Here is a 72,089-nt window from a genome sequence, read left to right as displayed (position 1 = left end):
ATGATATAAATGTGGCTTTCAGAACAAATAACTCTCTTAAAAATATTTGCAATGGTAAAGATAAACTAGAAAAGCAACATAAATCGGGAGTCTATAAATTGCAATGTTCTGAATGTAATGCAACATATATTGGTCAAACCGGTCGGAATTTTGATACACGTTACAAGGAACACATATCCGCTGTTCGAAATGACCGTCCACAAAGGTCGCACTTTGCAAAGCATCTCCTAGATACTGGTCATAAGCTGGCAGATAATCATATGTATGACATTTTACACACTTGCAATAAAGGCCTACGACTATGCGTTTTGGAACAATTAGAAATAATAAAACATAATAAGTCAGGAATTACCTTATTAAATGAACAAATAGAGTTATCGAAGTCACCACTAATAAAAATGTTTGAATGCGATGCAAGATAAATCGCTTATATTATGAGTATCTTGGCAACGCCCACCTCTTGCCCCACCTGCTTTTTGGTCTATAAAAGACGAAGCAAAGGTCGAAAACGACACTTTGCAATTGCACGTTGTAGAGTCAACATCTCCTGAGGATGCTCCGGTTTCGGGGTGAAACGTACGTAGAGAGTATTTTGTCGGACCTGGGTGACGTTGTCGCATGGGTTCGCCGAATTTTCGCGGATGATAGCAAAATAAATAAATCATTATATAATCATGATGAACTTCCGCAAAGTAACGCCTGCTTCTATCCAATATTTAAAAGAGGTTAGCTTAACCACGCAGGCACGACTCTATATAAAATTAACCAAATTACATCGACTTGCAGTCCAAAATGTTTGGTTTAATCAACAATGTAAACAATTAAATTTAGTACCAAAATATATTAATATTTCAACTAATATGCATAGCCGATCAGCCGATATTGCTATTAAAAAAGCTCAAAAAATTTGGCTTAATGAAGAATCACGTAGTTGGTTCACAATTAGAGATAATTTGAAGCTACATTTAAAAATATTGTACTCTGAACTCACATACAAATTACATAACGTAGAATTTGATCTGTTAGATAGCAAAGCAAGGGATTTTGCCTCAATAGAATGCCACAAAAAATACATTACTCAGCAAAAGAAATTACAATTCTTACAAACTAGTTCCTCTAGATCCCAACTAGTAATAGATGACAATGCAGTTACTGACAACACTGATCACGATTTCTATCCTCGTGTTAAAAATCTTACTGATACGGTCTTTTCAAAGCATGAGATGACACTTTTAGAGAAAGGTTTAAAATTCAATATCCCAACTGTAAACTCTAAAAAATCGCTTGAAACACTAGCAGTAGATACAGAATTAGCTATAACACTTCATAAGAAAGGGGACATTGTTAAAAATATTATAGCGCACGATATCAATAACACTCACACTCTCGCAATACCTAATCAGGACATGAAAATATTGAAATCGTTACAGAGCACTATTGCACGAGATAATATTGTAATTTCTAAAGCTGATAAAGGTAATACAGTTATAGTAATGAAACGGGACGAGTATGTGGATAAAGTAAAAGATATACTTCTTGGAGACGAATTCCATCAATTATCAACAGATCCAACTAAAAAGTTTGCTGCAATAGTTAGACTAGCTATAAATAAATCAGAATTTATATTCCCCAAATGTACATCTAAACAAAAGGCTATTGTAATGAACACTCATGCCCCACTTTTGTATGGCTTACCTAAAATTCACAAGGATAACATCCCAATGCGTCCAGTTGTCTCCTATATTGGAGCGCCAGCATATGAACTAGCAAAGCAATTAAATAATATAATTAAACTAAAAACCTCTTTTCGGCCAGTATTTGCACTTAAAAACACTGTTGAACTAGTCACCAAAATCAAGGATATAGATTTACCTAACTGTTGTAAATTAATATCATTAGATGTCGATAGCTTATTTACTAATGTTCCAGTAAACGAAACACTGGACATTTTAAATAAATTGTTAGAAATAAATAAAACGCATCCTACTGAAATGGCAGAGTTGATTGAGTTAACACATATATGTATGGAACAAAATTATTTTAGATTTAATAATGATTACTATCAGCAAAATGAAGGGCTAGCTATGGGATCACCTTTGAGTCCCTTAATGGCTGACATATTTATGGATGACTTTGAAAATAAAAATATTGTTAAAAATAATCACATTTTATATTACTATCGATATGTAGACGATATAATTATTTGCTGGACTGGAACGGACAGACAATTGGATGTCTTTGTAGATAAATTAAACAATTTGCACCCAAAAATTAAATTTAAATTAGAAATAGAACAGAATAATTCTTTAAATTTCCTTGATGTAACAATCACTAGAGTTAATAATAGACATCACTTTGGGATTTATCGTAAGCCAACTTATACAGATATAACCATACCAGCTTCATCTTGTCATCCATGGCAACATAAATTAGCAGCTTTCCATAGTTATGTTCATAGACTGATGTCCATTCCTCTAACTAGGGATCAGTATAATAAGGAATTAAATATAATATATCGCATGGCCATTTCGAATGGATACAACCCAAATATTGTGAATAGAATAATCAATAAGAAACAATTGGTGTTGATTAGAAAGGAACTTTATGGAATTCCATTAGAAAAACCTAAAAAATTTAAAGCTAGTCTAACATACTTTGGTCCAGTGTCGGAACGTATTGCAAAAACACTTAGAAAGCATGATATAAATGTGGCTTTCAGAACAAATAACTCTCTTAAAAATATTTGCAATGGTAAAGATAAACTAGAAAAGCAACATAAATCGGGAGTCTATAAATTGCAATGTTCTGAATGTAATGCAACATATATTGGTCAAACCGGTCGGAATTTTGATACACGTTACAAGGAACACATATCCGCTGTTCGAAATGACCGTCCACAAAGGTCGCACTTTGCAAAGCATCTCCTAGATACTGGTCATAAGCTGGCAGATAATCATATGTATGACATTTTACACACTTGCAATAAAGGCCTACGACTATGCGTTTTGGAACAATTAGAAATAATAAAACATAATAAGTCAGGAATTACCTTATTAAATGAACAAATAGAGTTATCGAAGTCACCACTAATAAAAATGTTTGAATGCGATGCAAGATAAATCGCTTATATTATGAGTATCTTGGCAACGCCCACCTCTTGCCCCACCTGCTTTTTGGTCTATAAAAGACGAAGCAAAGGTCGAAAACGACACTTTGCAATTGCACGTTGTAGAGTCAACATCTCCTGAGGATGCTCCGGTTTCGGGGTGAAACGTACGTAGAGAGTATTTTGTCGGACCTGGGTGACGTTGTCGCATGGGTTCGCCGAATTTTCGCGGATGATAGCAAAATAAATAAATCATTATATAATAATAACATGCCCGTCACTCATAATTCTCGCAAGTAACACAAGCAAGCAAATTATTAACATACTCAAAGAGTCAACGGCAACACTCACTAACAACGATTTTCATGACGCCTATAGGAACAACATTGTAAAATAGCTCTGGTCCATCGTTTTTCTATATTTCTTCTATGCATAGTAACAGTTTTCAAAGTTTTAAATGTTCAAATAAATGCGTTGTTTTTATTACGCAGTGGGACCAGGGTTATTAATTCTTCAATCGTTCATGTATTTTTTTTTACAATTCAACAAGTGTAACTTAAACGTATTATTATTAATTCTTCAATCATTTATTTAATTTTCGCAATTATTCAATATGTATTCGTATTCGTATGTAAACGTAAGTAGTATTATGGAACCGACTGTCAATATTTTTATACACCCGCTCTTACACTATAAGTTTTATTCAATGTAAACACGTGTCGAATTTCAGGTAGCCACTCGACGGCAAGCTGATAACGACGTAAGCATTTTACCGATACATTAGCTCGGTGTTAACCAGCTTAACAAAAGATATTTAACTTTGACAATGTATGTTTGTATTGTAACGTAATTTGGTATCAATTTTTACTTACTTAAAAATTTGGGGCGGTGTGATGTAGCGTGCCTTATATTCAATCACAAATACCGTTTGCAGTGAACCCTAAGCAGGCAAACTGCTATGTAAACATTTTCTGTAAGAACGTTCACTTCGATGTTAAGTTAAGGCAGTCGTTCCTAACTCGTCTATATCAACGCTCGTGTTCTAGTATTCATTATAACCAGTCCGCTTAAGTAAGACATTTTATATACTTTAAATTTATATTATTCGTGTGTATCAATAAACGTTAATTAGTTCGTCTACTTGATTTATTATTGGATTCCTGACAGAGGCACGCAATAACCTTCTTTAGCCCATCAATCTATCAAATCAATTCCCACATAATTATCTCCCATACTTATACGTAACTTTCAATGCCTAACCATATTCAAAGACTCTTTTCGCTTGAGGTGAGTTCGAAATTTTTCCGGTACTAAGTCGAAGTAGCTCAAAAGTCGAAAATTATGAAATTCAAACTAGCGTGTTCTGAGAGCGCGCTTATACGTAACTTTCAATGCCTAACCATATTCAAAGACTCTTTTCGCTTGAGGTGAGTTCGAAATTTTTTCGGTACTAAGTAGAAGTTCCTGAAAATGTCGAAAATCATGAAATTCAAACTAGCGTGTTCTGAGAGCGCGCTTATACGTAACTTTCAATGTCTAATCATATTCAAAGACTCTTTTCGCTTGAGGTGAGTTTGAAATTTTTCCGGTACTTTGTCGAAGCAGCTCAAAAGTCGAAAATTATGAAATTCAAACTAGTGTGTTTTTAGAGCGCGATTATACGTAACTTTCAATGCCTAACCATATTCAAAGACTCTTTTCGCTTGAGGTGAGTTCGAAATTTTTTCGGTGCTAAGTCGAAGTTCCTGAAAATGTCGAAAATCATGAAATTCAAACTAGCGTGTTCTGAGAGCGCGCTTATACGTAACTTTCAATGCCTAACCATATTCAAAGACTCTTTTCGCTTGAGGTGAGTTCGAAATTTTTCCGGTACTTAGTCGAAGCAGCTCAAAAGTCGAAAATTATGAAATTCCAACTAGCTTGTTCTGAGAGCGCGCTTATACGTAACTTTCAATGCCTAACCATATTCAAAGACTCTTTTCGCTTGAGGTGAGTTCGAAATTTTTTCGGTACTAAGCCGAAGTTCCTGAAAATGTCGAAAATCATGAAATTCAAACTAGCGTGTTCTGAGAGCGCGCTTATACGTAACTTTCAATGTCTAATCATATTCAAAGACTCTTTTCGCTTGAGGTGAGTTTGAAATTTTTCCGGTACTTAGTCGAAGCAGCTCAAAAGTCGAAAATTATGAAATTCAAACTAGTGTGTTTTTAGAGCGCGATTATACGTAACTTTCAATGTCTAATCATATTCAAAGACTCTTTTCGCTTGAGGTGAGTTTGAAATTTTTCCGGTACTTAGTCGAAGCAGCTCAAAAGTCGAAAATTATGAAATTCAAACTAGTGTGTTTTTAGAGCGCGATTATACGTAACTTTCAATGCCTAACCATATTCAAAGACTCTTTTCGCTTGAGGTGAGTTCGAAATTTTTCCGGTACTTAGTCGAAGCAGCTCAAAAGTCGAAAATTATGAAATTCCAACTAGCGTGTTCTGAGAGCGCGCTTATACGTAACTTTCAATGCCTAACCATATTCAAAGACTCTTTTCGCTTGAGGTGAGTTTGAAATTTTTCCGGTACAAGTCGAAGTAGCTCAAAAGTCGAAAATTATGAAATTCAAACTAGCGTGTTCTGAGAGCGCGCTTATACGTAACTTTCAATGCCTAACCATATTCAAAGACTCTTTTCGCTTGAGGTGAGTTCGAAATTTTTTCGGTACTAAGTCGAAGTTCCTGAAAATGTCGAAAATCATGAAATTCAAACTAGCGTGTTCTGAGAGCGCGCTTATACGTAACTTTCAATGTCTAATCATATTCAAAGACTCTTTTCGCTTGAGGTGAGTTTGAAATTTTTCCGGTACTTAGTCGAAGCAGCTCAAAAGTCGAAAATTATGAAATTCAAACTAGTGTGTTTTTAGAGCGCGATTATACGTAACTTTCAATGTCTAATCATATTCAAAGACTCTTTTCGCTTGAGGTGAGTTTGAAATTTTTCCGGTACTTAGTCGAAGCAGCTCAAAAGTCGAAAATTATGAAATTCAAACTAGTGTGTTTTTAGAGCGCGATTATACGTAACTTTCAATGCCTAACCATATTCAAAGACTCTTTTCGCTTGAGGTGAGTTCGAAATTTTTCCGGTACTTAGTCGAAGCAGCTCAAAAGTCGAAAATTATGAAATTCCAACTAGCGTGTTCTGAGAGCGCGCTTATACGTAACTTTCAATGCCTAACCATATTCAAAGACTCTTTTCGCTTGAGGTGAGTTCGAAATTTTTTCGGTACTAAGTCGAAGTTCCTGAAAATGTCGAAAATCATGAAATTCAAACTAGCGTGTTCTGAGAGCGCGCTTATACGTAACTTTCAATGCCTAACCATATTCAAAGACTCTTTTCGCTTGAGGTGAGTTCGAAATTTTTCCGGTACTAAGTCGAAGTAGCTCAAAAGTCGAAAATTATGAAATTCCAACTAGCGTGTTCTGAGAGCGCGCTTATACGTAACTTTCAATGCCTAACCATATTCAAAGACTCTTTTCGCTTGAGGTGAGTTCGAAATTTTTTCGGTACTAAGTCGAAGTTCCTGAAAATGTCGAAAATCATGAAATTCAAACTAGCGTGTTCTGAGAGCGCGCTGATGTAGCGTGCCTTATATTCAATCACAAATACCGTTTGCAGTGAACCCTAAGCAGGCAAACTGCTATGTAAACATTTTCTGTAAGAACGTTCACTTCGATGTTAAGTTAAGGCAGTCGTTCCTAACTCGTCTATATCAACGCTCGTGTTCTAGTATTCATTATAACCAGTCCGCTTAAGTAAGACATTTTATATACTTTAAATTTATATTATTCGTGTGTATCAATAAACGTTAATTAGTTCGTCTACTTGATTTATTATTGGATTCCTGACAGAGGCACGCAATAACCTTCTTTAGCCCATCAATCTATCAAATCAATTCCCACATAATTATCTCCCATAAATTGGTGACCCCGCTCTGTCAAGGAATTCCGAGCACGGATCATTCCACATATTGGTGATCCCGCTCTGTCAAGAATTCGGAACACAGGTCATTCCACAAATTGGCGACCTCGTTCTGTCAAAAAACGTAAATCAAAAATAAATCAAAAAACGTAAATCAAGTCGATGAACTCGCGGTAACTAGGGCAACAAACGAACACGCAGCGAATTCCTTGGTGTGGAGCAGTTACGAACGACTCGCGGACTACGTTAAGTTAATTTTAATTTGTTTATCTTTCTTTTACAATAACAACAACAACACATTTTGCCTCCGTAAAGACTCTAAGTGATTATATATATAGTGCTGTGCCGAATCATTTTATATACACTGTAAGTAACCGATATTTTTTGTAAACTGTAAATTATCGACATTATTTTGTAAACCACGATAATGCGTCAAGCAAGCATTTCACTCAGCTACAGCCGCTATCGCCAGCGAAAAATGGCAGCGCAGCAGCTCGCAAGGTACCAATAAAGCCAGGCTCACTGCAACGATGACGAACTTAGCCGTAGTAAATATGAGGCACACGACACTGGGATTTAGCCTTGCATCATGGGTCCGCAGGCACATCGCAGTCGTGATTATAGCTCATCAACGCTCGAAACTTAGTACAAAAGGAAACGCTCCTCGACTAAGGCGACCGCATCATTAGTTTACACCGGTGGAAGTTAGCAACGCACTGCAAAACCACTCAGTTTGTGTAACGCAATTAACGGCAGCATTTTTTTTCTCAAGCGCATTTGGGAACATTTTGGTTATGCCACGAGACTGAAAGCGTGGGCACCGCAGCATCAAAGCAGAGCAGAAGGCTAGGATACCATTATTGAGTCGATCAGATAAATACTCCGTACAACGCCAAGCATCTTCACTGGGACATGATACAACCCTACCTACGGGCAAACTCTACGCTTCCCAGACGTCAAGCATGTGGCGAGGAGGATATGACGCAATCATTTACTTATCGCAACACGGTAACAAGAATCATAAAGGCAAAGTACACGGGCCACCGAGAAACGCACTATCAGCATTTGAAACAATAACATGCCCGTCACTCATAATTCTCGCAAGTAACACAAGCAAGCAAATTATTAACATACTCAAAGAGTCAACGGCAACACTCACTAACAACGATTTTCATGACGCCTATGGGAACAACATTGTAAAATAGCTCTGGTCCATCGTTTTTCTATATTTCTTCTATGCATAGTAACAGTTTTCAAAGTTTTAAATGTTCAAATAAATGCGTTGTTTTTATTACGCAGTGGGACCAGGGTTATTAATTCTTCAATCGTTCATGTATTTTTTTTTACAATTCAACAAGTGTAACTTAAACGTATTATTATTAATTCTTCAATCATTTATTTAATTTTCGCAATTATTCAATATGTATTCGTATTCGTATGTAAACGTAAGTAGTATTATGGAACCGACTGTCAATATTTTTATACACCCGCTCTTACACTATAAGTTTTATTCAATGTAAACACGTGTCGAATTTCAGGTAGCCACTCGACGGCAAGCTGATAACGACGTAAGCATTTTACCGATACATTAGCTCGGTGTTAACCAGCTTAACAAAAGATATTTAACTTTGACAATGTATGTTTGTATTGTAACGTAATTTGGTATCAATTTTTACTTACTTAAAAATTTGGGGCGGTGTGATGTAGCGTGCCTTATATTCAATCACAAATACCGTTTGCAGTGAACCCTAAGCAGGCAAACTGCTATGTAAACATTTTCTGTAAGAACGTTCACTTCGATGTTAAGTTAAGGCAGTCGTTCCTAACTCGTCTATATCAACGCTCGTGTTCTAGTATTCATTATAACCAGTCCGCTTAAGTAAGACATTTTATATACTTTAAATTTATATTATTCGTGTGTATCAATAAACGTTAATTAGTTCGTCTACTTGATTTATTATTGGATTCCTGACAGAGGCACGCAATAACCTTCTTTAGCCCATCAATCTATCAAATCAATTCCCACATAATTATCTCCCATACTTATACGTAACTTTCAATGCCTAACCATATTCAAAGACTCTTTTCGCTTGAGGTGAGTTCGAAATTTTTCCGGTACTAAGTCGAAGTAGCTCAAAAGTCGAAAATTATGAAATTCAAACTAGCGTGTTCTGAGAGCGCGCTTATACGTAACTTTCAATGCCTAACCATATTCAAAGACTCTTTTCGCTTGAGGTGAGTTCGAAATTTTTTCGGTACTAAGTAGAAGTTCCTGAAAATGTCGAAAATCATGAAATTCAAACTAGCGTGTTCTGAGAGCGCGCTTATACGTAACTTTCAATGTCTAATCATATTCAAAGACTCTTTTCGCTTGAGGTGAGTTTGAAATTTTTCCGGTACTTAGTCGAAGCAGCTCAAAAGTCGAAAATTATGAAATTCAAACTAGTGTGTTTTTAGAGCGCGATTATACGTAACTTTCAATGCCTAACCATATTCAAAGACTCTTTTCGCTTGAGGTGAGTTCGAAATTTTTTCGGTGCTAAGTCGAAGTTCCTGAAAATGTCGAAAATCATGAAATTCAAACTAGCGTGTTCTGAGAGCGCGCTTATACGTAACTTTCAATGTCTAATCATATTCAAAGACTCTTTTCGCTTGAGGTGAGTTCGAAATTTTTCCGGTACTTGGTCGAAGTAGCTCAAAAGTCGAAAATTATGAAATTCAAACTAGCGTGTTTTTAGAGCGCGATTATACGTAACTTTCAATGCCTAACCATATTCAAAGACTCTTTTCGCTTGAGGTGAGTTCGAAATTTTTCCGGTACTTAGTCGAAGCAGCTCAAAAGTCGAAAATTATGAAATTCCAACTAGCGTGTTCTGAGAGCGCGCTTATACGTAACTTTCAATGCCTAACCATATTCAAAGACTCTTTTCGCTTGAGGTGAGTTCGAAATTTTTCCGGTACTAAGTCGAAGTAGCTCAAAAGTCGAAAATTATGAAATTCAAACTAGCGTGTTCTGAGAGCGCGCTTATACGTAACTTTCAATGCCTAACCATATTCAAAGACTCTTTTCGCTTGAGGTGAGTTCAAAATTTTTCCGGTACTTGGTCGAAGTAGCTCAAAAGTCGAAAATTATGAAATTCAAACTAGCGTGTTCTGAGAGCGCGCTTATACGTAACTTTCAATGCCTAACCATATTCAAAGACTCTTTTCGCTTGAGGTGAGTTCGAAATTTTTTCGGTACTAAGTCGAAGTTCCTGAAAATGTTGAAAATCATGAAATTCAAACTAGCGTGTTCTGAGAGCGCGCTTATACGTAACTTTCAATGTCTAATCATATTCAAAGACTCTTTTCGCTTGAGGTGAGTTTGAAATTTTTCCGGTACTTAGTCGAAGCAGCTCAAAAGTCGAAAATTATGAAATTCAAACTAGTGTGTTTTTAGAGCGCGATTATACGTAACTTTCAATGCCTAACCATATTCAAAGACTCTTTTCGCTTGAGGTGAGTTCGAAATTTTTTCGGTACTAAGTCGAAGTTCCTGAAAATGTCGAAAATCATGAAATTCAAACTAGCGTGTTCTGAGAGCGCGCTTATACGTAACTTTCAATGCCTAACCATATTCAAAGACTCTTTTCGCTTGAGGTGAGTTCGAAATTTTTCCGGTACTAAGTCGAAGTAGCTCAAAAGTCGAAAATTATGAAATTCAAACTAGCGTGTTCTGAGAGCGCGCTTATACGTAACTTTCAATGCCTAACCATATTCAAAGACTCTTTTCGCTTGAGGTGAGTTCGAAATTTTTCCGGTACTAAGTCGAAGTTCCTGAAAATGTCGAAAATCATGAAATTCAAACTAGCGTGTTCTGAGAGCGCGCTTATACGTAACTTTCAATGCCTAACCATATTCAAAGTCTCTTTTCGCTTGAGGTGAGTTCGAAATTTTTTCGGTACTAAGTCGAAGTTCCTGAAAATGTCGAAAATCATGAAATTCAAACTAGCGTGTTCTGAGAGCGCGCTTATACGTAACTTTCAATGCCTAACCATATTCAAAGACTCTTTTCGCTTGAGGTGAGTTCGAAATTTTTCCGGTACTTGGTCGAAGTAGCTCAAAAGTCGAAAATTATGAAATTCCAACTAGCGTGTTCTGAGAGCGCGCTTATACGTAACTTTCAATGCCTAACCATATTCAAAGACTCTTTTCGCTTGAGGTGAGTTCGAAATTTTTCCGGTACTAAGTCGAAGTAGCTCAAAAGTCGAAAATTATGAAATTCAAACTAGCGTGTTCTGAGAGCGCGCTTATACGTAACTTTCAATGCCTAACCATATTCAAAGACTCTTTTCGCTTGAGGTGAGTTCGAAATTTTTCCGGTACTAAGTCGAAGTAGCTCAAAAGTCGAAAATTATGAAATTCAAACTAGCGTGTTCTGAGAGCGAGCTTATACGTAACTTTCAATGCCTAACCATATTCAAAGACTCTTTTCGCTTGAGGTGAGTTCAAAATTTTTCCGGTACTTGGTCGAAGTAGCTCAAAAGTCGAAAATTATGAATTCAAACTAGCTTGTTCTGAGAGCGCGCTTATACGTAACTTTCAATGCCTAACCATATTCAAAGACTCTTTTCGCTTGAGGTGAGTTCGAAATTTTTCCGGTACTAAGTCGAAGTTCCTGAAAATGTCGAAAATCATGAAATTCAAACTAGCGTGTTCTGAGAGCGCGCTTATACGTAACTTTCAATGCCTAACCATATTCAAAGACTCTTTTCGCTTGAGGTGAGTTCGAAATTTTTTCGGTACTAAGTCGAAGTTCCTGAAAATGTCGAAAATCATGAAATTCAAACTAGCGTGTTCTGAGAGCGCGCTTATACGTAACTTTCAATGTCTAATCATATTCAAAGACTCTTTTCGCTTGAGGTGAGTTCGAAATTTTTCCGGTACTTGGTCGAAGTAGCTCAAAAGTCGAAAATTATGAAATTCAAACTAGCGTGTTTTTAGAGCGCGATTATACGTAACTTTCAATGCCTAACCATATTCAAAGACTCTTTTCGCTTGAGGTGAGTTCGAAATTTTTCCGGTACTTGGTCGAAGTAGCTCAAAAGTCGAAAATTATGAAATTCCAACTAGCGTGTTCTGAGAGCGCGCTTATACGTAACTTTCAATGCCTAACCATATTCAAAGACTCTTTTCGCTTGAGGTGAGTTCGAAATTTTTCCGGTACTAAGTCGAAGTAGCTCAAAAGTCGAAAATTATGAAATTCAAACTAACGTGTTCTGAGAGCGCGCTTATACGTAACTTTCAATGCCTAACCATATTCAAAGACTCTTTTCGCTTGAGGTGAGTTCGAAATTTTTTCGGTACTTGGTCGAAGTAGCTCAAAAGTCGAAAATTATGAAATTCAAACTAGCGTGTTTTTAGAGCGCGATTATACGTAACTTTCAATGCCTAACCATATTCAAAGACTCTTTTCGCTTGAGGTGAGTTCGAAATTTTTCCGGTACTTGGTCGAAGTAGCTCAAAAGTCGAAAATTATGAAATTCAAACTAGCGTGTTTTTAGAGCGCGATTATACGTAACTTTCAATGCCTAACCATATTCAAAGACTCTTTTCGCTTGAGGTGAGTTCGAAATTTTTTCGGTACTAAGTCGAAGTTCCTGAAAATGTCGAAAATCATGAAATTCAAACTAGCGTGTTCTGAGAGCGCGCTTATACGTAACTTTCAATGCCTAACCATATTCAAAGACTCTTTTCGCTTGAGGTGAGTTCGAAATTTTTCCGGTACTAAGTCGAAGTAGCTCAAAAGTCGAAAATTATGAAATTCAAACTAGCGTGTTTTTAGAGCGCGATTATACGTAACTTTCAATGCCTAACCATATTCAAAGACTCTTTTCGCTTGAGGTGAGTTCGAAATTTTTTCGGTACTAAGTCGAAGTTCCTGAAAATGTCGAAAATCATGAAATTCAAACTAGCGTGTTCTGAGAGCGCGCTTATACGTAACTTTCAATGCCTAACCATATTCAAAGACTCTTTTCGCTTGAGGTGAGTTCGAAATTTTTCCGGTACTAAGTCGAAGCAGCTCAAAAGTCGAAAATTATGAAATTTCAACTAGCGTGTTCTGAGAGCGCGCTTATACGTAACTTTCAATGTCTAATCATATTCAAAGACTCTTTTCGCTTGAGGTGAGTTCGAAATTTTTCCGGTACTTGGTCGAAGTAGCTCAAAAATCGAAAATTATGAAATTCAAACTAGCGTGTTCTGAGAGCGCGCTTATACGTAACTTTCAATGCCTAACCATATTCAAAGACTCTTTTCGCTTGAGGTGAGTTCAAAATTTTTCCGGTACTTGGTCGAAGTAGCTCAAAAGTCGAAAATTATGAAATTCAAACTAGCGTGTTCTGAGAGCGCGCTTATACGTAACTTTCAATGCCTAACCATATTCAAAGACTCTTTTCGCTTGAGGTGAGTTCGAAATTTTTCCGGTACTTGGTCGAAGCAGCTCAAAAGTCGAAAATTATGAAATTCAAACTAGCGTGTTCTGAGAGCGCGCTTATACGTAACTTTCAATGCCTAACCATATTCAAAGACTCTTTTCGCTTGAGGTGAGTTCGAAATTTTTCCGGTACTTGGTCGAAGCAGCTCAAAAGTCGAAAATTATGAAATTCAAACTAGCGTGTTCTGAGAGCGCGCTTATACGTAACTTTCAATGCTTAACCATATTCAAAGACTCTTTTCGCTTGAGGTGAGTTCGAAATTTTTCCGGTACTTGGTCGAAGCAGCTCAAAAGTCGAAAATTATGAAATTCAAACTAGCGTGTTTTGAGAGCGCGCTTATACGTAACTCTCAATGCCTAACCATATTCAAAGACTCTTTTCGCTTGAGGTGAGTTCGAAATTTTTCCGGTACTTGGTCGAAGCAGCTCAAAAGTCGAAAATTATGAAATTCAAACTAGCGTGTTCTGAGAGCGCGCTTATACGTAACTTTCAATGCCTAACCATATTCAAAGACTCTTTTCGCTTGAGGTGAGTTCAAAATTTTTCCGGTACTTGGTCGAAGCAGCTCAAAAGTCGAAAATTATGAAATTCAAACTAGCGTGTTCTGAGAGCGCGCTTATACGTAACTTTCAATGCCTAACCATATTCAAAGACTTTTCGCTTGAGGTGAGTTCGAAATTTTTCTGGTAGTAAGTCGAAGTTTCTGAAAATGTCGAAAATTATGAAATTCAAACTAGCGTGTTCTGAGAGCGCGCTTATACGTAACTTTCAATGCCTAACCATATTCAAAGACTCTTTTCGCTTGAGGTGAGTTCGAAATTTTTCTGGTACTAAGTCGAAGTTTCTGAAAATGTCGAAAATTATGAAATTCAAACTAGAGCGTTCTGAGAGCGCGCTTATACGTAACTTTCAATGCCTAACCATATTCAAAGACTCTTTTCGCTTGAGGTGAGTTCGAAATTTTTCCGGTACTTGGTCGAAGCAGCTCAAAAATCGAAAATTATGAAATTCAAACTAGCGTGTTCTGAGAGCGCGCTTATACGTAACTTTCAATGCCTAACCATATTCAAAGACTCTTTTCGCTTGAGGTGAGTTCGAAATTTTTCCGGTACAAAGTCGAAGCAGCTCAAAAGTCGAAAATTATGAAATTCAAACTAGCGTGTTCTGAGAGCGCGCTTATACGTAACTTTCAATGCCTAACCATATTCAAAGACTCTTTTCGCTTGAGGTGAGTTCGAAATTTTTCCGGTACTTGGTCGAAGCAGCTCAAAAGTCGAAAATTATGAAATTCAAACTAGCGTGTTCTGAGAGCGCGCTTATACGTAACTTTCAATGCCTAACCATATTCAAAGACTCTTTTCGCTTGAGGTGAGTTCGAAATTTTTCCGGTACTTGGTCGAAGCAGCTCAAAAGTCGAAAATTATGAAATTCAAACTAGCGTGTTCTGAGAGCGCGCTTATACGTAACTTTCAATGCCTAACCATATTCAAAGACTCTTTTCGCTTGAGGTGAGTTCGAAATTTTTCTGGTAGTAAGTCGAAGTTTCTGAAAATGTCGAAAATTATGAAATTCAAACTAGCGTATTCTGCGAGCGTAAGAATATCAAAAATTCGATTGATATTTTATAGTACCAGCCGACGCCGCGCGGTTTCACCCACGTAGTTTTCGTCCTCGTGACGGGGATGACATAAGCCATTATTTTTGATTGTCATACTCACAAATAACGTGGCTTAGAAACCTGTCAGCGATGATCGTTCGGTCCCAGTAGAGCAATGCACTGCTATTTTCAAGAAGTGACGCTGGGTCGTACCTTACATACCTATACTAAGGCATCTCAAAATCGATAAGGCCATATTGAAGAGCAAGCTGTTGGCGGATTATCTTGGCTACTTGATTATGTCTGTGCAAGTATTCGCCGTTAGCAAGGTGAGAACACCCGGACACAATATGCCTGAGGGACTCCCCAGGACGACGACACGATGTCTAGAGTCTAGAGTGCATATGAATATTTGCCATATTTTATATAATATGACCATTCCCTTCCAACTAGTCGGGAAAGATTATCTTAGAAGTGGGTACGACAATAGACCAATGGGGCGGGGATCGAACTCCCACCCCTCGGTGATGAATCTGACCGCTCTTACCGTTGAGCTATTGAGACGTTATTACAGTACACTACAGTAATACAGATCTCGATATTTCAACGGAAAGGAATATCATCTACATTCATTATTATCAACCCATGTTCAGCTCACTGCTGAGCTCGAGTCTCCTCTCAGAATGAGAGGGTTTAGGCCAATTGTCCACCACACTGGCAAAATGCGGATTGGCAGACTTTACACACGAAGAAAATTAAGAAAATTCTCTGGTATGCAGGTTTTTTCACGATATTTTTTCTTCAACGTTTGAGACACGTGATATTTAATTTCATAAAATGCACACAATTGAAAATTGGAGATGCATGCCCGGATCGGATTTGAACCCACACCCTCCGGCATCGGAGGCAGAGGTCATACCCACTGGGCTATTACGGCTCAAGGAAAGGAATTATATAAAATTATTCATTAATTAAAAGACACATTTAGTTCATATACCCACATTTAATTGAAACAACAAGAACGCGACACAAACAACAACACAACGTAACACAACACAACACCTCGGACACGACGACAGTGCTCCGACACGAAATGACTAGAACAATACTATTGACAAATCAAAACAAAAATTAATTAATCAATAACGCATCATTTTTTAATTTCTAAATATCATTGTATTATAATAATATTAAAAGCTTTAAAAATATCACTAATGACTATCACAATAACATTTTCATCCATTGTTATTAACATGTTATAATAAATATTCGGTATACAATATACATCTAATATATCAATATTATTATAATATAGAAGCCGTATATTACAGTATTTTTCAAAATTATTACTACCATACACGTGTAGCTCAGAGCTCGTTTGTTTTGTACTACATCTAAAACGCAATAGTTATACAATATTATAATATTAAAATAAAAACGAATATTATTTTCTAATAAAATAGAGCTACAAACCAAGCCGGTGTACACAGGGCCACCGCACACCGGCGGCTGAGCGGCTCACTCAGCGTGCACTGCTGCGGATGACTGGATATACGACTGCTCGCTTATCCAGTGAACCATAAATAATATATAAATTGGATTTGATTTGCACATTAGTAAGAGACAACTCGCTTGATTACAATCAATCATATAACCGCGCACAGTCGGTGCGTGAATCGAAGCGCGCGCGCCGTTCGCCGGCGCGACTGTGGCGAATGTAGTCTCCTCCGAACTGGTTCGAGGTCCGTGCTTAGACAGTGGCAAGACTCGCCTTTTTTATCATATTTGATAGACGAAGTACATGGCTGCTTGATCCTTGATTTGTACATGTATCAGTAGCGAAGTGCAATGCATTTGACTCGAAGAGGAGCCACATTTGCTGCGCAGACTCGCTCGAGCCCGCGGGCGCCGCGCGGTGTGCGCTGGGCCTGTGACGTCACACGGCGATAGGAAGGACCCAAACCCAGCTATTGCTTATTTAGTTTACAATTAGTTTGTACGAACTAAGACATCAAATATGAATGATTTGTGATGTTCCGTCAAAGTAGCTATTGCCGTCCGCGCTGCACCTACGTTAAACGAAACTACCGAGTTCTTTTGTATCTAGTATACGTTACTTTATTGTTACACTTTATTAACTTAAAACTGTTCTTGGAAAAAGTACATAATGGGACAGGTAATGGGAAACAATTTCAATTATATATTACGCTTACAATGTTGCAACCGAATAGCACAGCGAGTACTTCTACATCCAATCGGGGGCGCGATTCCCGCAGTCGGAAAACATTCTTGTGACCAGCAAGTTCCCAGTGTGCAACGGTTCATACTTAATGTACATAAACGGTATTCATGTATATTCAACAGCAACGCACCTTAATATCCCAAACAAAAGCTATGCTTACTTTGCTGATAGATAGCTATGTGTGTATTGTCCAAACAAATAAATATACTTGTTGCTTACACAATACACATTACTACTTAGCCAAAGTAAGCGCAGAGCGTGTTATGGCTATTAACTTAGCGGATTTTAACACTTAGATAATGTTTAAGCACATCCAGACATTGGAAAACACCCTCACATGAGCTCATCACATGGGAAATATTTTTCCAGTTGTGAGAACAGAACCCACAGCCGTGGATGCAAAAAGCAAATACCCACAGCAACACGCGGCCGTCATTATTATTCAGTCTAATTTAAACCACCGTACTAGCACACGTCTTGCAGAGTAGTAGATGCTGCAATCGTGCAAATCCTGCCCCGAGCTATTGAGCAACAATTTACAAGGTACGTAGGAAGAGTAGGTTACGTAAGTTTCATAGAATGAACTGGCAGCCATGGAGTTGTAGCTCACTGTAGTCCGCGAACGGCAGAGTGCAGCGACATCTTGTAAGCTAGTACAATATCATTCTATAATAATGCAAACACTCCAATACATAGACACAGTGAAAATAATGATAGGATAGTACGAATGGACTGTTCATCAATCATTACAGAGATGATATTGAAGATGAAAAAGATGATTGCAATTAAATAAATTTATAAAGTTATATCGACATTACATTTACATAATAATATTTGTTACACCTACTCGTCTCCTAACTAATAATATGTTCAGACGTGCATTACATTATTTACACTGGATTGAATTAATAGTTATAGTAATAAACTACAAATGAATTATAATATAAGAATATTGTTTTATAGTATTCGAATAGTTTCGTATATGAGTATAATATTAAATCCTAACACTGGAAGTAACCGTGATTATATTTTTTTTTATGTAACTATCATTACAATTACTTCGAACGACCAACATCAGGTGATGTTCTAAAAAGTATTTTGTTTAATCAATAGACGAGACTACATGTTCCGTATCTGTTACTACAAGAAGATAAAGATAAAGAAGATATCATCCTTTTAACCCTTCGATGGCAGTAAGTATCACAATAGATGGAATTTGTAATTTGAAAATATCGAATTTCATTTCAGTTTTTCATCCTCAGGCAAGTTACTCACTCGCCTAAATGTACTGTAAATTTTAATGGTATAGAGAATATATCAACATACTACATACACCGTCAAAGATATGTGGCATTTGATGAGTACGTTCACATATATCATGTCGAGCAGTGCCTTGTTTCATTTAGAGTATAGTTATTAATAACACATTAAACATCCACTCGGAGGTTATTCAACCCCGGGAACAGTTTTCAGATTGTGTTTCACGCACGGTGTTCATAATGTTGTCACTTTCAGTTTTCATATTGTTGAAGAAAGACGACGACATGTTTGTTTGTGCAATGAGCAGTTGCATCTCGCGGACGTGCGCCTGTGTGCGCAGCCACACACACACAGACACTGTCCTCTAACACCACACACCGTCACACTAACTATATATAAAACGTTTTTGTTGAATTCAAAATTACTTTTTATTATAGTTTATATTCAGGTAGGTAGGCCACTCTTCTTTGTCTTAATTAACATCACTAATTACAGAAATTACGTTTTTTATAGGAACTAAAAATTTGAGAGAGATTCTCAAAGTGATCAATAACAAAGTTGATTTACTCTGGAGGCACAACACTCATTGCATTCAATCACAACACAAGTTGATTATGTATATTATAAGGATTACAATTTATATTCAATTTTATAATTTCAAGATACAACACGAGTTCCTTACGATGCGACGACTACATAATTATTTAATAAGTCGAAACTACAAAGTTAAATATTCGCATGCACTACATATTTGTAATATTTGTAGACTGTCAAGAGTATGCTGAGAGAGTTCTAACTCTATATTATACCCATAATTATAATTTTAAATAATATTCTATATTGCTCATGAATTATATCCACTAACATGACATCTACCTAATAAAGTTTACGAATGTTATTAAGCCACTAAAATATATATTATTATATTATAATAGTATAATGATAATAATCATTCATATTTGACGAAAATAATAAACAGAGTTATAATAATTATAATAATAACTAGTGCAACGAAGCTGATTATAATTAATAACTTTTATTGTTTTTTGGTCCACAATAAAAAGAATATCAAAAAATGTGCCCGAGCGAATAACATGTGCTTGCAAATCGTTATTGTTTTAAATTTATTGTCTTAAATATTTAAACTATTCGATTATTGTGTTCTTTTCCAAGACTGTGGTATATGTGAATATAGAAAATGTAAAAATAAATACTTGAATATACGTTTGAACGAGGAATATTTGTCAAAAAATATAATATACACATACTACCTATTACTGTGATCCTGTCTAAAAAGAGCGAAATTGCCGCGAACACCAATAACATGGATACATCCTGTCGAGTACGAGTTATACGTGAGTGAATTCGCATGGGATGGCTTGCCGCAAAATCGCCGTTTTTAATAACAATATCATAAAATAATGTGTTGATTGGAAACATTTTTCTTTTTGAGGTAAATAAATCTTTGAGGTAAAATATAAAAGCCCTTGTGCAGATTATTTTCAGTTTTACTGTCTACTTAGTATGTGATGTTCAATAAACACACAGTAAACATATTGTCAATCACACAATCGTGATGTTTTCAGTAAACAAATTCTCGATGTCATTGTTAATTAAAACAAATATTTATTCGAACATTTACATAAATATATGAAAGTAAAATATAACTTATATCTATGTTTCTCGATACTTATATGTTATATTACATACAAAATATTTATATGAATATTTTGATGTATTTCATTATTTTAATGTAAAGTACCTACGTTGCGATGTACAGACACCCTGACTATACGGCAATATGTATGTAAAGACCTTGTTACACGTCTCCACGAAACCCTACGCAAATATAAATATAAACTGTCACGTTTTTTGTAATATGCGTATGTATATGTATAGAGAGAACTGGTCAAAGAGTTAGAAAAATTGGTCAACAAATTTATAAGAAATATCACTACTATCTATGAATATTGAATATCAATAATATACAAAGATATTTTCGACTGATATTACAGTAGGTATATTTAAAAATATATTCCTAAAATCGTAAGAGTTTCCATATACGTAATAATATATTTATTAAATCTAATACTACGCTTAAAATTGTGTATAATATGTATGTATATGATATATTTATTATCGTATATTTATTATCTCGTAAATATTCCATTATATTTTTCTTTTATTATACTCCTACGAAACGTCACTACATTTTTTTTTGTATTTTTTTCGTGTTTTAAGCGTTTACAATTCATACCTTCGACATCGTAAATTTAAAAAGTTAAAATCGGGCGGGACTCAAGATGGCGGATGGCGGCGTTGTCAATATGGCGGTTTATTCTTCTTCCTCGTTCTGGTAGCTCACGTAGCGCACGGACGACTTGTCGCTGATGATCAAACTCTGTCACAAACACATTCCTTGTTATAATACATTACTATGAAATATATTAATGATAATAAGCAGCACCAATTTGTGTAAACCGTAACCAATTTAATTATTATTTATCAAATTCCAACATTCGCGCTGATCAGCAGCAGCACTCGAGCCGACGTATGTATGCGCGCTTAGCTCACCTGCTTCTCCCCCTGCGCGGGCGGCGCGCGCGCAGCAGCAGCGGCACTCGAGCCGACGTATGTATGCGCGCTTAGCTCACCTGCTTCTCCCCCTGCGCGGGCGGCGCGCGCGCAGCAGCAGCGGCACTCGAGCCGACGTATGTATGCGCGCTCAGCTCACCTGCTTCTCCCCCTGCGCGGGCGGCGCGCGCAGCAGCAGCGGCACTCGAGCCGACGTATGTATGCGCGCTCAGCTCACCTGCTTCTCCCCCTGCGCGGGCGGCGCGCGCAGCAGCAGCGGCACTCGAGCCGACGTATGTATGCGCGCTCAGCTCACCTGCTTCTCCCCCTGCGCGGGCGGCGCGCGCAGCAGCAGCGGCACTCGAGCCGACGTATGTATGCGCGCTCAGCTCACCTGCTTCTCCCCCTGCGCGGGCGGCGCGCGCAGCAGCAGCGGCACTCGAGCCGACGTATGTATGCGCGCTCAGCTCACCTGCTTCTCCCCCTGCGCGGGCGGCGCGCGCAGCAGCAGCGGCACTCGAGCCGACGTATGTATGCGCGCTCAGCTCACCTGCTTCTCCCCCTGCGCGGGCGGCGCGCGCAGCAGCAGCAGCACTCGAGCCGACGTATGTATGCGCGCTCAGCTCACCTGCTTCTCCCCCTGCGCGGGCGGCGCGCGCAGCAGCAGCAGCACTCGAGCCGACGTATGTATGCGCGCTTAGCTCACCTGCTTCTCCCCCTGCGCGGGCGGCGCGCGCAGCAACAGCAGCAGCGGCGCGTACGCGAAGTTGAGCAGCGCGATGATCACCAGCATCCACTCGAAGCCGATGCTGTTCACCAGCGCGCCGGAGAACGCGGGGCCTGGACGCGACACGTGAGGACTCGTTACAAACTGCTCTATGTATTTGTGGCCAAAATGTCATTGGCAGTTGCATAATCAAGATACAGGCAAGTGCCTACTTTATACACTGACACTCGTCACGGCACTCACCGACGGCGTAGCCGAGGCAGAAGGCAGTGTCCCCGATGGCGTACACGGAGCCGTAGACGGCGGCGTGCCGGATGTCCACCAGGTAGCCCAGCTCCGGCATCATGCTGGAGTCCACCATGCCGATGGCGAAGCCCAGCCCCGCGTTGGGGATGATGAGGTGCTCCAGCTTGCGCGCCATCGGGATCTGAGGAGGGGAGCGAACCTTCCGTCACCATCTTTGTAAGCCTCAAGCTCACTCGCACTCGACAGAACGAACTTCTGACCGTTTTATTTAAAAGTATCTATGTTGCAGTAATTATGTTGAGCGACGTCATCATTTTATAAGCCGAGAAAGTTTCCAACCCTTTCTTATCAACATCATTGCTAGTCGATGCTAATATTATAAAGAGGAAAGATTTGTTTGTTTGTTTGCATTGAATAGGCTCTGGAACTACTGATGTGATTTGGAAAAATTCTTTCACTGTCTCCGAGTACTGCTATATTTTATCCCCGTATTCCTATGGGAATAGGGCCACGTGGGTAAAAACCGCGCGGCGTCTGCTAGTTAATGAATATTTAGTACAGGATCTCACCAATATGAGGCACACTCCGATGATGACGAGGCCGGAGCACGCGGCGAGCCAGCGCCCCATCTTGTGGCCGAGGGGGCCGAACAGATTCGTTCCTGGAACATTTCAGCCTTAAAATTATATTCACCATTCATTCATTATGAAACACGGCTAAAAATCACGTGATTCAAAGTCGAAGTATGCCTGACTCGTTTTGAACCCACAGTGGGCACTTAGTCATGAGCTGGTTCTTGCAACGTGGCACGACCCAAACTACGACGCGGCGGCGCGCGCGGCCGCTCGCAGCGCGCATTGTTAGAGGTGGGAAGTGAAGGTTTCGTTACACTCTCCGACGGTTCCTGAATGTCATCATTGGATCCGTCTTCCGTAGTGTTAGTTCGGTTCCAAGTTTGTTACTTGCAACATCGAATGAAAAAGCCGTTTCCACGCTGACGGTAGCACTCACGGCATACTCCTCCGAGATATGTTGTATCACTTGCGTTCTAGCCGTGTTTGATAATAGATTACGAGCAAAAGGTCATAAATCAGGGCAGTCTCAGCTCCAGTATGGCGATGATGGTTATGGTGATGATGATGGTGATGGGGGGCTCTCACCGATGAGGTAGCAGATGCTGGCGGGCAGGAAGGCGACCCCCTGCTGCCAGCGGTGCGACTGCATGGTGTCCGCCATCCAGATGGGCAGGCTCGGCTCCAGCATGGCGATGCCCACGTTCGCGAATGTGATGGCACCTGGCAAATAGATAAAAAACAATTTGATGAGTTATGATTAACCTTTAAGTTTTGTATAATAACTTGACAAAACCACTTTGACGCTTAAAAACAAATTGCCTAAAAACAGAGTAATGGTAATTGTCAGGGCAACCTGACCTTCAACCTGAAGTGCATTTGAAGGAGATATTAGAGCGGATCACTGCGCTGTTGTCCGGAGAAATGAGCACATCGATAGAAGTTCACTGGAAGAACTCTATCACAAAGAGCAGTGCTACTTAGGAAGTTGTCTATCAGATTATGAATCTGGACAAAGAGTGCAGTGGCTCGGAGCGTGTTGGTGCCAGTGACGTAGGGGTCTGCAGCTAACTCACACATTGATTATGTAACTGGGGGGTCACTCTCCTGTCGCACCACGCCCGGCTGCAGGAGGGAGATGGGGTCTCTGCTCACTCTCCCGCAGCCACAATGATGTGGGGGACGGGGTAGATGATGCTGGCAGCGATGGGGGGTCGCTCTCCTGTCGCACTACGCCCGGCTGCAAAGAGGGAGATGGGGTCTCTGCTCACTCACCCGCAGCTACGATGATGTAGGGGTCAGTGACGAGCGCGCGCAGCGAGGGGGGTTCGCTCTCCTGTCGCACCACGCCCGGCTGCAGGATCATCAGCTGCAGCACTGCACACAGAAACATAACTCTTTACATCTTAATGTATACCTTTTGTAACGACAACCTTTAATATGTTCTGTTATGAAAAACATGTTTCCTCCCTCCACGAGGTTTCCTTTCTCTTGTCCTAAAACTTTATAAACTCTCTGCCACACCACCACTTGTATATCAGCCCATGTTAAACCCCGCGGGCAGCAACAGAAAGGATGCCGTCTAGCAGCAGCAGGAAGTGACTCACGGCCGTCGCCCAGCGCCAGCGCGGACAGCAGCAGGAAGGGCGCCGTCTTGCCCACGAACTCGTACATCAGCCCACCGAAGGGCGGCCCGATCAGCACGCCCAGCGCCAGCCCGCCCAGCGCCAGCCCCATCGCGTTGCCGCGCTCCTGCATACGTGTCATCAGCATTAACACCCCCCACTCGACTCACTCAAAAAGCAAGTACGAAGCGAGAGCATAAGACAAAATATGATGGTTACCAATTTATTGGCAATGGATTAGTCACATCGCACGCTGTTCTGACAGAAGATGGACAATAGAAATCACCAAATGGAGGGTCCATCAGGCGAACAGTGCCCAATGCATAGAACACAACAGTACCTTGTCGTCCGGGTACCGCTCGGCCAGCATGCCCATGCCGGACACAGAGGAGCAGGAGGAGCCCACGCCCTGCAGCGCACGCGCCACGAACAGCACGCTGTACGAGCGACCGAAGGCGAATACTGCACAACACAGACGGATATACACACTATGTCTACATATGGATTCTTCCTATAGTGCCTCTCCATTACTGAAGATCGGCTGTCAACTTTCTAAACGTCTTTCTTGTCCATGGCAAGGCGGAAAAGTTCTTCGATTGTCTTTATACCTGTCCACTCCTATAAGTTTCCCCAAGCCGATACTTCTTCCTTTTGCCTACTTCTCTTTTGCCTGCAATCTTACCCATCATAATCGTTTGAAGCTAACATTAATTATCCTACTCGTATGTATGAATACAGGGAGATTTTTTTTTTAATAATTCATTATATTTTGTACTTAACTTTTCACCTAGATGGGTTGTGACTGTCATTAAGAGTAGACGTGAAGCGTATTTATTGACACAGATAAAAATATAAAAATATTTAAATTAGGAGTCTGGTGATGGAAACGAGGGACAATTTTAAAGGAACTCCTCAACTGTAAGGGTGTAAATGAAGTAGGTAATTACATTATATTTGGTCATATTTGTTAATGTGGATGGATGACGCGGATAGTCGACGTGGATGGATGACGCGGATGGTTGACGTGGATGGATGTACTCACTCAGTGTGGAGAGGAACATCAGTATGAAGCCGGTGAACATGGGGATGCTGTAGCCGATCCTGTAACACAAACATATATCATCACCTTTGTCATCCCACAATGACAAGTTTCGGCGCGATGTCGCGCAGCAACCGTCAGTGCTACAGTTAGAACAAAATTTTATCTCTTTCAAGTAAGTGCTGCTGTCTTAGACTGCATCGTCACTCACCATCAGATGAGATCACTTACGTTCGGGTCCCAAGGTGCTGGAATGGCGACCCCGCACTATAAAGCGCAGTGTTGGTTGACCCTCCACCAGGTAGATCGACGACAACAAGCAGTCGTAGACATTCGCTGGCTGCAGGCGGCTCAGTATCGTGATGATTGGAAGTGCCTACAAAAGGCTTATGTCCTGTAGTAGACTCTATCGGCTGATGTGATAATGATGATTCTCGAAAACAAGACTTCCACCGCCACTGTTTACTGCGAGTTAAGGGGGCCTCACCTGTGCGTGAGGGGCCCGACGAAGGGGTTAGCGAGCAGCTGCACGAGGGCCTTGCTGGCGAACAGGACCCCCACGGCCACCGTCTCCTGCAGCAGCTCCTTGTGGCGCTCCTCCATCTTCGCCGTGATGTTCACTGCCGACAGTCACCACAAGCGAACTCAACGTTAGGTTGTTAACTAAGACAAATTTAGGGCAACCCAAAAAAAAAACCGGACTCATCGTTCGTTCGACCGTTCATTAGAATCGGTATCACCTTTCTTTTTGGTTTTGTGTTGTAAAACGAATGTGATTTTATGTAGTTTGATTTGTAAATACCAAGCGATTAGCCGGGGCACTAGTGAGGTGTTGCAAGGATCTATGTTAGGGCCACTTCTGTTCCTCATGTTCATTAGTGAGTCTCCTTTCAAAAGATAATCACGACAGTTTTATTTGCATATGACATATTACTTTTAGTTAATACTATTCGTATATTGGTAATATAAACAAATATCTAGCTACAGTAGATGTTGCTAAGCATTTAATGAAAACGAATTGAACTGAGATGAGACGTTACATCGTGGAGGACATTTCTGTTAATGTGCGACTTGATCCGAGTTATTATTAGAGATGAGTGATGAGTGCTGCAGCCACTGCGGAACAGAAGCAATTGAGTGTCTACATAGAGTGTCAGAGAGTCAGCGATATTTGTGATTGAGTTACTTCGACTCGTATGATTATAGTTTTGTTATCATCATCAATACATATAAATAAAATAGAAGTATCTGTCTGTGTTTTCTCTATTGTTTATTACACGGAACTAAGACACAAATGACTTCTTTCTTTCTGATTTTTATCTGACGGTTGGTCCGGACTTATGTCAAAAACGGCTCAACTTATTTTAACTGAATTTCATCGATAATAGGGGAGGTTATTGAGTAACATATAGGCTACTTTTATCTCTGAAATAATTGTGGTTCCCGCGGCGTTTATGAATTTAAGGTTAAACAATATGCGGGCGTCCGCTAGTCTCTTAAACAAATATTTATATCTTTGTTTTTAAATTGAACGCTTTTTTTCTCTATAATAATAATAATAATAATAATAATTTATTTGCCAAATTGTGGGTTACAAATAGATCTTACAATAATGGTATGATTTCCAACACAATTTACCGAGTAAGTCAGCGTGCAAATTTTTAGCAATATTTTACAATAGTACTTATATTATACACATTAATTAAAAATTATTCACAAGAAAAAATATTTAATTCAAAAATTAGATATAAAGAATGAAAATAGCGACTGAGGAAAATATAAAATAAATGTCAAAATGTCAATAAGTCAATTTGCAGTAGTAATTATTATCCATAATACATTGAAGAACATATGTAATTTGATTTATCAGTAATTCAGCTAAAATTAAAAAAATCTTTCGTAGAGTAAAAACAATGAAATAATAACCACTCATGTAATTTACGTTTAAATGCAGGAAAAGTCAATTCTGTGATCGAACTTGGAACTTTATTATATATTTGAATTGCCATACAAAAGGCATTTCTTTTAAACAGAACGAGTCTCATTCTTGGCGCAAGTAGTCTATTTTTGTGTCTTGGTTCAGTATGAGATATTAATTGACCACGAGTTCTAAAATATTCAGGATTTTTTTTCACAAATATACAAATCTCTTTAATGTATATACAAGGTAGCGGTAGCAACTTAAGCTTCTTAAACAGTGGTTTACAGCTATCTAAAAAATGTGCTTTACATATTGCTCGAATGCATTTTTTTTGAATTCTGAAAATTCTATCTATATCTACCGAGTTACCCCAAATAATTATTCCATATCTAAGTATAGATGACACGTATCCATGATATGCACTTAAAACTGCCTCTCTAGTTGACACTTGTCCTAGTCGTTTAATGGCATACACAAACTTGTTTACTCTACTGCATAGATCTTCGATGTGTTCCTTCCAGTCGCAATGACAGTCCAATGTTATACCTAAAAATTTAATTGTGTTAACTTCTTCGATGTTGGAGTTGTTGTATTGTATTGAAATCGGGGTTTCTCTGGCCCTATTAGTTTTAAATACAACAAATTTAGTCTTGTCAATATTAATTTGTAGTTTGTTTCTTTCCAACCATTTTATTACTTCACTAAAGGTAAAATTTATATCAGACTCAAATGTATCTTCGTTTTTACATTTAATAATTAGAGTTGTGTCATCGGCAAACAATATACAGGGATGTTTAGAAGAATTTGGCAAGTCATTGATGTATAGTAAGAATAATAAAGGACCCAAAATACTTCCTTGTGGAACCCCAGAGGAGTTAATGATAAAAGAAGATTTGACGTCAAATTTTTCACCATTTATTATTTTACTGAGTTTTGTACACTGCCTTCTTTCCCCTAAATAGCTTTTAAACCAATCGTTAGCAATACCTCGTATACCATACTTATCTAATTTAGATAACAATATAGCGTGGTCAACAAAATCGAAAGCCTTGCTCATATCCAGAAATATAGTAACCACTGGTATATTGTCATTCATGCTTTCTGTGACCAGCTTAATAAGGTTAAAGCAAGCTTTTGTTGTCGAACTGTTTTTTTGGAATCCGTACTGTTCTTTTCTAAGAGTATTTGTTTTGGTAATAAAATCGTTTATCCTTGTGTACATTGCCTTTTCAAAGATTTTTGAAAATATAGTAATTAAAGCTATAGGTCTATAGTTACTCATTTCTGCTCGATTGCCCTTTTTAAACAGTGGATTAATAACAGTCTCTTTTAATGTGTTTGGGAAAATACCGAGCTCGAACGATAAGTTTATAAGGTAGCTAATAGGAATGCTAAGTTTTTGGGCTACGTCTTTAACAATATCCGTTCTGATTCCATCAGATCCTACTGAATTAGTATTACGTAGTGATCTAATAATTTTTAGAATTTCATACGAATCAGTGGGCACAAGAAATAAACTGCTATTGTTAAATTCAATTTTATCTTTAATTGAATTTTGAATTTTTGTTTTAGGTTTGTTTGTTAATTCAATGAAATATTTATTAAAGGATTCTGCAATTTGATCCGGATTAATGATAATGGAGTTCCCTATTTTTATGTTATCTATATTTGCTCTTGGCATTTCACTACCTGTAGCATTTTTAATAACTGACCATGTTGCTTTACATTTGTTACTATGATTAGTTATATATGAGGTATTCTGAATTTTATGTGAAGTGTGTATGCATTTTTTCAATAACTTATTATAACTAATGTATTTATTCCTGTTTCTTTTTTTATTACTTGCTGACGTTATTAAGCTCAAATATAATTTTCTTTTTACTATACTAGATCTTTTTATTCCTTTCGTTAGCCATTTAGCAGTTTTATTTCTGCAACCACACTTTACTTTTACTATCGGAAAACAGAGTTTGTAGAACAGTGTAATTTCTTCCAAAAATAGGTCATATGCTTTATTTATATCTTTTTCGTTATATATTTCCGAAAACGACAGTGCTGCTATGCACTCCTTATATTTACGTTTATTTTGTAAGCAGTAATCAATTTTGTATTCATACCAAAATGAATTAGTCTTTTGAGTTTGTGTCTCAAATGTAATGGTTTGTGCTGTCTCGTGATCAGACAAACCAAGTATATGCACTTCACCTTTTACGGCCTTTATGTTACTGGCAAATAAATCTATACATGATTTACGTCTAGTAGGTTTATTTATGTGAATGTCCATGTTATAATTACTAAGAATACCTTTTAGCTCTTGGGTGAATTTATTGTCTTTTATTAGTATATTTATGTTCCAGTCTCCACAAATAACTAGTTTATACTTTGTTTTGCGTGTAAGTATATCCAGGATAGCATTAAACTTGTTAAAGAAAATCTGAATGTTTTCGTTATTTGGAATCCTGTATATACAACAAATTATCAGATTACATTCCGGTAACTCAATTGCACAGCATTCAAATTCACCGTCTTTCCCTAAATTATTGATAGAATTAATTTTTTTGCAGTTAAGATTTGATGAATTATTTAAGAGAATACAAGTCCCCCCTCTCTTTTGTTTTTTTCTTGAATAAGACGCCACCACTGAGAAGTTATTCAGTTTTATATATTGTTCAGATCCACATTTTAAAAAAGTTTCACTAAGACATATAACGTCAATATTTATGTTTTTATTTTGGAGTTCATCTAGTGCAACTTCTAATGTATCACTTTTTTTTAAAATCGAAGCTATATTTTGGTGAAAAATTGTTATAGACTTATTTTGAAGTCGTTGCTTGTTTGGAAGTCCCGAAAAAACCTAGTTCGTTTATGGTTTTTATTCTGCGTGTTTAGACTGTTGGTCAAACTTTGTTTTTTAAAGTAGAATGGTATTGTGCCTTTTCGCTTATGAGTAGTCTGCGGAGATTTTTGTTCAATCGAGCATAGTTTAATGGGTGAAAAATACTCTGTTATTTTTTTTTGATAAACGCCGTTGAGTTTTTTCATTGAATAATTTATGTTGCTGTCGGTTCGTGACATTTTCGTATGTAATTGTGTTCTTCTGAATTTTAAATTAATGTAAGTATTATTGTAGTCATCTATGTCAATGTTAAAGTTTATTTTATTAATCATGTCATGTAAATATTGATTCTCATTAATATAATTCCTACCAGGTTCGATAAATTTACAGTTCTTATATAATTTTACCAAGCATGCTATGTGGACATTAAGTTTCATTGTATTAACGCTTTTGTTGTGATATACGGGTAAAACGTAGACTCTTACGTGTTTTAATTTACTCAAAGCTATGCCTAGTTCATTTAGTACTGCGAAAGGATTTGTGTCATTTGCGCCTATAACAAGAATTACGACGTCTTTTTTTGACAATTCTTGTTTAAGAGTTTGACTAAGTTCAAGTGTGTCAGTCGATAGTGCGTTTGGCTTTACAAAAGATGTAATTTTATAATGAATGTATTGTTTTTTATCCTCTCTACTTTTAATCAAGTTTTGAGACATGCCCACTGCATATTGGTCTCCTAAAATATGTATTGTTTTATTTATATTCAATGTACTATTTTTTGGCTTTAAAGTGTTAATATTAGATTGGCTTTCAGAAGGTACTTGATTGTCTTTTCCATTCTCACTCTTTTCAGTATGGATTTTTGTCGCTTCTATTTGCACGAATGTTGTATGATCTGGTTTTTCCGTACTTGTAGGTATACTTCTTATATTTGTTTTTAAACCGTCATTAATGTTACTTTTTTCTTGAAGATTCAAAATTCTAGCACATTGTTGACTGTCTTGATTTTTTCCATTGTCTGGCACAGACGGTAGATTAGGACTGATACGCATTTCCTCAAGTAAGTCAAGCTTCTTTTGGCATTTTTGCAATTCTTCATTAAGCTTTGTATTCTCAAAACTGAGTGAATCTATTTTTGCATGCGCTGATTCCATTTGCAGTTGTAAAAAGTCAATATCTGATCTTAGTTTGGTTATTATTTCATTGTCCATACTGATATTTGGTAGTGATTTCGCGGAGCTGTTTGTAATATAACTATTACTGAGCTCAAAGGACCCATGTTCTTCATTTTGTAAATCACTTAAATTTGTAGTTGATTTTGCTTTTTCTTTCCTACGTAGGGTTACATTTTCAATTGGATTCATATTGATTATTAGTTATATAAACTATATTATCATAACATGTCACATGTAGTAAAAGTCACAAAAAAAAAAAAAATTTAAGTACAATACCTAATAATAAACAATAGATACAAAAGATATATGTATAGAAAAGAGATATAATACCAAAAAAAAAAAAAGCAATTTTTTTATTCATACACATCCTTCATATTGTACTTTTCATATGTGTCACAAGAAAATAAAAGTAAAATACTGAAAATTAAACAATATTTACAAAAGAATCATGTACAAAACAGATACAACACCAAAAAAAGCATATATTTATTTATACTATACTATATTATCATAACTTATCAAATGTAACTGTCTAAAGTAAATAAAAGTGCAACACTTAATAATAAACACAAAACAAATATAATACCAAAGCGAAAATAGAAATACATACATAGGTAGGAGCACCAAATCATCTCATATTCACTTGTACCAATTAATAGTAGGTGTGCACGGTTGATGGAACAAAAACAAATTCAATACAAAACTAAAGAAATATATATACAAAAAGGTAGGATTCGATTCAATTATTGTTCGTGTATAGTTCAGCATTCACAACATCACTCCAACTCGTCGCATAGTAATCTTTACGAAACTTATAGTAATAATGTTACAACTATTTTACACACAGCAGAAATATTATTTTATATAGAATCGTATTATTGAACGGAGTTGTGTAGTATGTGGTACTCACCCTGCGTGTAGTTGTCGGGGGTGGCAGTGCGGTTGAGGCAGGGGCAGTAGGGGGTGGGGGGCGGCGCGGGGGTGGTGAGCTCCTCCAGCGACATGGACAGCGGCTCGTCGGGGTGCCGGATGTCGTACAGGAACTCCGGGATGATGGGCACTGCGGGCCGGAACGAACGGCGTCATCATTAACATTATTAGCATAATTAACTTACCACAGTTAACTAAGAAACAGCTAACTAGTTAGGGAGATGGTTGCGTTTAAAATCACTCATCATTATTAACCCATATTCGGCTCACTGCTGAGCTCGAGTCTCCTCTCAGAATGAGAGAGGATAGACCAATAGTCCACCACGCTGATCCAATGCGGATTGGCAGATTTCACACACGCAGAGAATTAAGAAAACTCTCCGATATTCAGGTTTTCTCACGATGTCCTTCAACGTTTGCGTGATATTTAATTTCGTAAAAACCACACAACTGAAAAGTTGAAAGTGCATGCCCCGGACCGGATTCGAACCCACACCCTTCGGAAACGGAGACAGATGTCATATTCACTGAGCTATAAGGGCTATTAAGATCACTTTCAGATGTAAATGATAATGAGGTACTCTCTCTGAAACTACAGCGGCCCTATTCTGTAACTCGGTGTACCATTCAAATGATAAGTCACTACATCGTTTTTCGTTGTATTTTCATTTGTGTTATCATCTAACATAGTTATTTCAACGAAATGACCAAGACTACGCCTATGTTACATCAATTGGCAGTGATTTTTTTTACAACAACATGACGACATCTAACATGATTATTTCAACAAAATGACGTAAATAATGATTTTTCTGTATAATAACGAAAACACAATATATGATGATTGCAAAAACCAAAAAACCACGTAGCGATTCATTACTAAAATGGTACACTGAGATACACAATAACCCTGCTGAACTATTTGGATGAAACTAAGCTGAGCTTGTATATCATCTTTTTGAGAAAGAATTAAGAACTCTAACAGATAGCTATACTCAGACAGACTCTTCTGTGAAGATATGCACAATTCAGTTTTCTCGTATTGGCTTGGCATTTTCTGTTCACCAAGACATGAACAGAAAATGATTTCGATCCTTGTGACCTGTTTGACATCTGGTATTGGGTTTATTCACCAGTCCAGTTAGACGTAAGTTCCTAGAACAACATGGTAAATTTTTACAAGTACACTTAGCATATTTTTGTATTTGGGTTTTTTGTTTGTCAATATTTATTATTAGCTCGATTTGAGACCATAATGCTTTAAGTTACAGAATACATTTTGTCGTTATCAACACTAACTTACAACTAAATGAGAGAGGGTGAAATTGGGTTAGAAATTGTTTAGGGAAAATCCTTCAATTTCCAAGTTACGACTTGTCATAACAGCCACTAAGATAACAGCATTAGTAGAGCAATGCTATAATGTACTCGTAGCATCGCTGTAGTGTCGGATGTTTGTGTCACTAATCTAGTTTAAGATCTAGGCTCTTGAATTAACACATTAGCACATTAGCGACACAATCAATGGTGCGTGTGTGAGCTCGTGTGGAGGTCTCGGCCAATGAAACATTACAGCGACACGAGTGATGTGAGCAAGCGATAGCTAAACAGCGGCGAAGACCCCAACAAGCCGATTCCCGCCGGGTTCATCACCATCATTATCAACCCATATTCGGCTCACTGCTAAGCTTAGTCTCAGAAGGAGAGGGGTTAGGCCAATAGTCCACTGGCCCAATGCGGATTGTTAGACTTAACACATGCAAAGAATTAAGAAAATTCTCTGGTATGCAGGTTTCCTCACGATGTTTTTCCTTCACCGTTTGAGACACGTGATATTTAATTTCTTAAAATGCATACAACTGAAAAGTTGGAGGTGCATGCCCCGACTGGTTTCGAACCCACACCCTCCGAAATCGGAGGCAAAGGTCGTATCCACTGGACTACCACGGCTCGGTTACCGTTTACAAATCCATGTACTCATTATTGTAATGAATATGATGTATGTATGGATATATAAGCATATCGAGCGGTATGTTTTTCCTTTTTATTGAGACCTACCTTACCAACCTTCGCCACTGCTAGACATACCTTAATTATCTGAACGCTGAGAGTGTGTCAGCTCATACTCCAACTGTAGGTGAGTGGTAGACAATTTTAACATTTGAACCGTGGGATTAAAACTACTGTTACTAATACTGTCACTTTACGTAAAATTAAGTTGTCCTGACAAGTGTTGTGAATTGTGAATTCAATAATGTTCGACATTAGTATTCTTATTTTTGTAATCACTCCTGAGTCTGCTAAAATACGGCTATATTTTATCCATGAATTTTCACGGGAACGGGAACTACGCGAGCAAAACCGCGAGGCGTGTACTAGTATTGTAATATAGCCGAAAGCAAGGATCGTGGGAACGTATTTCAATTTCCAGTTGAACTCGACGCGCGCAAATTCAATAACTAATTTAATTACAGGCGAGCACACTTCACTGCGAGTGACGTCACTCGCAGAACAGGAAACTCGATTAGCTGTCAGACATCGGCTGTAGTGTCGCGACATCGATATAGAGGTATACATACTATTTTCTCAATTGACTCAGGTTTGTTCTGGTGGAAGGCTTCGGCCGTGGCTAGATACCATCCTACAGGCAAAAACGTACCGCCTATCGATGTAGCGTTCCGGTACGATGCCGCATAGAAACCGCCAGAAATGTGGTTCTATTTTACGTGAGTCCGCGTCATAGTCAAACTTATCATAGATTAAACATATTTGGTTTCTATTTAGCGGCCCTCGTCTTACGGCTCGTGCCTTAACATTACCTCGTATATAATGGGTCTTTTTAGCCCCTCGTAGAACAATCTACTATTTTTTATATCAACACAATTTTCACTCTCTAGCAATGCAATGCGTCACTTGCGACAGGGTCTGGAGTTTGATTCCCAGTTTGGATCAAATTGAGATTTATATTATAGATATACAGTGAGTGAGTTCCCAACTCGCGGCATTTCTCAACAATTCCTCCGAACAAAGTCTCAACTTTTCCTTTGTAGTCTGTTTCACTTAAAGCAATGCCGTTTGAGAAATCCGTGTCTTTATATAATCTTACATTTATAATGTTCCGTAGTTCAAAAGGAATACGGAACTCTAATAAGGTCACATTGTTGTCTGTCTGACAAACAAATAAAACTGTGGACAGATAACAGCGATACTAATTACTATGTAGGTTCCTTGTTGACGGAGCTGCGGAGGCGCGACGGGTCGAGCTGACACGAGTAGCCTCGTCTGCATACGACGGGTCGGAAATGACCCTCCGACAGAGATAACTCGATTAGCCCCCCCTCCCCCTCATTCCTCCTTCCCTCTCCTTCAGATATAATCTCCAATATGGTTCAAGTTTGTCGATATATGCTTCTACCGTATCTTACGGGGACCAATTATGAACTGTGGCTTTAGAAGGAAGCAAGTGTCAAGGGTCTAGATTCTCAATTGTTTAAAATATTAAATGTAATTTTTTCTACAGTACAACATGAGGAATAATGTCTCTAGACTTCTACGTGGCCATTGTTCGCTAGAAAGTCTTGAAGTTTCATCTTTAATTGTTTTTCGAAGAGTTGCAGCGATGCTAAGTAGCGATTGGGCACACGATCTGTGACATAAAGTCGAGGAAAATATTAACTTCACACTTGGACAATTGCTGTTAAGGATCCGAACTTTTAAATGCTTCTAAAGAAAACCAGCGCTGCAGCTTTATGCTGAGTGGGAGACCTTTAATTGGTGAGTGCACTTTTCTTTTTCTTTATAAAATCTTAGTTTTAAGTTTTTACTGACTAAATAAAAATATTTTTCTTTCTTTCTAACCCGTCCATAACAATAACAGTGGAGTTATGGTGAGCGGATCCCGTCTTACTCTTTGGGTAAATGTAAATTGAGGTGTGTGTGTAAATTCTCCGGTGTGCAGATTTCCTCACAATGTTTTCCTTCAAGGTTGGAGACACATGATAGTCAATGCCTTAAAATGCACCTATCTGAAAAGTTGAAGGTGCATGCCCCGGACCAGATTCAAACCTACGCCCTCCGAATCGAAGGCAGAGATCATGTGTACTAGGTTATCACGTCTTGTGACATTAAGCCGAGGAAACTCTTGAAACAGTCAGACGGACAGTGGAGTCTTAGTGAGAGAGTCCAGTTTTACTCTTTGGGTACGGAATCCTAAAAAAGAGGTGTATAATAAATTGGCGGATCGCAGTGTCTGTGTGTACAAGGAGCTCTGTGTAAATGCCTGCCCCCTCCCCCCCCCCTCCCCCTCCCCCCGCACTCCGCTGATGTCATACATAATTCAGCGCATCTCTGACCGGCACATTTACACTTCCACCACTATACTAAATTGACGATACTTTTAGCAACCGAGGATAATGAATGTTTCGGGTTCGAGCCCCGTGTCGCACTATAATGTGTTTAAAAAAACCGGTCAAGTGCAATTCGGGTTCGTCCACTAAGGGTTATTCTTCAGATTCTTCATCATAAATCGAAAAGTGAAAAAAATATGAATGACACAGTTAATTCAATTCTTTGTCCGCCGTTCCTCGAACTTTTTGTAATTTTATTAAAAATGATAGAAATTTCAGATCGTTTCTAACGGCAGAGTATTTTTTTTGCGTTGACTTGGAAATTTGAATAACAACTCCAAGATACTGTAGACCGTAGGAGCAATTTTAAATCGTACTTCAAAAGGAAAAATTGGAACCCACGGTAACTTTGATATAAGAAAGAAAGATGATTATATATTCAGACATAACAAAGTAAAGAGATATAAATGAAAACAATAATGAAAATAATTACAGGGGGGGGGGGGTTGGGTAAAATTGATCAAATAACTTCCAATGCCAAATGTCAGCCCGATCCGTCCAGTGGTTTGGGCTGTGCGATGTTAGATTACTATGTCAGTCCGTCACCTTTGAGTTTTATATATTTAGAAGATTGTATTAAAACTGCTGCAGAATATGTGCGCAAAAGCGGTCTTATCGCTATAAGCTCCTTTAGTCAACTTGCAGTGAAATATAGTAAACAAACCAGTGGCAGTTGACGTCACAGTGTGAGATACAGTGGGGACACTCACCCACGGTGGTGAGCAGCATGTTGTCCAGCAGCAGCGCGATGGCGACGATGACCAGCACCAGCTTGCGCGACTCGCGGCACGCGGCCACGCGCGCGCGCCAGCCGCCGCCGCCTGACGCCGCGCCCATGCCTGCTCCTGAGGACAACGCCGCGCGTTACACTTCCATCCAGCTGACACACCAGGTGTCGACGGTACAAGCAGGGCAACGGATGTTGAATGATCCAACACCTATTACACCTAATATACTCGCTAGGAGCACATCCCAGTACCGCACACCCAGCGGACAAATCTCATCATCGTCATCTTTCAATAGATGCGGACGTCTACTTTTAGATATAAGACTGTTTCAGGAACACCATAGTTCTGTAATTCTAAGCCGCAATACTCCAGAACATGCAGAAATCAAATTGGAAGTAGTTTATCAAGTTATACTATAAGTATTACATGCTGACTTCTAAAAGGCTTATGATCAAGTATACCTCAATATAGATAAACTAAAACAATGCGGAATTATCACTAATATTCCAACTAGCTAGTCTCATATTTAATTAATAGACCAATAACAATAACAGCAGAATATCAAAGTAGTCTCTGGAGTTCCGCGAGGGTCACTTCCGAGACCTTTACTTTTTAACGTGTTTGTCAATGACTAGTACCACCAGCGTAGTTCTTATACCCGTCGGAACGCGGAAACAAAATATATGTTACTCTAATCAGAAGTTGGTTGCTCCCGTGCCTCGGAGAGAAGGTTAAGTCGATCCCGGTTGCAATAATTAATATCGTCCCATATGCTTAAATGCCTCTGCAGAAAATAACTGCGGGAGTCAAGAGTCCCAAATAAAAAGGGGTAACCGTCGAGGTAACCTCCACTTAGTTCTCAACACCCAAAATTCAAAATTCAATTATTTCAAGTAGGTTCAGTTTACAAGCACTTTTGAAAAGTCAAGTTTAACTATTTGTGAAGACTCCACAAGAACGCAGTTCGAAAGGCAGCCGACCGATTGAGGTTTTGTTAAGTCCAGGTCTGGCTGGTGGGAGGCTTCGGCCGCGGCTAGTTACCCTACCAACAAAGACGTACCGTAAAAAAAAAGTCGGTCACGATAAACCTAACAATGAACAAGTGTAATAGAGTGAATCGGAACACAATGACAGCTGACATTGTCAACCTTCATTGTGTCATCTTTTCATTATTGACAGAACAAGCATCGCCCTCTCTAGCCCGATGGTTTGCGCTGTGCACAGCGTTCCAAGTGATATTAATTAATTAGAGTGATCGATATAAATCGTTAGATGGACCCCTCCATATTATAGAACGCACAATGTTATGTCATTACTCAAAGATGTGCACGCACATCTTATTTTAGTACGCAACGAGCGCATGCTGTGATTTAAAAAATATTTTACTGTTTTTTCTTGTTTAGTCCCATAATTATGCCTTCGTGCTCATTTTGGAAATGTAAAAATACAAACCGCAACAGGAATAAAGAGTAAAGGTTCTACTTTCTAAGTATTTGTGAAACAAATGACAATTCCGCGACGCTTCGGGGCCCGTCTAACGATCTACGATCGATTATTAGTGTGATATTAATAAAAAGTTAACAAGAAATAAAAGGATTTCATTATAAGAAAGACCACAACAATACAATTCCTGCAGCATACTGCATTACACCGCTTTAATATACCACAACCAGGTCAACAAGTCGTCTGCCCGACGAACTTGGAGTCAAATTAAATGTTGTACATGTAGCCGGCGGCGGGTTACAGGCCAACTTTATTTAATTTCGGAGCCTTAAACGGTTTGAGATCGTTTTAATGGAATATTTTAAGGTTTTAATAACCTATCTGAATGTATTAAAATACTTGGACCGTGGGGAATCACCATCGTTAACAGAGAGCCGTGGTAGCCCAGTGGGTGTGACCTCTGCCTCCGTTACCGGAGGGTGTGGATTCGCATACAGCTCTGTGCATTTTAATGAATTTAATATCACGTTTTTTTATTATTTATAAATTAGCCCTTGACTACAATCTCACCTGATGGTAAGTGATGATGCAATCTAAGATGGAAGCGGGCTAACTTGTAAAGAGAAGGACGAAAATCCACACCACTTTAGGTTTCTACACGACATCGTACTGGAACGTTAAATCGCTTGGTGGTACGTCTTTTACGGTAATGTGGTAACTAACCGCGGCCGAAGCCTCCCACCAGCCTGTCTCGTGTCTCAAAAGATGAAGGAAAAACATCGTGAGGAATTTTCTTAGTTCATTATTCAAATAAAGCCACGTTATTTGTGAGTGTCAAAGGCTATATTAACGGTGACGGGAGCTACGCGGGTGAAACCGCAGGGTGTTCTAGTCCCTAATAATTGTCATCACTCGCTAGCGGGAGGGAGTGGGAGGGAGTGGGAGGGAGCGAAGGGAGAGCCGCAGCGCAAATTGGCCTTCTCAAGTCCTTAATAACTCACTTAGCGCACCCGCCACTCCGTCCGTGACTGGCATTACGAGTGTCATTATGATCACCTCAAATATATAGGTACTATTTTATAGTATAAAAAAGAACTGTTATCTGTACTTCTATACTAATATTATAAAAGAAGAAAGATTTGTTTGTTTGTTTGCATTGAATAGGCTCCGAAACTACTGAACTGATTTGAAAAATACTTTCACTGTTGGGAAGCTACACTATCCCCGAGTGCTATAGGCTATATTATATCCCCGTATTCTTGCGGGAACAGGAACCACGCGGGTTGAAACCGCGGGAGTCTGCTAGTAAATTATAAGATGCAAAATACTTTTTCAGGGGTGGCGGGTGATTTGTTTATTCGTGTATCGCATAGTGCGGGTTGTTGTTTTACTTATACGGTAGTGTTTTGTTTTTTAATTATTAATTATATATATAGAATAAATATTGTTTAAATAATACAAATCATTCCGTCCGAACTAAAAAAGGTTTCTGATTTCAAATAATATCATGAAACATATGCGAAAAAAATTCTGAGGCGGTGGAGGAAATATGCCCTATTGATTCCATTAACAGTCGGCAAATCAAAAATGCAAAGTTGGTCTCTTCTACGGAACCCCACACTCCGCGTGACCGACACGCACTTGGCCGGGGTTTGCCGATCCGAAGATTTCAGTGTTATTCTATTGGAAGGATGATAATGGGGATGATGACTAGGTTTGAATATATTGATTTTTATGATACATTCGGGTAAATTATGTCAATGTTAACTAATTTATACATAAAAAGCAAAGATTGACTGGATATTTGCAAAATAAATAAAATTATAAAATTTCAAAATCTATTAAAAATATTTTATCGTAATTAGATGAAAATTCATACAGTTTTAGCTTCCTTACATTAAATGTGACATTTTTTAATATATGAACTATAAACGTAAACGCAGAAATAACAAAGATATTAGTAATTTTGTTTAAACGCCCATACAAATCTAACGATCATTAATTGCCTACGACGTCATAAGTTCGTACCATTTTGTATGGGGCGTTTTTCAGGGATCCGCGGCAGCGCCGCAAATCTGACCCTTTAAATCCCTGTAGCTCCGAAAGTAATGATCGCAGATACCCTGTTCCTTTTACAAAATTGCTTTACTAATAGCATACTCTTAATTTATATACAAATTAAAAAACTGTCATCATCCCTATTTAGGTTCTTTAATCTAATATTATAAATTTGTTTTTTTTAATTGTTTGATACGATTTAAATCGCACTATCCGACCCATTTAAAAATATTTTTCTCACCATTAGAAAGTCACAGTATCAGCGAGTAACTCCGGCTATATTTTATCCCCGCAGGTCCACAAAGGAGAATGACGTGGGTAAGGTAAGGGGAAACCGCGATGCGTCTACTAGTTCTATCTTTTATTACTGTTAAGGAATTTTGAAGTTGCTCTTTTTCGATCAGAAATAATCTATAAATGTCTTATTTAAAAGTTTTATTTAATAAGTTTTATAGTAAATAGTCGACCGACTTCAAGAACGTAATTGGAAATCGAAAATCGCATACTAATTCCGATGTTAATTAAAAAGATAAAGTTTGAGCAACATAACTCAAGAGTCTGCTAAAACTAAAAAGCTGAACGGTGTATATTAATTAATTAATTAATTACGTCTACAAAGCGATAAAATAAAATAAAAAAAAATAGTTTTACACTAAGTCGAAAATAATCTATAATTTTAAAAAGGAAAGATTTCATTGTTTGTTTGTATGTTTTGAATATGCTCTGGAACTACAGAATCGATTTTAAAAATTGTTTCACTGTTGGGAAGCTACATTATCCCCGAGTGCTATAGGCCATATTTTATCCCCATATTCCTACGGGAACGGGAACCACGCGGGTCAAACCGCGCGGCGTCTGTTAGTATAATATACAGAGGTCTGGTTTGGTTTTTGTTTGTTTGCTTAGACTCTAAAACTACTGCACCGATTTTAATAAATTCTTTTACCAATGGAAAATTACGTTATCAGCGAGTAACACAATATATATTACCTCATACCCACCAGGGTGGGTAATATGTTAGCGAAGCCGCGACGGATCTGCTAGTAATAAATAATTGCAGTTTCTGGTGGTCTTATAATAAGATTTATAGTAAAACTAGACTGTTTTGAGATAAAAATATTCAATTAAAAATATCTTTTCTTAAAAGTAATTTGAATAATAATTAATTAAATTTGTTTAAAAATATTATAAAGACATTCATACTCACCCTAAATTACTTCAGCGGAGAGCATCTCGGTTGGGAACGAAAAATTAAAATATAATTATAATTATAAGCAGCTTGTTGCATCGACGTCCTCCCGCCGCGCCGGCCGACGACGGACTGACCGACCAGAATCCTCTAATACTGAATCTGACTTAAAACGACCAGCCACCGTGACCCCTCATATATACCGTGTAAGCCCCTTTATTGAACATTCCATGCGTAGCCGCGGGGACGAGGGAGTTCTTCCTGACCGGTCTATCCTTATCATACAATTAAGCACCACATAGAAAAATCGACTTTATTGTCTGCACACAAAGTTGATATTCCAATAAAGCGGTGAGAATCTTTTAAGTAAATAATCGTTAGAGAAATTTCAACTGTATGTTTTGTCAACAGAGTTGATTTTCCAATAAATGTGTTAAAGGATCTTTAATATGTATCTGTGTAAAGGAGTTTCAATCTTAGTCTTATAGAGATAAGGTTGAAATCAGTTTGTATGGTGTAATGAAAGCTACAGGTTCTCGATAAGTTCCCGCTGAAAGTGCGGCGTGGAGGAGGACGCGTCACGGAGAGACGGAGGGAAGTGAGAAATTATAACGTAAGGGTTTGAGAGTCGAAGGAATTGTTTGCGATGGACTTTCATGTTGGATTACATATTCTGATTTCCTAATAAATAAGTTAACAAAAATAATAAAATTAATATTTTTTTTGACTAGGTGAAAGCTGATTTGTTGACATTTATATATAGCCAAATTTTGTTAAATATAAAATGTGAAATTATGATAAATATTATAAAATTAATAAATGAATGAATATACGTTTATTTGTTCACATTCAATTTTTACAAAATACAAAAATAGTATAAACCACACACATCATAATCTTATAATTTTGGTTTCCTTTTCTTTAAATATATTTTTGGTGTCTTTTATGAATTGATTTCGGCCGTGGCTAGTGACCACCCTACCGAAAAATATGTAGTAAACATAAGGGGCGTGGATTTTCATCCTCCTCCAAACAAGTTAGTCCGCTTCCATCTTAGATTGCATCCTCACTTAATCAAAAATGAAAATATTCTAATTCAGTCTTTCCCAAATTGTTGGAGAGAAACGGGAATATTGGTCATATTTAAAAAAAGATTGACGCACGAAAATGCAGAGAGGTAGTTTATAGTTGATAAGTGGTAGTTTGTTTAGAACAGATTTTATGACAGGGCCGGTATAAGGAGGTCTCCTACTTGCACGCTGGTGTACCTGCCAATCAGCCTACTGTGAAGTGGTGCACTATTCGAGACTACAGAGATTAAATAACACATACGTCTGCACACATCGACGCCCAGTTTGTTACTCCTCACTTATCTACTAAACATCGCATTATTTTTAACTTTTTCAGTTTCTTTTCATCCTTTTCTTTTATTTTCATTATACTTTGACGACCTCCGTGGCGCAGTGGTGAGCGCGGTAGATTTACAAGACGGAGGTCCTGGGTTCGATACCCAGCTGGGCCAATTGAGGTTTTCTTAATTGGTCCAGGTCTAGCTGGTGGGAGGCTTTGGCCGTGGCTAGTTACCACCCTACCGACAAAGACGTACCGCCAAGCGATTTAGCGTTCCGGTACGATGTCGTGTAGAAACCGAAAGGGGTGTGGATTTTCATCCTCCTCCTAACAAGTTAGCCCGCTTCCATCTTAGGTTGCATTATCACTTACCATCAGGTGAGATTGTAATCAAGGGCTAACTTGTAAAGAATAAAAAAAAAAAAAAAAAAAAAAAACTTTCCAAAAATTAATATTAGGTCCTATTTGTCACTTAATTTATGGTCAAAAGGCGTCCGCTAGTGCCTGTATACAACAAAGTGAGATATAACAAATACTCACGTACAGCGTTCTACTTTCAGCATATAACAAGAGGTCCTTAATTTGTATCGGCGTCCCTCTCTCTCCTACGGCGGCGCGTATATGCGTCTCGCTCGTCACTAAGTACAATGGTCCATTTTATGATCTCACTAATGTCGGCGCGCGGCGCCGCTCGCGGATTACAGCGATGCGTCCCTGAGGACTTGTTTCTGGCGTTTATTCGTATCTTTTATTGAAATCCAAAGGAGAAGGTTCATTTTAGACCAGAGCCATGTACTATATACCATCTATACTTATAATAAAACTGGTCGAATTCTATACATTCATTCGCAATTTTACTTATACCATTTGTAACGCCAAACGTTACCGTGGCATAACGGACGCCAGCGCCATCTAGAATCTATACTTATAATACGAATTCTGTACATTTTGTACATTCTTTACATTGAAGATATTTTGAAAATTTTTGTTGGGGGGCATTATACAATCGATACTGAAGCTAAAAATATTTTTTTTCGATTTTTTGTCGGTCTGTCTGTCTGTCCGTGTTTTTTGTTATTCAGGCATCACGCTGAAACTACTGCATGAATTTAAATGAAACTTGGCACGGCTTAAGACCATAACACGGAAAAGGTTATAGGATACTTTTTATTGCGAAAATAAAATGAGAAGGGGGTGAAATAAATTCAGTTTTTCACAAATCCTGCACGAACTAAATTTAAATGGACTTGCCAATGCACAACTTTAAGCAATGTGTGAAAAAACATTTACTTAGTCGAGATTACTACACTATTGACTGAGTCAAGATCAATAGTGTAGTTAAGTAGATGAGTTCCTGAATGATAAAGGTGCTTGGAGGCCATTGGAGCAGCTTCCTCTAACTTCCAGTGAAAGTTTTATTAATATCGGTCCAACCGTTCACGAGATTAGCACGGATAAAGACATACAAAATTGTTAAACAGTTTGTGGGTTAGATTCTTGTAAATAAATTGTTTATACTAATATTATGAAGAAGAAAACTTTGTGGTATTGTAATAAAGGTAATCTCTGGATCTACTAAATCGATTTTGAAATATCCTTTACCACTAGAAAACCACGTTATTAGTGAGTGTCATAGTCTATATTTTACACCCGTATTCCCACGAAAACGGAAACTACGAAGAAACCGCGAGGCGCTTAGTAGTTTATTTATACAAGTCGGCTTAGTTGACGTCATGCGTACCGGTACGCATAAGTCCGGTGCGGCGGTACGTATCAGATATCACAAAGACTGGAGCAGTGGATTAGCTGAGTGCAGAGTTGTGTCCCGCACAGCGATGTCTGTAGAGAGGACGAATTTTGTTGTTTGTCCAAAAATTATAATATTTAATATTATGTTTACGATTAACTTCAAGACTACTAAACAGATTCATACGGTTTTCACTAAGAAATAGAGTAATTCATGAGGAAGTTTTCAATGTATAATTTTCAATATTTACAATGAATTATTGGGACGTAGTTCAAGAAATAGCGATGTCATCCGTCTATATAAAGGCGCTGATCACGGCGTGTTGAATCATTCTGTCCCGGAATGTCGTGAAGTGAACACAATCAGAGCCAGTGCTTGTTCATTTTATTCAGTGTTTGAGTGCGTATTTCATATAAAATTAGTTTCATTTCGTTTCGGAAAGCTACATTATCAGTGAGTAACATGAGCTATATTATTTCACCCTCGTTTTCCCACAGGAATGAGAACTACTCGGGTAAAACACGGAAATCTGCTAGTTTAATAGAAAATAATGAAATATATATTATAGAGCAGTCTCGATATCTTTCTGTGCGTTGAGTGACTCGGACCGTGCGAGAGATAGCTGCTAGAGCAGGACGGCGACACGGAGCGTTTGATGTGCCGCCGACGGTAGCTACAGTGGCGTTCATGAGACTTTAGCCAGGGTAAGCACTTAACAAGTTAACAATATGAATAGACATCACAATCGCTCTATTTTTACCAACCACAGGGCCAAGCCTCCCTCCCTATAGGAGTGGGGATATGGAGCTTAAACCCACCACGTCGCGGGATATAGGTACTCGTCTTTTATAAAAAAAATTCCCACTAATCCTTTCGTACATTTCGTTGGAATACAAGAATAAATTAATTTATAATAAATAAATGTAACCTATGTTACTCGCTGATAATATAGCTTTCCAATGGTGTATCCGTTCAGTAGTGTACACAACATAATATTTTCAATTTAATATTAGTCATGTTTTTTAACAACATTCCCAAGCAAACAAATCGTTTTTGCTGCGTACAACATCCAACAATATCGAACCTTGTACCTTTCCCTTTGGATTGTAGCCCCTATTATCCCTATTTAGTTAGTCCCATATTTTATTAAGTTAACATACAATCCCTTCGCGCGTAGCTCCTCTGCTACGCGGCGTAGAGAAGGGCAGCGCTACGGCCTACGCGCTACGAGACTGCTACGAAAGCTCGCCTACAAACTGGTGGCTACAATATAGATGAAATCACGTACAAAGAACAACTCTCTCTAAATCTCTTTCCCAGGAGAATCATCATTATTAACAACCCATATTCGACTCGCTACTGAGCACTGGTCTCATCTCAGAATGAGTGGTTAGGCCTTAGTCCACCACGCTGGTCCAACGCGGATTGGCAGACTTTACACGCGTAGAGAATTGAGAAAATTTTCTGGTATGCAGGTTTTCTCACGATATTTTCTTTCACCGTTTGAGACACGTGATGTTTAATTTCTTAAAATGCACACAACTGAAAAGTTGGAGGTGCATGCCCCGGACTTTCTTTATTATAACTCCTCAATTAAAAATAATCTGTCGTCACATCATGACAACCTTTCGCTAGAGACACAGCGTACAAAGAGCAGTGCTGCATTCATGCATTCATCCTATGTAAACCAGCGACCTTTTAATAATGTATATATATATACATAATAGGACCTAATTAAGTATGACAAATAATGACAAAAGTCTTCGAACAGTGCGTGTTGCCAGTGATGACCTATGGTTCCGAGACTTGGTCGCTAACTATGGGCCTCATAAGAAGGCTCAGAGTCACACAGCGGGCGATGGAACGAGCTATGTTAGGAGTATCTCTGCGTGATCGAATCAGAAATGACGAGATCCGCAGAAGAACCAAAGTCATCGACATAGCTCAACGTGTCGCGAAGCTGAAGTGAAGACGTTAGGGTCCCTAGGTGCTGGAATGGTGACCCCGTACCGGAAAGCGCAGTGTTGGTCGACCCCCCACTAGGTGGACCGAGGATATCAAGCGGGTTGCAGGGAGCCGCTGGATGCTGGCGGCTCGAGACCGTTGTGCTTGGAGGTCCATGAAAGAGGCCTATGTCCAGCAGTTTACGTCCATCGGCTGATGATGATGATATAATGATGATAAAGTTCAAATTCTATTAAAACTTGTCATAGGCGAATACATCAATGAGTATGAAATAGTGGAATCATCCCTAACATATGTATTTTAACTAACATTTACATTTTTAAAGATACAACATGACATTTGTCTTCTCACCAATATCTCCCATGTTCGGGGTGGGGTGGGGGGGGGTGATGCAAGGGGAGGGGGGACAGACGTGACGTTGGCGTTATTTGACCAATCAGCTGACAACTTCACTTTACAAATTGATTACTTTATGTAATAAAGATACAGACTCCCGCGCTTTGACTCCCGTAGTTCCCGTGTCCATGTATATACGGAGATAAAATATAGCCTATGTTACTCCGTGATAATGTAGCTTTTTATTGGTGAAAGAATTTTTTAAATAGGTCCAGTAGTTTCAGAGCTTATTAGATGCAAACAAACAATCATGTCATGCCTATGTACGTATGTTTGTTTCTTTTTTAATGTCTTTTAACTTCGTCGTTTTGTCCATCAACCAGTTTTGGAAATTCTTTTTTTGATTGAAAATCGGTTTAGTAATTTTGTGTTAAAATGAAAATAACTAAATTGCCCGGGCTGTGACGCTTTCGTTCATTTAGCTAGAACACACTCAAACAGAAAAAAAAACTTTTTAACAAAAAAATTCAACCGACTTCTGAATCACAAGAACAAACTAAAAAGCGAATAATTACATCATACGTGCTACCTTCTGATCAGTTTGAAGGCGGTGCCAACGCAGTGACTCAAGCCGTTTAATTGATTTAAGATTTTCAGACCGTTCTTTCCCGTGATTGTTGAAACGGCTATGATTTTTTTATTTTTTTTTATTTTCTACAAGTTAGCCCTTGACTACAATCTCACCTGATGGTACGTGAGATGCAATCTTAGACGGAAGCGGGCTAAATTGTTAGGAGTAGGTAGGATAAATCCACACTCCTTTCGGTTTCTACACGACATCGTAGCGGAACGCTAAATCGCTAGGCGGTACATCTTTGTCGGTGGGGTAACTAGCCACGACTGAAGCCTCCCACCAGCCAAATTAATACGCCACTGGTTAATTAATATTTCAACTGAAACGGAACTCGAACCCAAGACCCCGTGACCCTCACCCACTGCACCGCTGAGCTAGATAGTTAAGATCCCGTTATAAATATATTAGATAAGACGGAGCGATGTGGATAATGATTCCCTCGGCCCCCGTTATATCTATCACGAATTATCCTCACACACCTTTACAGACTAAAACAAACCTTAACACCAACACACAAGGTGCAATATCCTCCGATAACTACCGTATAACTCAATCCCGAAGAATCGTTAAAAATAATGCATGCAAAAATGAGCTCTATTCATATTGACTTTGGGCAGAAATTGATTTGCAATAAAATAATATTCAAAGGGATATGAAAAATTTTATAGTTAATTGCATTTTTTGCTTTATGGTTATGGTGGTACGGTTGAAATTCGTTTGATCCTTGTCGATAAATGTAATTGAATTGTAGGTTGACTATGTGCGAGGGAAAACTGAGACATTCCTTGATTTATAATATACTCGCGACTTTATTGTGTGTATTAAAAATTTTACAGATCCACCGTTCCACATAAATAAAAGTGTTTACAAGTATGTCTGTGTTTTACAAATAACTGTTTTTCTCAAGTGTTTATGCTCAATTCACACGATACCTTTCTTCTATTTTATTATCTTAAAAACTCTTACTGGAATTTATAAAATGTTATTGAACAAAATATACTTTATACACCGAAAAATCTATGTTTCCCATGGAATTTCCGAAAAAATTAATGTGGACGAAGTCTGACAAGATGATCTAAACTGTACGATTTCACGAGATTATTAATAAAAAATCAAATCTTAAATTAAAGATGTCTTATTTAGTATAATTTTGTAATGAGTAAAGCAGACGCCCGCACAGCCTGCAAATCTTTAAATTTTTCAGAAGAATGTATTTTTCGAATTTACCGCGAACACACGCGGTTAAGGATTTTGTTTTATAATGTTTTTTCCAAACTAATTCCATGAAGAGGTAAAGTTTGTGTGTTTTTTTAATTATTAGAGTTGTGATATCGTAATATACTGAATTTGAATTTTTTTTACCAATAGAAAGCCGCGTTATTTGTGAGAGTAGGCTATATTTTATTCCCGTATCCCCACAGGAATGGTAAGTACGTGGGTGATACCGCAAGATATCTACTAATAATATGTTATGTATATATTATTTAGAATAATATTATAAACAGGAAAGATTTGGTTGTTTGTTTGCATTGAATAGGCTCTGAAACTACTAAACTTCTTTCACTGATGCTAGCTACACTATCCCCGAGTGCTAAAGGCTATATTATATCCCCATATTCCTACGGGAAGAGAAATTACACGGATATAATCGCAAGGTTCTGCGAGTGTCCCCCAAGCGCTAGTGTGTCGTGGTCACCCGCCACGCGTCGGCGCGCGCGGCACGCGGGCTATTTAATAAGCGCCTCATTCCGCCGCCGGCACGTCGGCACGTCGGCACGTCGGCACGTCGGCACGCGCTCTCCGCACGCACGCAGCGGGGACCGGGGTTCGACTCCTGCTGTACACAATGTTTTGATTTCCTTATATTTCAGACCCTAGATCTTGCTCTGCCTTGGTGGTGGTGCCTATGTGACTTCATGCGGTTCTAGGTTCGAGTCCTAAGTGGAACAGTGTATGAGCTTCTCTTTCTTCTGGGGAATTTTCAGAATTTTCAAGATTACGGTGAAGATTTAGCTTTTTGAAATCGGTCCAGTTTTTTCGAAGCCCATTCGTTGTAAACAAACAATCAACTATTGCCTCTTTATAATACTGGTTTAGAAAAAACTTAACTTTTACATAATATCCATACATATATTGTAAATGCAATAATAAGTCAGTCTGTCTTCGACCTTTTCACATCGATTTGGATGTTTTTTGGTATACAGATAAAATGGACCTTGTAGCAGAGCATAGACTACGTTTCATCCTGAAAAATTCCATAGTTCCTGCAGGATAGGTAAAAAACTGATTTCACTAGTAACTAGTCACACATGGGTACATTAAAAAGATAATCAACAAGTGTCAATTGAATTGAGAGTTGTTTAGAACTCAATCGAATGGGAAGTGAGAACGTTTATCATTTGCGAATAGTTTCCCCCTCTGACCCCGTGCTACCATGCTACCCCTGTCTCCCCTTCTCACTTACTCTCTCCACCCCACTCTCCTAGTATTGCCAACTTGTGGGAAATTCCCAAATCATGGGGAATTTCAACTCAATCGGGGAGACTACATTTAAATGTATTGGTTTTAAGGAAACTGTTATAACAAAACAAAATGTCTAAAATGTTTGTATAATAAATCTATATACTAATAGAGGTAAAGTTTTAAAAGTTTATTTGAGCCGTCATAGCCCAGTGGATATGAACTCTGCTTCCGATTCCGGGGCATGCACCTCCAACTATTCACTGGTGTGCATTTTAAGAAATTAAGTATCACGTGTCTCAAATGGTGAAGGAAAAACATCGTGAGGAAACCTGCATACATGTGAATTTTTTCAGTTCTCTGCATGTGTAAAGTCTGTCAATCCGGCAGCATGGTGGACTATTGGCATAACCCGTCATTCTGAGAGGAAGATTGAGCTCAGCAGTGAGAATATGGGTTGATAATGATGAAAGTTTCTAGTGTTGTACAGGGTAATCTTTAGATCCACAGAACCGATTTAAAAAGCCACGTTATTTGTGAGTGTCATAGGCTATATTTTATCCCATATTCTCACGGGACCAGAAACTACCAGGTGACATCGAGGGTTAACAGTTTGGGGAATTTAATGGGTAACTGTGATATTTTGTTTCCCCAATTTGGGGAGTTTTACTTCAATTTAAAGGGACTTAGGTAAATAGGTACTGGCAGCCGCTCACAATGCAGATCAACTGGTGGACGAGTCGAGAGAAGCTGTCGCTCGCACGCGATCGCAAATTGATCTCGTCGCTGATAGTGTAGGAGCTGGTCAACGTTATATCAGTTGCTGTATTCATATGCATTTATTTGAGGCCCACAAATACGTTATTGGTTTATTATTATAACGTAACTACAACGTAACGTAAAAACTCTTCGCGTATAGGTTAGTTCTAGAGTTCTCGATATTTTTCAAAAACGATTCTGGAGTTTTTACCTGGAAAATAATGAGGCGCAAAAATGAATCAAAGGTATGCTAACTGCCCGTAGCAGATCATTTGCGAGCAAATCAAAATTTGACACATTTTCTGGATGCGTTATTACTAAAGTCTACAGTTTCTGATCCTTTTTATCGAATAAAAACAAATAAAAATGGAAAAATCAAGACAAACTTGAATTTTTAACACTTCGAATTAATTGAAGACTTTTTTCGACAGCCCTATTTACCTCAGATCTATTTAGTTTCTATTAAACCACTACTAGTACTAAAACATAGTTAAAAGGTAAGCCTAGAACTCTTTCATATCATCTAGCATACCTAAACATGAATAAATCAAAAGAATTTCCTATTATTTTAAAAAACAATCTTAAAATAATTGTAAATGCTTTCGACCCGGTCATTTCACCGCTAGCTCCTAAACTATGTTGTTATTGACGAGGATGTGTGAATGAAAATTAAATATCCAAGTGGCATGTCACAAGACTGCCGAATGGTAGATATATATACAATAAGGCCGCCTTTGCACACTTGTTTATGCTTATATACTAGTGGATGCATGCGACTACGTCCGCGAAAAAATCAAACTTTCATTGTAACCATTATTTCTAGAAATCAAAAAAAGGTAAGATTTGATTTTATCTTTGTTTGCTACGATTTAACTTATAAACTACTAGACCCATATTAAAAATTATTTCACCAATGAAAATCTACATTACCAACAAGTAACATGGGCTATATTTCAACTCTGCCTTCCCACGGGAACAAGAACTACGCGGCTGAAACCGCGAAGTGTCTTCTAGTATAGATAATGGTATAATTCATGATGGCTGCGGAGGCGGCGCGCCACGCTCTGCGCTCAACAGGCGGCATTGTTCACTAATTGAGCACCCCTGCTACCCCCTAACTACCCCCTGCTACCCCCTGATGCCCCCTTAACCCCAGTTACCCCCCCCCCCGTGACGCGGCAAGGCTCTCAATGAGCGCGGATCACTCGCTGATTTCATTTAAGCGATCACTTCTCTTTCCCCCGCTAGCTGAGAGCTGTGCGATGGTGATAACAAACTGAATACTTGGCTGAGCTCTTTGACGATTACATTGACTTTGGCTACAGCAGTTATAATGTGAAGAACGAAACAGAGTTTTATACTTGGACTTATTGTATTTTATACATGGTTCCCGTAGAAATACGGGGTTAGAATATAGTCTATAGCACTCGGGAATAGTGTAGTTTCACAATTCACACAGGAAGTAAAACTATAAGAAATTGTAATGTTGTCGTCAATTGTAATTATAATATTATTATATGATTTTTTTTTTAAAAGCAACTGTTGAGTTTCTTGCCGGTATCTTCTCAGCAGAACCTGCCTTCCGAACCGGTGGTAGAATCTTTACAAATAGTCAACTGACGTGTCAAAAGTGCTTGTAAACTGAGCCTACTTGAAATAAATGAATTTTTGATTTTTTTTTTTGATTTTTGATCTTAATCCCGTAATATTATGGCCGTATAAAGTTATTTTTCTATCGCTAAGGATGGGAGGGTGATTTTTTCTGTTAAATTAGCCATCATCTATCTATCTTTAAAGCTGAAGAGTTTGTTTGTTTGAACGCGCTAATCTCAGGATCTGGTCTGATTTGAAAATTTCTTTCAGTGTTAGATAGCCCATTTACCGAGGAAGGCTATAGGCTATGTATTATCCCCGTATTCCTACAGGAACGGGAACCACTCGGGTGAAACCGCGTGGCGTGAGCTAGTTGTATTATAAATATGTTAAAAAATGTAAATAATGTTGAATAGAAACGATCAAAAAAACGAAAGGTAAGTGTGGTCGCTATCAGGCGAAGTATTCGTCGCAATCAATATCACAATCTTTGTCCCTATCAGCTGATAGCAGCGCTAGGGCTGCCACTCGAACTTAATCAGTATTTTACTTTATTTTTGGATTACGAAAATGTAACTCTAAATTTTAAGAAGTTTTATAAAACAACTTGTTTATTTATAACTTGTTTTATTTGTATGTATATAATTAGTGTTAAGTATGACATATAAACTAGCGTTTAATATACAAAATGACAATATACCAAATAAAACAATAAACATACCCAGATATTGATCATTATATTTTGCCGAAGCAAGTACTTATTTGAAAAAAAAACATTAACTTACTCGTAACTGCATGACAAACTTATTAATTATTTTTTACAATATAAAGTCTGGTTGCCGACACTTTAAATTGTGATTACTAATATAATTATCGTCATAGTCAACAGTCAATATTCATTTATTTCAATTAGACCTAGTTTACAAGCTCTTTCGAAATGTCAGGTTATAAGATAATGGTGATAATAATTAGTCGACAACTTGAAAAGAAAAGGGGTCCCAAAGCACCTTGGTCCGAGAAAAGCCCACAACAAACTCAATCAGGTCTTTCCTTTATTTCCTTTCCATAGATTACTATACTATACTGATAGCTTTACACACATTTACGACTAAGACTAAATGATTGACGTAAGAATCAACAAAATTGGCTCTCGCGTTTAGTCTTCGGCGCTACAAATAAACAAACAAACATACACTGATAAACATAACCTTACGTTACGCAGTCCGGTAGAAGGTGACAACCCTGAACACAAGTCAGGTGTCACAAAACACAAAACCGCGCGCGCTTCGCTTGTGTTGTGTTGTGTGCCGGGTCGGTGGTTATATAACTGGGATAGTTTGTGTTAAAAAGGTCAAAGTTAAAGTTGAACTTGGACATTGCATCCGTTAGAGATTGATTAATGTAAGTTGTGTTTATGTAAAATCCCGAATAAATTATAATGATAGTTTGTTTGTTCGAATAAACTCTGAAGCTATTTGATCGATTTGAATTTTTCTCCACCAATGAAAAGCTACATTATCAGCGAGTAACAGAGGCTATATTTTATCCTCGTATTCCTACGGGAATGTGAATTACGCGGGTGAAACAACGTGAGGTTCGCTAAGTAGTTTATAGAGTCAAAATTAATTAAAAAAAAACAAGTCTTACTGACGTTTTTTAATTAATAATAAGTAAAATCTATTCAGTTTACTAAGTTATGAAACAAAATAGGTATGTATTTGATTTTATTTAGAAGCTTGGACATTCGATTTTATTATTATGATAATTACATACATAAAGCCGTGATAGCCCAGTGGATATGACCTCTGCCTCCGATTCCGGAGGACGTAGCTTCGAATCTGGTCCGAAGCATGCACCTCCAACTTTTCAGTTGTGTGCATTTTAAGAAATTAAATATCACGTCTCTCAATCGGTGAAGGAAAACATCGTGAGGTAACCTGCATACCAGAGAATTATCTTAATTCTCTGCGTGTGTGAAGTCTGCCAATCCGCATTGGGCCAGCGTGGTGGACTATTAGTCTAATCTCATTCTGAGATTAAACTTGAGCTCAGTTGTGAGCCGAATAAGGGTTGAAGTGATGATTATAAAGAGTTGTGAGGTTGTAGGGGGTAATCTCTGGATCTACTGGACCGATTTTGAAATATTTTTTTAACAACAGAAAGCCACATTATTTGTGAATGTCATATTTTATTCCCGTATTCCAAAGGGATCGGGAACTACGTAGGAATCGCAGGACGACTGCAGGATAGTAATATTTAATTTACTGCTACATAATGTATGTATAAGCATAAGCAGGTAAACTAAATTACTTGAAATAAAATTAATTTTGATTTATAAGTTGATTTGATCATGATCTAGTTTCTAGTGTAAAGGCAGCCTTACAGTATCGCACGTCGGACGCAAAGCCACCCTTATCCGCGAGCGATGGCGCGCGCTATCGGGCCGGTATCGCGCCCGCTATCGCGATAAGCGCGGCATGGCGGGCGTCGGTCACAGCACTCTGCTCAAGTTCCTCCACACGTGAGTTCGTTTTCTTTTTGTCTTTTGTTTTCATTTATTTTTATGTAAGCGACTAAAAACTCCGTTTGTCGACGATAGCTATGCGATTGGTTGCTTGCGTAATTGTCAAAGCGTGACTGGCTCCGCTAATCAATGAAAACATTGTAATAAGATCGAGAACTATAATTCTATAATTTTTTAAATCGGTTCAGTAGTTTCAAGAGCATACTCAATGCAAACAACCAACCCCCCCCCTCCCTAGGCTAAACTATTTTTTTACACAAAAACTACTTAAAGGATTGAGATGGAAATGAGTCCACTGCAGGACATAGCCCTTTTGTAGGCACTTCCAAACATCACGATACTGAGCCGCCTGCAGCCAGCGAATGTCTGCGACTCGCTTGATGTCGTCAGTCCACCTGGTGGGGGGTCGGCCAACACTGCGCTTTCTAGTGCGGGGTCGCCACTCCAGCACCTTGGATCTTCAACGTGATCGGCTCTTCGAACTATGTGCCCCGCCCATTGCCACTTCAGTTTCGCGACTCGTTGAGCTATGTCGGTGACTTTGGTTCTTAACTCCAGCTCAATGTAATGTAATAATAGTAACAGAATAATTATCATAATAAACACAATCAATAATCAATCAATAGCGAATGTTATCAGATAACACAAGTAGCCATCATTAAATGTGTAAAAAACATGGCTGTTGAGTACTACTTCATTATCAGCATTAAATAGCCCACAGCTTGGCCAAACCTCGTTCCTTGTAGCAGGGGGATGTTGAGCTTAGACCCACCAAACTACTCCAATGTGGAATGGTGCGATGAGGGTGATAATTTTGAATTACTTTATGACCACTATCAGTTGTTAATGATCGTACCCTGCTCTTATAACGATACGAAATTCAGAACCTTATGAACCTTTTAATGGCTAGGGCAGACGCCCTCCAGATGGCTAGGGCAGGCTAGATGGTCCGACGAGATCAAGAAGGTAGTGGGAAGTGGCTGGATGAGGAAGGTGGAGGATCGTGTGTGTGTGTGTGTGTGTGGAAAGGCTTATATCCATGGGACGGATGCAAGCTGTAATGATGATGTTATGATGAATAGTCTGATAATTGTAAATCATATTACTGTTTGTTTTTTATAAAAAGAGCAACTGTTTATTGTCGGCTCTTCACAGCAATACCTGCCTTCCGAACCGGTGGTAGAATGTTTACAAATAGTCAACTGACGTTTCAAAACTGCTTGTAATCCGAGCTTTAAATTGAATTTTTTGAATGTTGAAACGCCATGTTTTTTTTTCAGATCCGAAATCACGATGTCGGAACAACCAACCGATTCACCAATAGAGTCTCAAGTGCCGCTGCAACAGCTCTTGAGAACAGCTAACGCAAACACTGATACCAGTGATGTAAGGGATGACAAACATGCAGAAAACTCTAAAAAACCACAAATAGAAGAAACAAAGTTCACTACGAACGATTTAACAGATAAAACCAAAGAAGGGATAGACATCGTACCTGAGAGATCACTAAACGTCAGCAAAAATGATAATTTATCAGCAGATAAATACAAAACACCAGTTGTAGATGCAGTCAGAGATAAAGAAAACAAAGATATTTTAATCGAATACATCAAATCACTTGACAAAAACCCAGAAGATAATTTACTAACATTTGAGAACAAAGAAAAAGATGAAGTAGATACAGAAGTAGCTAAAAAAAATGAAGATATTACAAAATCAGAAAACAAAAACGATAATGAAAATTCATTATCAAATGACAAAACTAAAACTTCAAATGAAGATGAAGGAACCAACGATAATTCAACAGAAGAAGCTACAGCAGAAGCAGTTGGGAACGTCGTGTATTCTCCAGTCATAACAGTGATCAAAGAGGAGACGACGCTGACGAAGGGAGACCTGAAGATGCAGAGGGTGGTAGTCTCCGAAGACATCTCGGTAAGGTTCCAGCATCTCTTTAAGAAGCAAAGCCTTCCAGGGAAAACCGTAGTGACTCAAGTGCAGAAGCTAGAGTACGGATATAAGAAATAAATGCTATAGTTTCAATTAAAATACATCCATTTTATGCATTAAACGATGATGGTATATATTAACACAAATATTCAGAACTTGCTTTATTTTACATTCCTGCTTAATGACTCCAAAATGGGCAAGGTACCCACAAGGCGCTTCTACCCCTCTGGATGTCGAGGCTTATCCTTTGGACTAAATAAGTGCTAGCTCCTGACACCTAGATCAATTTGTCACCATATTATCTACACTAATAATAAAAAGAGCAAAGATATGATTGTTTGTTTGCATTGAATAGGCTCTGAAACTACTGAACCGATTTGGAAAAATCTTTCACTGTTGGGTAGCTACACTATCCCCGAGTGCTATAGGTTATATTTAATCTCCGTAAACCTACGGGAACGGGAACCACGCGGGTGTAACGCGCGGCGTCTGCTACGTAATAAATAAAAATAATTAAAGTACTTGATTCATTTGAGTTATTTATTGTCTCTGACGTCAACCGGAACCTTCTTTAATCGATAATCATAACATATCGGAACCGGTTATGATTATCGATGTAATCACGAGTAGGAAAGACTTGAGATTGGTGAGATTGTAGTCGAAAGCTAACTTGCAAAAATAAAATAAAAAAGGAAAACTAAACACCTACGTCTTAAGTGGATGGATGGATACAAGGCGGCACTTTTTAGCTGTGGCATCTCTTACCATTAGCTGAACCATTTAGTTGTTCCATCAGTTATTAGTATTTCATGTTAATGTTAAAGAATTTGAAAACAGTCATGTTACACGTGTTTGGAGGTTTCTATCATTAGGATAAAAATAGCAAGGCTTTTCACATATAGGCTGCCACACTCTCGACTTGAACAAAATGAAGAAGATAAGGTATCCTTGAAGAAATCGCTCTTAGTGACAAGGTCGCCTTTTGCTTGTTATATAGTAATAACAAATTACAAGTACCTACTTTTCTGATGTGTAATTAAGTAAAGTTTAAATAAATAAATACTTACAAGAACGACTCTGAGGCATAATATTTTTGAGTTACAATGAATTATAAGGTAGCATGTTAGTGCGTTTATTCCGCCTCTCCTCTCTCCTGACAGCGCCAAATCTTGAATCATCAGAATCAAGGGTTAATAATAACATAAATAACATCACGAATTTTAAAATTCCGGGATAAAAATTGAGAAAAAAACTCAATATTTCAGAGTGTAATCCAGGAGTTCGTGATCCGAAGCGACATGCACTTTACCAACGAGGCGGCAGTCTATAGTCAGTCTAAAATTACTATACTAAAACAAGACATAATCGTCTGGCTTTGTCTGACTAAGTACGATTCACTTTTCAGGATGTTACAACGGTGAGAAAATTAACAACCGCAGAACAGGGCGAGCCGGGTGACGCACATAGTGTCATACATAGCGAAGTGCTGGCTGTGGCGATGAGGACAGACAAACAGACAGGAGACGGTGAACAGGAACTAACTAAAGGTAAATTTAAACTAACGGACGACTAAATACGTGTTAAATTCTGTAATTTTACAAATCCCACAGAAACCTTGAATGTTTTCCAGAATAAAAAGTAACCTACGTTCTGCTTCTTTGTCCAATTTATCTCTATATCAACAAATTAAATTCAAATCGTTTCAGTGATTTAGCCGTGAAAAGAGAGACTAAATTTCGCATTTATAATATAAGTATAGATAAAGGAGAACATATGTCATGTTTAAACATGGCCCTTTGCCCTTCAACTAAGTGGGTAATGAAAATAAACTCAATACTTTGCGGATTCTAGCCTCTAACTAAGAGCTACGGATACTGTAAAATGAAATAACACAAATAGAACTTGATTTTGATTTTATAGGTGAACACAGCAAGGATTTGAAGAAGACTCAAACAAAAATACCGAAGCTAAGGTTGAAGCAGGTCGTAGAGAGAATAAGGAAAGAGAAAGAAGAAAAACTTAAACAGGAAGAAAACAAGGTTAGATAACTTCATATTTTTTAATTTTTCCATCATTTTATCCTTTTTTCATGTTACATTATTTTTTTTAGATACCCACAGGAAAGCAACTGCATTCATCTATTCCGAAGCTAAAGGATGTAAAAACCCCGCCACAAAAAGTAGATTTGCCAAAAATATATGATATAAATACCCCGCTACAAAACAACCAAAACAATTTTATAGAAAACAAGACATCAGAAGATGTAGAGTCTCCAAGAATAGATGATGAATTTGACAAAATATACGAAGAAATTATAGAAAATGAAACTTTGAATAACGTGCCGTCACCAGAAAAAATTAGTGATCCAATAAAACTAGAATCAAAATTTGAAGAAATTATACACGCGTACGATGAGAACAACGTCCAACCGATTGTTGTCGAGAAACCAAAGAGTAAAATACCACTACTCAAACGCAGGAGCGAGCATGATATTGTAATACCGCCGCCAAGTGATAGAAAAAACTTGCTAAAAAGATCTAATACAGAAGATTTCAAGGGTAAGATACTTGTATCAGTATCAAAAGAAATACTTTTGAAACCCAATATTGAAACTGATAAAAGTAACATCGATACTACTAAAACAAATGTAAGTAACACATGCGTTCATTCCGACGTTCTTTCCACAAACAGTGATGAGTCCCAATCTAGCAACACTATTGAAGTCAAAACAATAACTAAACAAATGAGTGTCGAAACAAATAAAGTTAACATAACCGCATCAACAGACAACGTTGTTATGAAACCAGTAACTACGACGAATGATGTTTCTTATTTTGAAACTGATAAAACTGAAAATATTTGTACAACTAAAATAAATGAACCAAATATTGGCATTCATTCTGACATCCTTTCAAACAAGAATGTTGAAAAAAACAAAACTTCAGTAAAAACAGTAACAACACAAACAAGTATAGAAATAAAAAAACTCGAGCCTGGGGCCAGTGCAAATATTACAAAATTAGAAAACTTTGATGATGTCAATAAAACATGTTCAAGACGCGAAATTGCTGTTGAAAGTTTAGCAACTATCGCAAATGCAGATGTTAGTACACACAAGACTTTAGACACAAACTCTAATATTTATTCTAATATTTTATCAGTAAAGAATGTTGAATCACTTGATAGCTTTGACACAAGTAAAATTAAAACAGTGACTACACAAACCAGTATAGAAATAAATAAACTTGATGTAATAGCGACATCAAAAAAGATTGTTACAAAATCAGAAAAAACAAGTGATAACTTAAAAGATATGACAAAATGCAAAATTCCTGTTGCGCTTAATTCAAAAGAAAATAGAGCAACGAAAATAAACTCCGTGACTATAAACAAACATCCGACAAAGATTAATATTACAGAGAATATATTTAACCAGACTACGTCTAATAAAACTGAAGAGGGTACAGACAAAAAAGTGCAACAATCTCTGCCCCATAGTGTGACACACGAAATTAAATCTGCTACACTTCTCCTTCAGTCAGATAAACTTTACAAACGAGAAAGTCAAATTCCAGGATCTCCAGAAATTGATAAACAGATAGGAACAAAACAATCTTACCTGTTACAAGAAAGCAAGACCTCTGAAAACACTAAAAACGTAAAGGCAATTGAAAATTTAATTCACGATATGCCTACTATACCAAGGACAATAACAAAATATGAAAAGGAAACCGATGTAGCAAAAAAAGATGTAGATGTATTACAAAATATATCGAGTCCTAAAAAAAGTGAATATAATACCATTAAATCTCATAGTAATGTTTCTCAGTTAAAAGAAAACAAAGATTATAATGTACCAGCACCAAAAGAAATTGTGTCAACCACACAGAGTTTAATAAAGAAAATAGACACTGGCAGTATGTGTGTGTCGACCAAAGCTAATCCTATTAAAATAACAGATATAAGAGTACACCCAACACAAAATGAAAATAGATATCCCACGAGTCCAACATCTGATAATATTAGTAATAGTAAAAAGATTATTAACAAAGACACGGTTGTAATCAAAACAAAGGAAAAGGAAATAAAAGCAGAACAAAAATCAACCAATTCAATAGTCAAAGAACCTAAGTTTTCCGTACAATATTTTAGAAATAAAAATGAAACCGAAGATAAACCAGATGATAACAAATTTGAAGCAGATATTAATAACAAGGTCAAATTAAATCCTGAAACTACTGTAAATGATACCAAGCCACAAACAGATACTAGAACTATTATAGATGATAAATCACAAACAGAAAGTTTATATACTGAAACTAAAAACAAATGGATGAAGATTGCATCTGATTCGAATCATAGACCATGTGACACACAGACTCCTGGTACTATCCCAGCTACAGTTGAAAATATGCATGCAAAGAGTGATTTTAATCAGAAAAAATATAATCTACAGTCAAAGTATAAAAAAAATAATCAATCCTTGAATACGCCTGATATTCCTAAAGAAATTGTAATTTCTGACACTAAAATAACTAATAATTTACAAACAATAAACATTAACGAGGCAAATAATGTCCAGAAAGATTTAGAAAAAGAAAAGAATATCAAATCAGAAGACTCGTCCTCCATAAGTACAAATATAGAAGATAAAGAAGAAGAAGATATCATTCTTCTAAAAGGGAAAGTCAGCAGAGTAATAAGTCGATTGGATTCGAAAGATCACAGAACAGTGAAGAAAGAAGTAGATGACTTGCCGACAGAAGTTTCTGTGATTTCCAAAATTGCTCTGTTTGAAGTAAGTATCTATTCAGTTTGTTATCAATGCTATCAGCCTACTTTACCGGCGCACGGCTCTTCATAGGAGAGGGGATAAAGAGCTTATAATCGTACTCTAAAATACGAAGAACACGTTAGTATCAGAGTTATATAAATTAAACATTTAACAATAATAACATCACTTTACAGTATATTTAGCCACTCATTACTACATCAAACTTACTTAATTATATTTCGTATACACTATAAACAACCTAGCTTCTTTAGTTTTACCTACATAAAATACTTTAACTTGAACACTTGTACAAGACAACAGTCGATACTCAACTCGCTAACTATCATATGGCAAGGAGTCAAGCACGAGTGAAATCACGGACTGGCAACCACTAGTAGTAGGGTTAAAGACGTTTTTTACAGTTAACTAATACTCCCCTTACTAAACTAACAATGCAATGGCTTGACTATACAGTTAACAGGCTCACTCAATTCTCTCACCTAAACCTAATAACCTATTTATTAAAAACATGTAGTTTATAAACGACGAAATGATCCGCAAACATACATAAAAAATATATATGCGATCGAATTGAGAAAATCCCTCCTTTTTACCAGAAATGCTGATCCTCTAATGAGGATTGGGAAGCATTGAACGACGACTTCGCTCGCATGATATTCAGTTGTTCACAAAACCCGCGGGAGCCATGGATAGAAAGTAACGCACTAACTTTTTCTATCTTCCGGTAAAAGTTCTATTAAAATCAGTTCAGCCCGTTCCAGAGATTATCCCAGACAAACAGACAGGCAAAAATTTGAAAACATTTTGTATTTTATTTCTTTTGAAATCACAGATTTTATTAACATGTGTGTGTTGATGAATCAATTTTCTTTTCCAGAGAAATGAGTCAACAGATACGGTGTCGAAAAACGAATTAAATATAACGAACTCAGAAGCTGCTACACAAAACGTAGCAAACGATAAGCCGAAGGTAGTCAATGAGATTCTAAAGACAGATATTAACCAGAACGCAGTAGAACAACCTGAAACTGCAAGTGTTACAGACATACCACAGAATACAGCAAATAATTTAAACTCAAACAAAGCGAATGTGATGGAAACGAGGCGTGTGTTTAAAACAGTTAACAGTATAAATGAAGGAAAACCTCTGCGACGGACACAATCTAGTTTTCCCGCTGGAGAAAATTATGTTCTTGCTGGGAAAGACGACGAACCGTCATGTTTAGAAATATGGAAGGAATATAGAAGACAAAAGGTATGTCATGACTCTATATATAGGAGACTAGTCAACGCTACACGCTTTAATCCGTGTAGTTCCCGTACCCGTGAGAATACGGAGATAAAATATAGCCCACGACACTCACAAATAACGAGGCTTTCTAGTGGTAAAATAATTTTCAAAATGGGTTCAGTAGATACAGAGATTGATTATTTATTTATACTTTATTTGTACAATAAAACATAAGTGAAAACAAATAACAAGACAGAAAAAAGTATATCATAAAAGTAGGACACAAAAGGCGGCCTGATTTATTGCGTAGCGATTCCTTCCCGGCAACTTTGGGAAATGCAAAAATACGAGATTGCAGGTTAAATGAGATTGCCCTGAAGAACACCGCAAACTTTACCTCTTTCGGTACATAATAGAGGTCTATATGAATGAGATACTGCTTTATACTTTTTTCTAAGAAATATTCAGATAAAATTCTCAGCAGGACTTGGGCATAAACATTCGTTTGAACTGAACATTACCAACCTAAGCCACATCCACATACATTTAAGATTATCACACAGCGGGCGATGGAGCGAGTTATGTTAGGAGTATTTCTGCGTGATCGAATCAGAAATGAGGAGATCCGCAGAAGAACCAAAGTCACCGACATAGCTCAACGAGTCGCGTAGCTGAAGTGGCAATGGGCGGGACGTTGGGATCCCAAGCTGTTAGAATGGCGACCTCTCACTAAAAAGCGCAGTCTTGACCCCCCACCAGGTGGACGAAACATCAAGCGAGTCGCAGACATTCGCTGGCTGCAGGCGGCTCAGTGTCGTGATGTTTGGAAGTGCCTAAAAAGGCCTATGTCCTGCAGTGGACTCCATCGGCTGATACGATTATGATGAAGCCCGCCTACCCGCATTGCCCGATGGGCTAATCTGGTCCTGCTGACAATGATGTTTGTTTGTCCAGGAGCTAGAGCTGGAGCTGCGGCGTGCCTGGTCTCTCGCGGAGCTGGAGGGTGAGGAGACCAGGGGTCGCGTGCGGCGGCTGGCGGCGCAGCTCAGTGCGGGGGGCGAGCGGGCGGGGCGCTCGGTAGACAGGGCGGGCGGAGGCGTCCCTGGTTCCGTGTCGCAGAGGATCGCCTTGTACGAGGTGAGCGGGACATCTTTAACATCAATAACCCATATTTAGTTCACTGTTGAGCACGAGTCTCGTCTCAGAATGAGTTAAGTTGTCCACCAATCTGTTTGCTCAGTTTTTCTCTCTGGATCCGGCACCCGCACGATTTATCCGAGTAATCTGTACCAATATTATAAAGAGGTAAAGTTTATGATGTAGTAAGGGATAATCTCTGTATCTGCTCAACCGGTTATGAAAATTCCTTTACCAATAAAAAGCCACGTTATTTGCGAGTGATAAACGTTATATTTCATTTTTGTAATCGTATGGGAACGGGAACTACGCGGCTCAAACCGCGGTGCGTTTGCTATGCTAGGTAATCTTCGCTCTGTTTACGGAAACGCCTAGCGTTTTTCAATTGCAATTACGCAATTATACGTAATTGTAACGATGACATTGTAAGGCGTATTTATTCTATCCGGAAACATCTTTAAATCACAATACTGTGCTTTATAGGTATTTCTGGGTTAAGAAGAATTGCAAGTATTTTGTTATACTTTTTTAATTATATTCGTTGATTATTACTGGAAGCAATCGCATTCATGTACATGTGATTTGCAATTGAATTAGTGATCTCTCAAAGTCCAATATTTATACATAACTACGATAGAATAAGAAATCGGATGAAATATTTATTTCGCACCTCCTTATGACGCGTTTTGTTGTTCAGATAAAAAAGTTAATTTTATTTAAAAAAAATCCACTTTACATTGTTTTCAATAAATGGCGCTCGTTGCACAAGTTTACTGGTTCGTGTAGGCTCAGCTGCGAATGTATTCTAACATGGAAGTACTCTTAATTTGTGCTAGATGGCGCTGCCTGGATTTACTTGGAATTTATTATAAAAATATTTATTATTTCGCTTTGAAAATCGTATTAATACACATAAAATCGTTGATTAATACCTAAATAGCTATTAGTAACCACCACACCATACAAACCATAATCTTCTTCTTATATTTAATTGCTCTTTTAAAATTAATTGCTCTTTATTTGCTTCACTAAGCCTCGGAAACGACTATAATTAATATATATATATATATATAATTTATAGAAATCCATTCGTTTTTCTAAAGTTTACTGGATTAGCTATAAATATAATGTAGTCTTTGAGCTAGTAGGAGGAGAACTCAGGACAGTTTATTAAAATAACTATGTACTCGTAGGTCTATCAAGTCTAGTTGTGCATTTTTGCTTCGACTGATGTCTTGGAAAAGGAGAAATTTCTCCTGAAAAATAGAACAAAATGAAAATAGTATTCTATATGGATAGTTCCACTTCCTTATACTAGCAATAGATGGCGTACTTCTCAATTCGTCAGATCTTAAAGGAGTAACTTCTGAAGCAATATGCTAGATGGTGCTGTTTCGACATATGAGAACAAAAATATTTAAATAAATCATTTAAATAAATAGAATATAGTTATCTTTTTATTTATAAAATATCTCTCAGTGCATAGATAATACACAGTCTCAGCACAGTAGATATAATAAGGTCTCAGTGTTTGTTCAGCTCCTAAATTGAAACGTATTTTAATAACATTTTCCACATTACAATATATGGAGTTTGTTATACCTACACCAGGACCTAGTGACCTAGGTACCGACGACTACGAAATATCTATTGTTTTAAATAAAAATAAATACAGAGAAATACTGTTTTAATTAAAAATAAGTATAGAATCTAGTATGTGCAAAAACCACTGCTTCAGGTGGTTTTGGGCTATATAATATTACTTTTGTTTTACTATTGGTGTACGGAAAAAAATTCTACCTACTAGCTCTACAAAATATATCTACTAACACGTGCAATCTATAGGTAGCACAAATAGCTCAAAAGGACTAGAAAACAAAACCGTTATGCTACCCACACACACAATTGAAGTAAAACAATTGTCACTCGTAAAAGATATAAAATGAGGGTGGTTTAAAAAGTATACAGTTACAGGTAGACAAAGTGGATGACTACAAATTGTTGAAACGAAGTCTTTGCTGGTTTGTTATTTAACGTTGTGAAGTTAGTTTTGACGGTGAAAGTATGAAGTCATTACGTGCTGTGTTAGTGATATTCATTATTGTTTACGTAAGTTTTGGCAAATGAGCTGCCACTTGTTTTTGTTATTTGAAAAATGATTTTTTACAGTATTATGTAAATAAATAACGGAAGAAGTGCATATCGGAGTTATCTACTTGCATATCTAGTTTAAATAAAGACTAAGTCTCTCGGGAGTATTACCCATAGCTCTAGGGTTATATCCTGTAAGGAATTAGGAAAATTAATTTAAAATGTTCAAGGAACATATTGTGTTCTAGAATGAATATTTTCGGAGTAAATAATATTTCTTTTATAAATAGATTTTGAATTGTATTCTATAAATCGCATCCTTATATTATGACCTAGCCATATCATGAAGTAGCTTACTAGTGAAGTGCGCAGTGCCAGTTGCAATATCTCGTCGATATCGACATTTATACGATGACGTATTTCAAACTGCAAGGATAGATAAAGGATGTGTTACATGGACAGTCGGAATTATTTGAATTACTTTCTAACATTGTACATAAAAAGTGTTTTTTTAGTTAAAAATAATTGTATATATTTATGATTAAATTAGGGGTCAGGCCTCCGTCCCACCTCTGTTATAAGGAGGGAGGAGTCGCTTTCTTGTGCCATCAAAATGGGCCGATCAATCAATATTATAAAGCTTTAAAGTTTGTTTGAACGCGCTAATCTCAGGAACTACTGGTCCTGAGATAGCCTATTTATCGAGGAGGGCTATAGTAGACATTATCCCTGTATTCTTACGAGTGAACCCCGCGCGGCGTCAACTAGTGTATCTGTATATAAACATTGCAGAGCAAGTTGAGTCCATCGCGAAGTGTGGTGAGCCGGGCGCCCCCGCCGGCCGCGCCCGCGCCCCGCAGCACCGTCAGCGTCGAGCAGCCCGCCAGCGCCAGCACACACGAGCTGCAGCAGCGCCTGCACGAGCTGCGGGCGGCGCGCGCGCAGTACGGCGCGGTGAGCGTGCCGCGGGTCGAGCTGAGCGACGGCGCCCGCATGCCGGTGCTGGCGCTCGGCACCGCCAATGTGAGGGACTGGGGTTGACTTTTTTTTTATTGTGTGAACAAAATTATAATTCGCTAGTTTCTTACAACACTTTATTCCACCTTTTTCCAATTACAAATCAAATAATCAAATAATAATATCTCTAGTGTTACACTATTTCACCAAAACCAGCTCTTTTTTTTTAATTTATTTTACGGCCTTGGATACAAGTCCTTTTAGGCCTAAAACCACCTCTCTTCACCACACTCCCCAGAATAATCCTCTTTTTTGACTTTTTTCTCCCTTCCGCCGCCAACCCCTCCAATCCCCCGTTTTGCCGTCAAACGTTCCTATCGGTCTTACAATAAATGGCGCCTTTTGTAACATCCAATCACATCGGACCTGTCATTGTCATTTCACAGACTACAGATTTTATCCACAGAATAAAACATAGAGAACAGAGACTACTTTTCTTTTAATGAAAATCATGACAATTGTTTATTCTCCACAAGTTAGCCCTTGACTACAATCTCACCTGATGGTAAGTGATGATGCAGTCTAAGATGGAAGCGGACTAACTTGTTAGGAGGAGAATGATAATCCACACCACTTTCGGTTTCTACACGACATCGTACCGGAACGCAAAATCGCTTGGTGGTACGTCTTTGCCGGTAGGATGGTAACTAGCCACAGCCGAAGCCTCCCACCAGCCAAACGGTTGTTCAGAAATAGGTACATACGTATTCTGTGGCCTCACCACCTTCTCAGTTTATGGTCCCTGCATCAGAGGCCGAATATAAATAGGGTGAGTCCATTACGGACTCGTGTTTGGAGTCTTGAAGTAACTGTGGCTGTAGTTAGTGTCAGTTCAGCGGTGACCAGCGACCACCCTGTGTGCAGCTGCCGCCCGAGCTGGTGACGGCGGTGGTGTCGGCCGCCATCGAGCTGGGCTACCGCGCCGTCGACACCGCGCCGGTTTACGGCAACGAGCGGGAGGTGGGCCGCGCCCTGCGAGACAAGATAGCTGACGGCACTGTCACTCGGTGAGTAGGCAGTGTTCTGACTCATCTATTCTATAGGAAAGAAAGAAAAAGCCGATGTCGAAGCACCGATGCAGCGTCCGATGCATCCACCACCTGAGCGAGGCAACACAAGGCAACGTAAACTACGGGCTAAGACGTACTAGTTATGTAACATTCATATATCACTATCATTCAGCATGTGCCGGTCCTCAGGTCGGAGCTGTTCATCATCAGCAAGCTGTGGAGCACCAGCCACCGGCGCGACCTGGTGGAGCCGGCGTGCCGCCGCTCGCTGGAGGCGCTGGGCCTGGACTACGTCGACCTGTACCTGATTCACAACCCCATGTCCTTCAAGGTGAGCTCGACTTACTTCGTCATCATCACATCAGCCGATGGAGTCCACTGCAGGATATAGCCCTTTTGTAGGCACTTCCAAACATCACGATACTGAGCCACCTGCATCCAGCGAATCCCTGCGACTCGCTTGATGTCGTCAGTCCACCTGGTGGGGGGTCGACCAACACTGCGCTTTCCAGAGCGGGATCATTTCAGCACCTTGGGACCCCAACGTCCCCAGCTTCGCAACTCGTTGTCGGTGACTTTGGTTATTCTGCGGATCTCCTCATTTCTGATTCGATCACGGCAGGTACCTATCGTCATAATCGAAACGCACAGAAGTGAGTCAGCCAAATTAGAAAAACAGCTGACAAGGCGATAAGGCGAAATTTAACAAAAATACAACCTTTTCGACCTAATGAGTCCGTCGTAACGATCACATTCCAGGAAGGTCCAAACCCCATACCCAAGATAGCCAACGTGCTCCAGTACTCCGAGCACGACTACCTGGAGGCCTGGTTCGGCATCGAAGGCCTCGTGAAGAAAGGCCTCGTCCGCAGCGCGGGCCTCAGCAACTTCAACTCCGTGCAAGTGGAGCGGGTGGTGGAGAAGGGCAGGATCAAGCCAGTCATCAATCAGGTATGAGTTCCTTGAAGTATCCTTCTCAGAAGATAATCTGCCTTTTGAATTGGTAGAAAATTTCACTGCAAAACCGTTATTGATACAAGTCGAGAGGAGGGTAGTTTATCAAAAGTTGTTACTAAATGTTTTTTTACTGTTGCTTATACAAATTAACAGTCACAATGTCCTACAAATTGCGTGGTACGTGGTAACCCAGTTAGCTACCAGAATTAAGAATTTTCGTAAATAAAAAAGTTGATCGTCTCATCGCGATGAAGCTACTCACGTAAAACAACTTGATAGTATTGTAAGCAGTTGTAAAAAATGATCCCTGACTAATATGTATAGTTTTTCAATTTATTCCTATGCTTGTAATATTAGATGGTTCAAACAACGGAAAGTACCCTCAATTCCCTTGAGAATGTTGAAGTATGCGTTATTTCCCACATAAAGGATAAATAAATGTTTATTGTGTTATCGCCGCGTTGCAACGACTCGCGGTACGGACGCTTCAGTGTGCTCGTGGCGTTCGAGCCGTCCACATTTCTTGTTTTGTAATTCTTTATGAGTTACTTGGGATAGGAGGGAGAGAGACTTGAGTGGAAAAGGGGAGTGTTAGATATCTGTCAAAGGCGCCTTTAACCCTACACGCATCGTTCACAAGTGCGTGACTTCACTCAAGGTCATTATCTACCATTCTAGGGTCCTATTTTGGTTACAGTTTGATTTGTTAATTAAGTTGTCCTGACAAGTGCTGTGAATCATAACCTTTGTTTGACATTAGTTTTCTTATTTTTGTAATTACTTTTGAGTCTGCTAAAAATTGTGTTTGTTTGATGTAGCTTTTTGTTAAGGGAACATATTAATGATTTTTTAAAAGGATTCCGTTTTTACTAAAAAAATATTTTTGATAATGATACTGGTGTCCAGGTGGAGTGTCACCCGTACCTGTCGCAGCTGCGGCTGGAGGAGTTCTGTGCGGCGCGCCGCGTGCGGCTGAGCTGCTTCGGCGTGCTGGGCTCCAAGGGCACCCCCGGCGACTACACCAGCGGCCTGGCGCCCGCCATCGACGACCCCCTCGTCACCGTGCTGGCGGCCGGCCTGGGGGTCACGCCGGCGCAGCTGCTCATCAGGTTGCAATCATACTTGTATTGTGCAGAGACGTAGCTATGAGAGGGGGGTCAATGATCCCGTGTACATACCTAATAACTTAGTAGGTATTTTTGAACAAAGTAATAATTAAAATACGAGTAGGAGCAAACGGCTTAGACCATTAAAAATAATGGACCTGTTTCGCACCCAAATTCACCAACAAAAAAGTCTGTCGTTTTTTGAGGGGGGCGAGGTAAACTCACACATCGAAAACATTTAACACCATTAATATATTCTGTGTCCATACACTACACACAACTATATATTTGACTCGTAATACACACACGCGTAATTTTTACACAGACTAACAGTCGCATCGCTTAGACTATCCACAGAATATATATATAGAATGTTCGATTACTTGATCGATTTTTTGCTGTTCCGTCAAAAGAATCGATTCTTTTTAGAAATCGTTTTTATTAGAAATACTTACAAAAGTTTTTCGCCGTTTTTATGCCGTTTAACTACACAAACCGTCATTTTTAGGGAGCTCTTTACACGACGAAAACGATTACAAGAATGAAACATCGATTCTATAGCAACAGTTTTTATAAACGCGTTAGATCATTGATTTTTGATCTTTGACAGAGGGGTAACGGTTAGCGAGGCAGGTCCTTTCTTTTTAATGGTCTAAGGCAAACGGCGAATTTCCAGTCGCTCCGGGGTACTCGCTACTGGTTATTTGGATAGTTAGAGTTCTAAAACTTAAAATACCTATTTATAAACCTATTTGGTGTATTGTACGCAGCTACCAGTTACGCCTGGGCCGCACTGTGGTGGTGAAGAGCTCGCGCGCGTCGCACCTGTCGCAGGCCGCCGCCGCGACAGTCGCAGCGCCGCTGGACTCCGCGACTGTCGCGGCGCTGAGTGCGCTCAACAGAAACAAGAGGATCTTCACCTTCAAAGGGTAACTAATCTTTCGTAACGACTGTACGTGTAAAATTAGTTCTTTAATTTTCAACTGACGAAAAACGGAGAGAAGATTTATTCGACGTGTATATTTTATTTACATATTATGTGGTCCGATTTTGATGTATTTTTAATGATTTTTTTTACTGATCACTTTGAAGTCGAGGCCAAGCCCGTGGAGAGTTGATTTTACTCATTACTGATAAAAACACAAAAGAAAAAATAACGATCAATATGGGGAAAATATTATAATGTTATTTTTGGCGTGGGCAAACGTAACAACCTACCTACCTGGTACCTACAGACACAGTGCAGTAGTGTAAAAACTGTTATAAAATATCTAATTGTATTTATTTTTTTTCTTTTTCAGAATGGGCGAC

General features: G+C 38.4%; 3 protein-coding genes across 3 annotated transcripts in view; 2 read left to right on the top strand and 1 right to left on the bottom strand.

Moving 5' to 3' along the window:
• Window positions 1-16,431: 16,431 nt before the first annotated feature.
• LOC112054143 (synaptic vesicular amine transporter) lies at window positions 16,432-42,267 on the bottom strand. The gene is made up of 13 exons (XM_052889699.1): window positions 42,135-42,267; window positions 37,409-37,543; window positions 32,273-32,422; window positions 25,918-26,050; window positions 25,434-25,492; window positions 24,732-24,853; window positions 24,374-24,518; window positions 24,042-24,143; window positions 23,355-23,489; window positions 22,764-22,855; window positions 22,192-22,375; window positions 21,928-22,061; window positions 16,432-21,048 (listed from the first exon to the last, which is right to left on the bottom strand). The coding sequence occupies exons 2-13, from the start codon at window positions 37,533-37,535 to the stop codon at window positions 20,983-20,985; spliced, it is 1,449 nt and encodes a 482-aa protein (XP_052745659.1). The 5' UTR covers window positions 37,536-37,543; window positions 42,135-42,267; the 3' UTR covers window positions 16,432-20,982.
• Window positions 42,268-55,437: 13,170 nt separating this feature from the next.
• On the top strand, window positions 55,438-65,095 carry LOC112054146 (uncharacterized). The gene is made up of 9 exons (XM_052889889.1): window positions 55,438-55,481; window positions 56,765-57,419; window positions 58,840-58,981; window positions 59,355-59,473; window positions 59,545-61,836; window positions 62,017-62,232; window positions 63,107-63,484; window positions 64,415-64,597; window positions 65,081-65,095. Exons 1-9 carry the CDS (start codon window positions 55,438-55,440, stop codon window positions 65,093-65,095), a joined length of 4,044 nt encoding a protein of 1,347 aa, XP_052745849.1.
• A 1,458-nt stretch (window positions 65,096-66,553) lies between these two features.
• LOC112054142 (1,5-anhydro-D-fructose reductase-like) overlaps window positions 66,554-72,089 on the top strand; it is a 62,096-nt gene continuing 56,560 nt past the window's right edge. Inside the window, exons 1-8 of the mRNA XM_052889702.1 lie at window positions 66,554-66,706; window positions 67,481-67,711; window positions 68,570-68,712; window positions 68,905-69,046; window positions 69,475-69,666; window positions 70,579-70,781; window positions 71,549-71,707; window positions 72,080-72,089. The exon at window positions 72,080-72,089 is cut by the window's right edge and continues 239 nt beyond it. Coding sequence (XP_052745662.1) covers window positions 66,662-66,706; window positions 67,481-67,711; window positions 68,570-68,712; window positions 68,905-69,046; window positions 69,475-69,666; window positions 70,579-70,781; window positions 71,549-71,707; window positions 72,080-72,089 — 1,125 coding nt within the window. The 5' untranslated portion in view covers window positions 66,554-66,661. The remainder of the gene's footprint in view (window positions 66,707-67,480; window positions 67,712-68,569; window positions 68,713-68,904; window positions 69,047-69,474; window positions 69,667-70,578; window positions 70,782-71,548; window positions 71,708-72,079) is intronic.

This window comes from Bicyclus anynana, chromosome 26 (assembly GCF_947172395.1).
Source record: "Bicyclus anynana chromosome 26, ilBicAnyn1.1, whole genome shotgun sequence".
NCBI classification, from domain to species: Eukaryota; Metazoa; Arthropoda; class Insecta; order Lepidoptera; family Nymphalidae; genus Bicyclus; species Bicyclus anynana.
The sequence above is the reverse complement of the archived record's forward strand: the minus strand, read 5'-3'. Positions and strand labels throughout refer to the sequence as shown.

Coding starts and splice junctions, on each gene's coding strand:
- LOC112054143 (XM_052889699.1), bottom strand. CDS start 37,535: ATGGGCGCGGCGTCAGGCGGCGGCGGCTGGCGCGCGCGCGTGGCCGCG. Junction 26,051..32,272: donor CCCCGACAACTACACGCAGG/GTGAGTACCACA, acceptor GACTGTCGGCAG/TGAACATCACGGCGAAGATG. Junction 22,062..22,191: donor CTGCCTCGGCTACGCCGTCG/GTGAGTGCCGTG, acceptor TGTCGCGTCCAG/GCCCCGCGTTCTCCGGCGCG.
- LOC112054146 (XM_052889889.1), top strand. CDS start 55,438: ATGGCGGGCGTCGGTCACAGCACTCTGCTCAAGTTCCTCCACAC. Junction 62,233..63,106: donor CCAAAATTGCTCTGTTTGAA/GTAAGTATCTAT, acceptor TTTCTTTTCCAG/AGAAATGAGTCAACAGATAC. Junction 63,485..64,414: donor AGGAATATAGAAGACAAAAG/GTATGTCATGAC, acceptor TTGTTTGTCCAG/GAGCTAGAGCTGGAGCTGCG.